The 60948-nt window shown below is 41.1% G+C and overlaps 3 protein-coding genes across 12 annotated transcripts in view; 1 reads left to right on the top strand and 2 right to left on the bottom strand.

The window, feature by feature from the left end:
• Positions 1–2234: 2234 nt before the first annotated feature.
• mpdz (multiple PDZ domain crumbs cell polarity complex component) lies at positions 2235–39634 on the top strand. 9 transcript variants are annotated; one of them, XM_028429842.1, is made up of 49 exons: positions 2235–2369; positions 4377–4431; positions 5808–5974; positions 8351–8512; positions 8701–8840; positions 9326–9539; positions 9780–9902; positions 10135–10329; positions 10671–10773; positions 11373–11461; positions 12013–12247; positions 13621–13707; positions 13964–14043; positions 14122–14268; positions 15140–15310; positions 15950–16135; positions 16297–16506; positions 17469–17627; positions 17862–18014; positions 19453–19782; positions 20109–20220; positions 20873–21071; positions 21704–21745; positions 22889–22996; positions 23336–23416; positions 23528–23705; positions 23833–23943; positions 26155–26250; positions 27811–27867; positions 28073–28144; positions 28694–28889; positions 29702–29898; positions 29980–30071; positions 30770–30848; positions 31172–31240; positions 31916–32011; positions 32104–32178; positions 32337–32448; positions 32530–32675; positions 33199–33282; positions 34184–34377; positions 36037–36184; positions 36268–36354; positions 36466–36562; positions 36692–36855; positions 37472–37576; positions 37860–37954; positions 38249–38372; positions 38453–39634. In XM_028429842.1, the coding sequence occupies exons 2-49, from the start codon at positions 4416–4418 to the stop codon at positions 38597–38599; spliced, it is 6330 nt and encodes a 2109-aa protein (XP_028285643.1). In that variant the 5' UTR covers positions 2235–2369; positions 4377–4415; the 3' UTR covers positions 38600–39634. The 9 variants fall into 9 exon arrangements, with proteins under 9 accessions (XP_028285643.1, XP_028285639.1, XP_028285646.1 ...); XM_028429838.1 differs by having other exon boundaries at positions 32250–32448; XM_028429840.1 differs by lacking the exon at positions 26155–26250 and adding an exon at positions 26588–26638 and having other exon boundaries at positions 2236–2369; positions 32250–32448.
• A 14380-nt stretch (positions 39635–54014) lies between these two features.
• Positions 54015–57857, bottom strand: lurap1l (leucine rich adaptor protein 1 like). The gene is made up of 2 exons (XM_028429358.1): positions 57449–57857; positions 54015–55269 (listed from the first exon to the last, which is right to left on the bottom strand). Exons 1-2 carry the CDS (start codon positions 57665–57667, stop codon positions 54880–54882), a joined length of 609 nt encoding a protein of 202 aa, XP_028285159.1. The 5' UTR covers positions 57668–57857; the 3' UTR covers positions 54015–54879.
• A 989-nt stretch (positions 57858–58846) lies between these two features.
• LOC114450747 (5,6-dihydroxyindole-2-carboxylic acid oxidase-like) overlaps positions 58847–60948 on the bottom strand; it is a 4128-nt gene continuing 2026 nt past the window's right edge. Inside the window, exons 3-8 of one of the 2 annotated variants that reach the window (XR_003672135.1) lie at positions 60597–60801; positions 60350–60517; positions 60094–60273; positions 59868–60014; positions 59486–59790; positions 58847–59429 (exon numbers count right to left, since the gene is read on the bottom strand). Coding sequence is in view for 1 of the 2 variants with exons in the window: in XM_028429094.1 (XP_028284895.1) it covers positions 59603–59790; positions 59868–60014; positions 60094–60273; positions 60350–60517; positions 60597–60801 (888 nt within the window). In the remaining variant the exon portion in view is untranslated. Of the gene's footprint in view, positions 59791–59867; positions 60015–60093; positions 60274–60349; positions 60518–60596; positions 60802–60948 lie in introns of both variants that reach the window. The other variant, XM_028429094.1, reaches the window with a different exon arrangement.

The following is a 60948-nucleotide window of genomic DNA, read 5'->3' as shown; positions in this document are numbered from 1 at the left end:
GAAGACGAGCACGTACCTCTCTGGTGCGCGCAGAGCAGGAAGAGAGTGACAACCAGCCAATACTCGGAGCAGGGTCGTCCCGGAGGATTGGCTGATATTTTTAGCATTTTATAGCTTCCATAGATGAATAATAATCTTCGTTTTAATGTGAAACTGCCGAACTAATCGGTTGCTATCGGATTGAAAAGAGAAGTTACACTAATTTAACAAAAAGTGCATCAGAATGAAATCTCCTACCCTACCTTTAAGTATTAGCTCCACATGTGGTCATGGCCGTAGTATCACCATGGAAACCATCCAAATCTGATGCTACTGATCGCTATGAAACGATATGAATAAAATAAAATCCGATAGGGAGCAAAACAAAAGTGAAGAAGGAGATCTGGAGCTACAGATTCCGTGTCTTGTGTCACTAAGCTGTCTCAAACAATGACTGCTGCTGACAGGCAGGTATAAAAATACAAAATGCTGAAGCTGCCGAGCACCAAGCTAAGATGTGTTTTTTTTGTTTCATTTCTTTCTTTCTTGTTTCAATCTCTTGTCTTTTTTCAGCATTTGGCTGAGTCAGACCACCCACATAAAAGTGGCTTATTGTCAGAGTAAGATGGGAGTTACAGGGCGGATAAGACGGAGGTAGCAGTGAAGATATAAATGTTGAAGGGATTTAGTCACTATCAGCTCCCTGAAAACAGCTTATATCTCTTTCCCTCTTCTTACAGAGTGACCACACTCCTCCGAGGTCTTTATCCAGGAAAACAAAAAAAAAACACAGAATCTGTGGTGGCAGCTCTGGGAGCCAGAGGGCAGATCAACAGCTTGGGTGTCATCCACCTGACCTGCCTAATATACAGTCCTCCTCTTGTGTCTTACAATAAAGGAACAGACTATGCAAATATATTCAGAGGATTGCTATTTTGATGCTGAGTCACAAGTTAAGGGGAAGCTGATTCTATCCCAGTGGGTATTTGATATGCTTCATTTTCAGAAGTGGCTCATATGGAATGTGATAGGCACGGCACTCTGTTGCCTGGAATGGAGAGCATAATGCTGTGAATTGGACGCAGACAGGACGGTGGTATTCATCAGAACCCTTTTCCAAAGTGCTTCCTGCCCCCCCCCCCCCCCCCCCCCCCCCCAAAAAAAAGTCACATTCCACTTGTTATCAAAATCATACCAAACTCTATTTAGTACACTTAAATATGTGGCTTTTATGAGACGGTGTGTGGGTGTATGAGTGTGTGGGTATACAGTAGGAGGGACTGATTAATCTGTGGTACCTCCGTAAGGACATATCACCCACTGAGGTCAACTGAGGACATGATGGAAACAGTAATGGGTTATTGAGTTCAAATTAACAACATGAAGTAACTGAGATTTATATTATTATTGTTTTTGTTAACACAATGTTAATGCCCTAGTTAGTATATAATAACAATCATATTGTTACATGTGCATTTAGATTGTTCTTCACATCACCATCTTTAGTGTTATTGTTTTTAACAAGCGTATTTAACAAGCGTGGCAGGTGTAAAAACATCTTTGCTTCTGCAACATGATGTATGAACCGTCCACAACAATGAGAGAAACTTTGATGAGTGTTTGTGTGTTTGAAAGAGAGATCGAGCGAATCATGACCTGAATATATTGAGCAGGTTTGTTTAGTTTGTGATGTCTGAGTAATGTCGCTGTGAGGCCACCACAGCTGTTCTAAGGAGAGCCACTGGACTGAACTTAGCTGCACTGCAGAAAGACACACACACACACACATACACATATATTCCATTACAAAAATCAGCCTTTTTCTAACTAGAATAGTCATTTACCACATTAACAATGTCTGACTGTATGTCTGATTACTTAAAAAAAACATTTTTTAAAACAATAAAGACATTTCCAAGTGACCCCAAACTTTTGAACGGTAGTGTATATAATGTTATTTTGGGCTACATAATACAAAATAGATTATATATTTAGCATTCTTATTGGATGTGGATGTGGCTGTGACAACACAATGAAAGAAATGGAGGTCATTATTATTATTATTATTATTATTATTTTAGATGCCTGAATAAACAAGGTCTGTGGTTAACTTTTATTCTCAAACAACAGTGTTTTATTATTTTTATTTTGCTAATACTGAAAGCAGACCTGGCCTGACTCGGGCCCTGGTGTCAGGGCAGCCAGCAAGGGGCGCTTCAGTCCCAGCTGAACTGTGTGAGCGGCCATGGCTGAAAATGTCCACAGAGGATCGAGTTACTCTACGCCCCATCTTTAAGCCCCAGCCAGTGCGCCGTTAGCCGCAGGACAACACAGGACAGCGCCGGAGACCGTCCGCTGCTTAACTCGAGGCTCCACACTCACACACTCATGTAAGTAACCGTTTCCAGATACGTTACGCTTCGGGAAACGTTAGTAAATAATATGTGGCGTGAAAAAATAACTTTAGCTTCTGCGTGAGTCGCCTTTGTTCGCTACACTGTCGCTAATTAGAGGCGAAATATTCAGAGACGTCTGTTGTCGCGAAAGAAAGAAGAGAAGAAAGAAAGACTGGGGAGGTAAATAATGACAAAAAAGTGATTTATGTGTACTCTTTATGGGCCCTTTTTCTTCCATAAACCCGCGATAGTGTCTTAACTTGTGTGTCGCCTCCTTCTCGGAAGCCTGTTGCTTTCTGCTCCTCAGAGGAGATGAAGGAGGAGGAGGAGGAGGAGTTGAGAAAAGCGGATTGTCCTGAGTGTCTTGGCGACTATATTCAAAAATACTAACAAACATGCTTTTATCACTATTCCGCTGTGGTAACAAATGCTTCATAAGCAACATTAACACATTCATACTCGACAAACACTGCCAAATATCTGTGTATAGGAGCCTGTTATTATTAGCTATTAGCAAAGCCACACATGACTGCAACAAGTATTTTCGGAGGGGGAACGCTAAAATAAAGCAAAACGTGTATTGGGTTGAAGTCCAGTTGAGGCCTTTGGTGAATCATAAGCCAAAGGATGTGCCTAAGAGTGAATAACTCACAATTCTGATACATTTTTTTTTTTTTTAAGCAGACATTGTACCTATGTGCCTGAATGAAACATTTATATTTCCTACACCCACACCCAGAATGTAAACAACAGAGGGACGTGCATGTTTACATCACTACACAAAATATCAATACTTCCCCAAACATACACAGCAAGTGCGATGATGTCACCGTGGTGATCCTGCAGTCACACACAGCGCAGCATACTGCAGCTATTTTGAGAGTCTATACAAGGCTTTTAATTATCTGACCAATCTCCTTTAACCTTGCACTGGATCCTGGAGTCATGTCATGCTTCTGACAAAGCCACAGAAGTCAAGTATGACGCTGCCTGTGTGTATTTTTAACACTTCCTGAAACACTGCAACTAATTTCAGACATTACTAATCTTTAGAATCTGTTTTTTTTGCCCTTACACAGTGTTAAGTCATTTATTTATTTTAATCTGGATGTTCTCATTTAACTAATGTATTTTGAGGCTGACTATTGGTGTTAATATTGGTATATATAAGATTTTTGGCTGTTGGCGTTACCCAGCTTTCAACATACTGTAATGTTTGTTACACCTACCTTGCTTTATTAACATGTAATAAACCTGGCCTGTAGCCAATTATTTTGTATTACACATATATCAGTTTTAGTATTTATTGTAGTTGGTATCAAAGTTTTTTTTTCCGTATAAGATTAAAAAACAGAAAAGCTCTACTCCCACATTTGTCCTGTGCCTTTGGCTATGTTTGCAGGTAGCTAACCAGCTATATTAATAATGCTGGCTGATATATTGATGAATATAGATTTCAGATCCTGGCCTGACTGTAAATATTCTATTCTGTCAGGAGTTATGTTTTATAAAAAAAAACAAAATATAAGAATTTGCACTGTAAAATAATATATTCTTTAGGCCTAGGAACACAAGTGCATATCAAAATTATGATGTAATGTTATGCTAGTTTAAGGAAATAGATACGGGAGTCTTGTTTTAGGAAGAAATGTGTGTCTTATCGGAGCAAAAACACTGTCAAAGAAGGAATGCAAACTTAATACAACAAAGGGAGCTGTACTCAAATATAAGAGCTCCAACAAGCTACAGTAAATGTGTGCTTAAACAGCTTGCATGTAAAGAGACACCACTCGACTACACAGTATCTTAGCACAATGGCTACTCTGTGATGCTTACAGTTAAGCATTCTTAAAAGATAAATATGGGCCTGACAAAAAAAGGAAATAAATCCATTTTCTTTTTTATCTTGATCTTCTGAATACAGTTTAAAAGTTTGAGTTCAGAAGAGGTCTTTCCCTTTCTTCATAAGCATTAACACACTGCATTGTTTTGTTTTTTTAGGCCTTGAAAAAGGGAAGAAATTCACCTAGACTTGTGAAAATGATAGAAACAATGGGTAAGTGTTTGTTTTTAATCTTACACTGTATCTACAAAATGCTCTTAATTGTGTCTCTGATTGGTCTTAAAAAAGATCCATCTTTAGTATTCATTAAAACAGACCTCTGCATCCATGAAAACACAAAAAGCATGCTATGCATAGAAAGCATTGCGGTTTCTTCTGAGCAGTTTGACCAAGTCACGCGTGTGTCCGTCTTTTCTGGCTCTGCATCGCAAATTTGGCTTCTGCGGGGAGATTTCTCAGCTAGCGCAAAAGGCTTTGGATTTAATTCAAGGCTCGTGCACTGCCAATGTTGCCACATCTGATAATGTTGCCATAAACTTGATTGTTTGTTTGTTTGTCCCCTGTGGAGATTTATTTGTCCACCTGTCAAGCTTGAAGCCAAACCGGTCTGGCCAGATTCCTTCCTTTAAAGCCACAATCTGTGGTCACCAGCATTGGCATGAGGAGAATTGACATTGATTATTTTCAGATCATCAGATTTTATCAATGGAGAATTTGTCAGGGCCATTTGGTCTTAACACACTCATATGGCATAATCTTGTAGGACTCCTCACTTTACCCTCTGAGGTCAGGGCGATGAAAATGACACAACTAGTGGCAAAAAAACGAAACAAAACAAAACCAGAGACTAAAGTGTTGCTCTGTCGTTCGAACAACAATGCTTCTCAGGTGCAAAAAGTGCTCTGGACCTTGTGCATGCTCTATTAGCTGTTAGTCACAGCCGCTGAGCTTCAGAAATTGCTTCATTTTTGCCCAGATGACGTCTGGCTGGCCCATCCACACTAACAAGCCTCTCTGGAGTTACTCGATTGTACAGGCTTATACAGGGTCCAGCAAGCAAACCGTGGAGTGCCTGGGTCTTTTATCTTTTCCTCCTGATAACCGCAATACTCTGGTGCAACCCACCATTGACCCTAAAGGCAAAAAAGGAAACGTTGCTATTCTGAAAACAAACAGCGTGTTGAAAATAGTTTTTTTTTCTCTCTGCAAAACCTGTGGCTGCATGATCTTGATATAGTAAGGTCTGTTGAGCACCAGTCAGCCTGAGCTGAGCCAAGGTTGTGATATTTAGCTCTCTGCATTAATCCTGTATACTTTCATTTATAGTCATTGTTAAACATAAAAAAATCCTTTAAATGCACTGTATATTTTTTAAAAGCATATTATTAAAAGATACATTTTAATTGTGGTGTTTAAATGAGTTTATAAGGTAATATCCAAACACTCTTCCCAGGCTCACTATCTTTGGCCATACGCTGATAAAACCTCCCTGTTCTCCATCTCTGTATCTCCCACGCCTCCTTCTTTTTCCCTGCATCCATGCCTTTCGTCCGGCCGGCGCTGTCACTGAAATATGCAATGGTCTGCAGATACACAGCGTGCCTTGCAGGCGGTGGAGCGTCTCCAGGCCAAACTAAAGGAGCGGGGGGAGGTGCCCACTGAGGAGAAGCTCAGCCTGCTCAAGTCAGTGCTCCAGAGCCCCCTCTTCCACCAGATCCTGGCCTTACAGAAGACTGTTCAGCATCTTAAAGACCAGGTAACCTCATCATTATTTTATCATGTGCACCATCAGAGCTTTTTAAAGTCATGTTTGTATTTATTTTATATATTAAGTTGTTCACTGGCTCGAGGGCATATACAGGGGTATTTTGGTCTTTGAGGCCATCAAGGTTAAAATGTTTTTTTTTATCTTTATTTATTAACTACAGTCATGTAATTATTGTTAAACAATATTTATCATTTTTTCATTCAATAAAAAAAGTGACTTATTGATTTGAGTGATTTTAGACCAGTATCAGGCATACTTTTCTAGGCTTCATTGCTAGTTGTAATGTTTTGACTCAGTTTGAACCCATACTGATTGTTTGAATCACATTGAAAAAATGGCAAAGTTGATTTAAAGTGAACGATATCATTGTTCTTAACATAGTAGGTTAACATGTCTTCTCTCTGGCCAGGGACACTTCCTAGAAAATGAAGATTAAATAAATAAGTTTTATTTACAGTAATCTGAAGAGATTGCATGGGCCTTGTGCTCACAGACTGTTCAATAACTACTTTTAATCACAGATTAGAAGGATGTAGTACAGTATTTACTGTCCTAAGCCTGAATTGTATATATTGTATTTTTTGTGCTTTTGAAATATGCTGCTACTACAATTTAATTACCCCACAGGGATTATTAAAGTAAATCTTAAACTTAATCTTAATTTCAAAGCCCTAAGAAAAAAACAACACCTCTACATTACCTATCCCTAAGTAAGGATGGAATAATCTCTACATGCATATTCTGACGTCTGCATCCCCTCTCTCCCCCTGTTTTCCTGGGCCACCTTAGTGATTCTGTTTCTGGCCTGTGTCAACACATCCTCCCCATTTTCTTTCAATCCCCATCCCCAGTAGTTTTTGTAGCCAAATTGCTGTCAGAGTTCACACAAGCCAGATATAATATGGGTACATGACCAGAGATAGTTGGTCTCAGTCAAGGAACTCCTTTTCAGGCTGATTCTCCTCCATTGAGAATTGAAACATTTGAGTGGAAGGAAAGAGCTCTTAAGTCACAGTGGAAAGGGGCCAGGGAAGTGCATTTGAGAAATAGAGACGAAAATATGCGAACTATGCAGCGGGAGGCAGGGATGCTAGAGCTTTTTACCCCTTGTGGAATTTAGATTATAAAAGCTCTGGTGGCATTTTTGTGCTCCGCTGATTTAACTTATTTCAAAAAGCTACATTCCCACATATGATATGTTTGTTTTACTGTGCAGCTATTCATCACAAATTCCCTTCAGATCTTAAAATGAACTTTCAACAACAGCATAGAGACCTATTTCAGATACCACAGCAAATACTGTGTATGAGTCTGCATTAGTTTGCCCCTCTTCAGCAGAACCAATTTGGAGAGGTAGTGCAACAAGAGCCAGACACATAAACAGATGCACTGTCCGTCTTCTGGCTCTGCTAGTTAGGCCTTGCTCAGCCCATGTTGCTATGGCGACAAGGCCCTACTCTCCAATGAGAAAGAGGCCGCTGTGTGAAGTGGGGCAGAAACAATTTCTTAAATGTGCAAGAACCAAACTGGAACTTTAATCCTCTTAGCCAGGCCCCAGCTAACAAAGCTCATGCATGAGGACAGCAACTTAGCAGTATGCTACGCTAACTTAGCCCGGCCTGTAGGGTTTTGTTTGCAGAGTTCAAACACTAATGCGTTCTGTCCAGTGGAGTTTTGTTTGTGCGTACTAATCTGGGACTGTACACATTATTTAAATATACAGTTCAAGTTTTCTGAGCACTGAAAGTTGTCAACTTCCGAATGCACATTCACAAGTTCACAAGGACGGCTTTCACTTAATACCATATGCTAAATTGTTGCTGTGCATTATGTCTGTCCTTTTGAATCCATTTCATACGGTCATAAACATTAAGCCCTTTGGCTAATGAAATTGGGAAAACACTCTTTTATGTATTTGTGCCTTTCATGTAATTCATCTGTCACACAAGTAAAGTCAGTGCGGTAATTAAAACCCAAGCTTATTAAGGCATCCAGATGGCCAGTGATGCTTCTCCCTCTCACCATGATAGAAATATTGTATTTGGAAGCCAGTCCCATTGTTGGAACATCAGCTAAGAGCCATTATCTCCTAAAGGATTAGGCTGCCATAGATCCAGCTAATCATGGTGGGATAACAAACTATCTGCCATCCCAGTGGTTTTAGACACGCAAATTCAGGCTGCCAGTGTCTAAAATTAAACCTGCTGAATGTTTATATTTACAATGGGGCCAAGTTGTTATGTTATGTAAAAAGTCTTGGGTTAAAGTAAGGTCATTGAGAACTTAATATTAAATAATGTTTATTTTTAATTTATGCACTTATTCCTATGAAATAATAATCTGACATGTGTCTCTGTCTTCTAGGGGAGTGTGCCAGCATCACGAGGGAGTGACCTCAGTGATCACAGCACAGCAGGCAAGCCCAATGGCAGCCGTGTTTCCTACTCAGACACCTCAGCTGCTGCACACATCAATGGCAAGACAACATCTGAAGAATTTGAACATATTATCCACTCCATGGCACAGGTAAAACCAACTGAAAAGCAAGATCATGCTGCAACTCAAATCCAATATCCAAAGAAAGAATGAGAGACTGCACACAGTGCTCTTCTCTCTTGAGGCACTTCAAATAGACTTCTAAAGGCTGCCTCTAGCTTTGATGCTATAGTGAATCAGCCAAGGGCCAAAGTGTATATGTGTGTGTTATTACACAGGGGCGCTACGTGACGCATGTGGAACTGCAGAAACCCGTGTCAGGAGGTCTGGGTTTCAGCGTGGTGGGACTGAAGAGTGAGAACCGTGGAGAGCTTGGGATCTTTATTCAGGAAATTCAACCAGGAAGTGTCGCTCACTGGTATGTAGGAAACACCATACCATCGCTCAAAGTGCCAGGAGAGCACTTATAGACTTTGATTAGGAGTGTAGCAGCATTCCAGAAAGTTTCTCAACATTTGGGCATTTGTTGAATTAGAATTAAAGCATTAGAGAAGTCTATTTCTGACCGTCAATCTGGGACATTTACAGATTCGCTGAGGACGTTAGGGATATTTAGGAAATCTCGCAAATTGGCCAGTTTACAGGAAATACCACAGTGAAGCTCTCACAACTTGGTTCAAACATTTGTTGCTTAAGCTAAGCATAAAACTTTTCGTGTTTTCAAAGCATTTCAAATTTCCTCTAATTTGATTCAGATAAAGAGATAGAATGCTGATTTGATGGAAATTGGGCACAGTCTAGCAATAACACAATAACACTGTACAATAAAGAGTATCCTTTTAACAAAATGTAAAACAAGGAAAAGAAATGACAAGAACTGATTCATGCTTCTTGTTCCTGCAGTGATGGAAAGCTCAGAGAAGCAGACCAGATCTTGGCCATCAATGGCCAGCCCCTGGATCAGACAGTGACCCACCAACAGGCTATAGGCATCCTGCAGAGCGCTTCAGAAAAGGTGCAGCTTACAGTGGCTCGAGGGCCAATACCCCAGCTGGCCAGCCCTGTGGTGTCCCGCACGCCCTCTGCTGCCAGCACACTATCGGCCAACTCCAGCGCGGTACGAAAACATTCACACACTAATGTGCAAACAGATCTCTTCAAGAGGATTATATGATCTGACGCAAACTCCTTTGGGGGGACACTGACAACGCCACACACATGCTTGCTTTGATATGTTTCACAGAATGCAACACACAGAGACTCACGCAGAATGCACATACAGTACCACCTGTTAAAGTGATTCTAAAAACATTCTTGTAAATGCATTATTGTTTACTCTCTCTTCTACTACTCTTAGTGGCAGCATGTGGAAACCATTGAGCTGGTCAATGATGGCACCGGACTGGGCTTTGGTATTGTTGGAGGAAAGACCACTGGGGTCATAGTCAAAACAATACTTCCTGGAGGCATAGCTGATCAGGTGAGTGTATTCATATCTCACTGATCTCTTGAAGAATTGGCTTGTGTTCTGCATTGTTCATAGCTTTTAGTTTTTATGACACTTTCAATGCTCCAGAGAGATGAGAGCTGTCTATCTGATATAATGGAAAGGAGGTAATTGCATGCAAGCAGAGAATTAACTGTCACTTGGTACTGACGATGTTATTATGAGTTCAATGTTTACAAAGGCTAAAAAACTTTTTCTACCTCAGGATGGCCGCCTTCGAAGTGGAGACCACATCCTAAGAATTGGAGACACTGACCTGTATGGCATGGGGAGCGAACAGGTGGCCCAGGTCCTTAGGCAGTGCGGCAACCGGGTGAAGTTGGTTGTTACCAGGGGTCCTGTGGAGGAGAACCCCTCTGCAGTCATGCCTGTGGTGCTTCCCACTGTCAGTGAACAGCAGGTGAGGCGGGCTGGTTCACTGCAAAACATCAGAGAGGAAGGATACATAAAAACAGCAATTTTAGTGCATAAGTAGTCAGTATGCAACCTATACAGGTGACTCATGCAAGATATTTTCAGAAAAAGCTATTACAAATAGCATGGCTGCTTACATTTGAATGAATCCCACCTCCTTATAAATCGAATGGCACCCTCAAATCTATTTACACACACAGCAAAGTTACATTTTGTTGACAAGGTGATGTAGTCCTATGACTCACATGCCATGACTTGTCACCTTTTATTTTTATGTGGCTATCAGTGGTAGAGGTTGACCTGTCGTCTCCATTACAATTCACACAGGACAATGAAGAAGAGGAAACTGAAGCATTTGATGTGAGCCTCACCAAGAACACCCAGGGACTTGGTATCACTATCGCTGGCTATGTTGGTGATAAAAATTCAGGTGAGGAACATTATCTTCTACAACTGGTTTTACACCTGACACCTTTTTTTGGAATAATGTTGTTTCTGTCCAGCCAGTATCAGAATGGATACCCTGGGTAAAATGAGGCTGGAGAACAAATATGCTTAAATATACTAGTATCCCTTAATGATCTCATAAGAAGCTGTAAACCTAAATAGCTCATTCAGACACACTCATTTTTGATTGATGGCAAAATGAAAGGAACAAAGAGATATTCTTTTATTATATTGTGTGTGTCCTAGACAGTCTGGGGACACAATCAATAGCCAAGTCCACTCTAAAATATGCTGTAATATAATATGTTGTAACTTTTATTGCCCTCTAAAGCAGCAGTCGCATTCACTGTAATCAGACCCCGTGCACCACTTTATTATGTGAAAAAGGTCAAATGTTTCTGACTGATCATCATGCCTTTCTTTTTCAAGATTAGGGAACTATTTTAAGGTTTATCACATCAAAGTTTTGACAACTTTCATGTATGTGTATAATTATTTGTTTGTTTATCTCTTCAAGTCTTATTTTATGTCATGATTCATGGTTCTGCTCCTCACCCTTTAATTTTTCCAACTTCTCCTCAGAGCCCTCTGGTATTTTTGTTAAGAGTGTAACAAAAGACAGTGCTGTAGATCAAGATGGCCGTATTCATGTTGGAGACCAGATAATAGCTGTAAGTACCCTAATTATGCTCTTTGTAGCTAGGACATTTTCTGTCTCCAATGGCATGAGGTAAAATATGCAGTGAATGTTTTATATTATCTATTACAGTGATCACATTTACTCAATGGAGGGAAATTATGAGATGCATAATTGTGAATAATTCACAATTAGCTGATAGTTCAGGAAGTGACTGTGAATATAAAAGAGTCTCGAATTAGCATGCAGAGCAATTAGGTTTGTAATTTTATTACTGTGGAACATTAACAATAATATAAAAGTGTACATTCTTGCATCTGCATTTGAAACAGGAGTTAATGCTGTCCCATGTTTTCCTGAAGTTACAAATGTAATAACACACTTAAATGTCTGTGCATTATTTAAATCTGCCTAAAATCATCTAAATAAATAATTTGAATTGCTAATATAGATGGGAGTACTCAGTTGCAGTTATTTTAACTTCATCTCAAAACAAGAACATATTAAAGATGGCGGTTGAGCACACTCACAAGTGTCTGAACTCTTGTTTTAATCCACGGGTTCACAAATGATTGCCCTCTGCAGGTCGATGGCGTCAACATCCAGGGATACACCAACCAACAGGCAGTGGAAGTGCTGAGACACACGGGTCAGACTGTCCACCTTAAGCTGATCCGGCGGGGATTCAGGCCGGATGAGATCCCCCCTGTTGTGGCCCCCGGTGTCACTGTCCTGCCTCCTTCCACTACAATCCCCACCACCACCACTGTCATGCAGGAGCTAGAGATGGAGAGCAAGAGGGATGAGGAGGCCTGCCAAGGTAGAAAATGTTAAAGTGGGAGAAAAGTAATTAGCACAGGGGGAAAAAAAAACACACATTCCTTATTAATCATCAATCTGTCAGTATCTGTGAATCTGTAAATGTGACATCATAAAGCAGGGGGAGTAATTTACATGCAACTGCAAATCAACATGGTTAAAAGAGAGACCTGATTTGAGCCATATTGATATAAGAATTGCAGTATGGAACCAGAATACATCAGAGGTGTTTTTATTGTGCTGTAGAAGTTTGAAGAAACAATTCTACACAATCTTTAATTTAGAAAAATTAAACACCAGTTAGATGGTTCCCTAATAATAATTATAATAATAGCAATGGAATGAGGACACCCATGTTACTGGCCATTTTCCCTTAATAAGAGGTTGGAATGCACTAATTATCATCACAGACAAAAGCCAAGAGGACAAAGCTATTCTCAGAGATGGGCAATGAGTTCAGCAATGTGTTAAACAAGTGCTACCCCTCTCATTTATCAACTTAACCATCTTTCTATTATGTTATTTAGACATGTAGAATTTTAAATTTCATGATACACAACACCTGACAACCTTAAAAGACGCTGATGTTTGTACGCCTCGCATTTTTATGACATTGACATTAAACAAGATAGACAGGAAGTAAACAGAAAGATTCTTGTCTCCAGCCACACTGTCAGGACCTCCAGGCTATTACAGACGCAAGAAAAGGAACTTGCATAAGTTGCTTAGTGTCAGCTGTGATAGATGGAGACTGAAACTGATTAGATTTGGCACCAGAAAGATGTAGCCCAAAAAACCTGAAGGAAGAAAGCTGTAGACAGACAGGAACAGAGGAGGCCAGTAGGCGTTTAACTTGTAAGAGAAACATGTAATAAAGTGTCAAAGATTGCATCAAAACAGAAGTTTGTTGGTCATTAAATAGCTGGAATAATGGAACACTTAAATAGTCTTGTATTAAAGTTGTTGATCTTCTATACCCAACTATTGAGTACTAGTTTTAGGTTGGCAGTTAAGAGGTGCTGATTAAAGCACACCATGGCTTGCCAAAATACATAAGTAGTAATTTCACAGGTCACCAGTTATGTGCCCTGTGGAACAGCAAACACATAAACCATGGCAAGAAGATGTTTAAAAAAGTACTAGGATCATAAAGCATGTTAATGTATTATACCAGCTATAAGGGAAATGAGATATGATCCTTTTCTAATCTGACTAATAAAGAGTATTCATTTTATAAACTATATATAATTTATTATTACAATTATTCAAATTTAATCTAAGCCAACTGTTGGGGGAGAGTACAGGGCTGTTTTACAGTGGCTGTGTGCCTTTACTGTCTGTGCTGGTGTCTCAGTATTCATTGTGTGTTTACAGTCGCTGCGGATGAAAAGCAGTTCCAGACAAAGAATGAAGGATCCGATGTCAGCCCAGCCGCAGATCAGCTAACAAAAGACAAACATGGTAGGAGGCCGGGATTCTTCTCCAAGCGCTCCAGCATAGATACTGGGCACACATCTGACAGATAAAGCCTATTGTTGACAGGACCACACTCACTAGCAACACACAATGTGGTAAAGTAACAGGAATTGGGGCTGTTGTTGGAATTGTTTTAAACGTTTTTATAGGTACATAAAGGTTTATTGGCATATAGTTAGGGATTTATGGTGCATTTTTTTGTTATAGTGCTTTTGTAACTACTTTTTTTATGCTATTAAAGGGTTGAAGTTAACAGCGTTTGAAGAAGAGGAACTCGTGAAGAAGTGGCAGGAGATTCTTGGTCCAAGTAATGAAGTTGTGGTAAGCATCAAATTCATGTTTCTGGGTGATTAAGCCCTTGAGGTAAGGGTTTGAGCCCTATCTATGTTTCCATGGCAGGTCGCTCAGGTGGAGAAGTTTACTGAGAACAGTGGCCTGGGCATCAGTCTCGAAGCAAACAGTGGACATCATTACATCCGTTCTGTCCTTCCCGAGGGACCTGTTGGTCGCTGTGGCAAGCTGTTCAGTGGGGATGAACTGCTTGAGGTAAGGTGGTCACTTCAATCGGGCCAAAATAATTTGTTTATGACGACAATGATTGGCAGAAATTATTTTTGTGGGCCAAACAGCATCATCACTTACCGTAAGTTAGTTACAGAGATTTCAGTACTTAAAGTGGCTGTTGACCTATTGTGATTATCACACAGCTGTAAAGAAGCTGCATTAATATGAAAGCGGTTGTTTATATTAATGAAAAATCACAGTTAAAACTAAAATCTACAGAATGTTTTTGCTGCTTCTCAAGCTTTGTTGTGTATTTAATGGATGCAACAGTTTCATTTCCAGCTCCACCAGGAGGCAAAAATTCTACAGCAGTTGCATCAACCAGCAGACTGTTTGTCTGTTTTCTACTGGATGAGCGATTAGACAGTTGTTGCCACAGTAACTGAAGTTTTAAATGTGTCAATACTGAGTGTGCAACTTGTTCCACTAGAACACAGGATTTTTTGGGGCTTGTGTTAGTGGTTTAATACTGATAAACAGAAATGTGAGGACACACGGTCTAGTTGAAGCCAGATGAGGGCTGTTTTGGTCATGTGGCAAAGGGGACCATGGCATTGCTCACAAATAAGCCAACCATGGGTTCAATAGTGATGCTTGTTATGAGTTTGGCATTTTTGATGTTGCTATCGGACATAGATCATCCTTTGATGAAAAGATTATACTTAAGACCAGTGATGCTATATGCTTTATTATCCATCTAAAGTAACATCATGTGGTTGAAGGAGACTTAAAACCTACAACTGAAACTATAACTCATCAAACCCAGAGGCTGGGTCCCTCTTTTATTTATCATAGCTGACCCTCTATTCTATGTTGTTCTGAAATCAGCTATTTAAGTTCGCTCCTTTCTTAGGTCAATGGTATTTCCCTGATTGGTGAGACCCACAAAGAAGTAGTGAAGATCTTGAAGGAGCTTCCGCTCTGTGTGTACATGACCTGCTGTAGGCCTGCGCCTGACCTTGAGACTGACATGGATGCTGTCCAGCCAGAACCAGAGGCTTTGTCAACAGTATCTAAATTAAAGGTACTGCAAGTCTCATCCTTAAAATGCTATCACATCACAATAGATGGACATTTGTTTTGAATGAGTATGTTAAAAATGATTGAATTATTGCCTTCTCAAGGCTAAAAACATGCTGACAAATACAAAGTCAATGATGCATATAAACAGTGTGGGAAACTCCCTGCCTCACCGGGGTTTGCTGTAATGTATAATTAAACATGTTACCTGTCTATGCATGTAAATATGTATATGATTGGAGAGTCCTCCTCCTCTCTTGTAACTCATCAACCATTATTAGCTTAGCCTTTGCTAGTCACTCCATCAGATTTCCACATTGCCAGCCATGATAGATTAAGACTTTGTGATAAGCAGAGGGAAGCTGAAGTTTATTAGGAGCAATTCTAGCAGTACCTCAGCAATATCCAACAACATTTGCTGGAGATATGAGACATCAAAAGCAGCTTCCCTTTGGGGAAGGGGTTTTCATCTATCTAGCTTTATCTGTGGTAATGTACTGAGGCCCTAGCATCCCAAAGATATTTCCCTTTTATCTCCAGCCAGAAACCTGAGCCAGAAACACAACTAGAGGGTAGGAGCCTATGGGCTGGAGTAAACGGCACGGTGTTACATTGTAATTTTGGGCTTCCCCTCTCTCTGCAGAACCAAATAGACCTCAGCAGTGTGCTCACTGCTGACAAAACAGAGGTGAACACAGTGGCAGCAACACAGGAGAACGTGACGGAGGAGGCGATGGGATCTCCTTTGGCTATGTGGGAGCTGGAGATTCAGAATATCGAACTTGAAAAAGGAGAAGGGGGATTGGGTTTCAGCATTTTGGATTACCAGGTTGGAGATTCTTTATAAGTTTGTTATATACAACTTCATGGTGCATATTAGCTTTTACAGATGTTGGTGCATTAATGACATCATCTGGTGTATGTCATTTCGAAAAAGAAAATTACATACTGTACCTTAAATGGCTTAAAGTTGTCTTGGTTTCACTGCAGGATCCATTGGACCCAGCCAAGACGGTGATTGTCATTCGCTCCCTGGTTCCTAATGGCGTTGCAGAGAAGGATGGCAGACTGTTGCCAGGAGATCGACTCATGTATGTTAACGCCACCAACTTGGAGAATGCCAGCTTGGAGGATGCTGTACAGGCCCTCAAGGGGGCCAAGCTCGGCATAGTCCAGATAGGAGTCTCCAAACCGCTGCCTGTAAGCACAATTATTCTGTTATTTTGTTTGCTTCTTTGAATTACATTTATTATGTTACTTTAGCATTGTGTCTAGTGCTTCTTGGCTTTTTCTGGGACTCTATACTGCCCATGTGAGGTTCAGAGTCAGCTTGCCATTATCTCACAACTTAGTATCCACCCATGAGGGCTCAGCTTACAAAGGTTTGAATCTTTCATGCAGGAAAAAGCGTGGAGGCATGCTTCATGGTTTAGCATTCCACCCACTGTTCTTCCAAGAGGGGTGACCAACCTAAAATGTTTCATGCCCTTTGTTTCATGTTATTATGTTATTGAATCCTCCATGAGCACGTACACAGACAGACACCATCTTGTACATTGTAACACAGTGGGGCACCTGTCAAAATATTAGATCTGTCCAGCGGTGTGTTCATTGCTCCGGGCACCTGTGCTCTTTGTACGGGATGTTTCTTTCTGCAACAACAGCTTGCATTCTTTCAGCTGCATTTCTTTTTGTATTGAGTCTGCCTTTGGATTACACAGCGAGACCTCTGGGCTGCCAGGGTTAGCTGGATTACAGAGCTGTAGGAAGCCCTCTGCAGAGTTATCCAGCTCTCCTGCAGGACGTGGAATGTACTTGTGTGGGGTATTTTGCTGTATTGCCGCTCAGAATTGAGTCTGATGAGAGTAATCCTCCAGTATGCCTTTTTGCTTTTCATATATCTGTCTTGGCTGCATGATACACAAAATCAATATAAAGAGCTCTTACAAAGGAATACATGTGAAGAGCTGTTCTGTAAAGATCTTTCTGTTTTAACCACAATCATGATTTAACTCCATAGTTAGTGTAAATCTTCCTAACACCTCCTTTTTTTGATCTCCATCCCATACTAATACACTATTTGTGCTACATTTGGGTTAAAAACAAAATTAACCTCATTACATAAAGCTGGAGACACTGAAAGAATTTCTCCACTTTCCTAGGGAATATGTGGATATTCCCACTCTCCACACCCCTATGGTGAGCAGGAAATAACTTCATCATCCACCATCCATTCATTTGACTACAGCAATATTTTGGTTGAAGATGGAGAGGAGGAAGGACTGGCTGAGGGCATCCTTTACCGAGCAGAACCAGCATTGGTTAGTTAGCTTTTGGGGAAAAGTAATGAAAAATCAGAACTAAAATTGGGGTGTCATGTCATTTGCTTATGTCAGATAATTATGAAAATTGTGTCCTTGATCATGCTTGTATTCTGAATAAACAGATGCTATTAATACTAGCAGTAATTTGTAGCTAGATAAATTATGGCATAATAGCTTATTACAGTCCATTTAAGTGTCTCAAATGTTTATACTTATTATGCATTACGACAGATTGACACCAACGAGGCAGACCTGTCAGATGAAAAGGTGTTTGATCATACTTACTCTGGGATGGAGGATGACACCTTCCAGGCATCCATGATCGCGCTCCACGGCAGCAGCTGTAGCGCAGACCTGGATTACCTGCACTCATCCACACCTAAGGTAAGAAAACATTGTTTATAATTTTACAAACTGAGACTAGAACCCCAGTGGAAATTATTTTCTCATTTCATTAAATGCTACTGCAACAGCTTATGCCCTTTGTCAAAGGAGCTGTACAGCATGTAGTCATTACTCTGTGTTTTTTGCTGTGCAGAGCCAAAATGTCACAGGCATGTTTTTTTTCTTTGTTAGTGCAGTAACTACATTACTGACACTGTTGTTATATGAGGCTGCCATGATTTTGTTGCCCCGGGTGCCCCCAAAACAGCATCTCCCCAAATTGATATTAAATTATGAGCAAAATAAACAAAGAAGAGCAAGTGGCAGACAAATTGTTGTCTTCAGGGTATCTGTGGAGCTTCCATTTTCCCCAAAGGTCACAGCTGACCTTATCTGTAGGGGCTTCCTAAGTAATTTATAGTACAAGAGGGCAGCCCAGAGAGACAAACACAGGGCTGGGACAACTTGTGGCATTTTTCACAGATTTCAAAGGTTTGTAAGAGGTCAGACAGCCCAGTCTTCCTGTGATGATAAGCTGAAGAGAAAAAAGCGGTTGATAAGTTTCATATCTACGTCAGTGAGAATACACAGTGGGCCAGCTTTTTAGACTAGCTGATCGCATCAGAGGTGATAGTGTTTTGAGGAATGTGGAGGTTGTTTCTTCTTTACTCTGGTTCATACCTGTTTATGGAACCACAATATAAAGGTCAGTAAAATGTTAGCGAGCCTTCAAGTCACTCAGGATGTTCACATCCAAAACAAGTATTCAGTTATTTTTTAATGGAAGGTTTTTCAATTCTTTCATTAAAATAAACATCTTATTGATTTTTGTTGGCATCAGACAGGAAATGTTGTAAATACAGTGAATGTCCGTGACCTACACCTTTTATTTTCATGTCTGCTTTCAGTTCTACTCTGCACAATACAAAAAAAATGACTTATGTATGCAACTTTCACTGGCTCCTGGAAATGTAAAAGCCCCACATTTGCATGGATACCTAGAGTACTCTGAGTTCCAGAAGCTAATCGATATCACAACCCAGTTCATCCTAAATTTATAGTGCAACCTTATTTAAATTAAATTTCCTATTCCCCAGTTTTATTTTACATATCTGCTTATTAAGCCCTGCTTGTATTACATATTTGCATATTTGAATCTTTTTCACACTCCTGTTCATGCTCCCAAAGGGAATTTCTTACTGAGATTCATTACCAGCTAGTGTGGTTCCAATAAAGTCCTAAATGCTATTACAGTACAACTACATTTTTGTGCATTTCACACTGAAGATCTCCAGTAATTTATGCAGTATACTACTGGCCACTGATAACTTGTTCATGGCTCATTACAAGAAGTGCAGAATGGTGACTGAGCAAGACGAATTCTCCCTGTTGGGCAGTTGTCTAACTAACTCAGCTGCTGTGCTTTGTTTTACCATAGCTGACAGCCCGCCTGAACTTGTTGGATGAGCACTCCTGCTTTCCTGCACCACCACCCGGCCTCGCAGACACCACTCAAGTGTTCTCTCCGGAGCAGTCCGCCTCCTACGCTCCTCCAAGTTTGAAAGGTCACGTCCCGGCTTTTGATGCCATTCTAAGTGGTTCTGATCAGTACCTGGCACAGCACCCGGGCAAAGAAGAACCACCGGAGTGCTCGGACTCATACAGCCCATTTGCTGAAACTACAAATGTACACGATGCACCTATGGAGTCACTCCATTATCCAAAGGAGCCCATTATCTCTTTCGGAGATATCAACATACTGATGAAGGTAAAATAACACGATAAATTATAGGTCATGAAAAAAAATATGATGAGCACTGAGTATTCACAGATAAGGCCAAGGTGTGTCATTCTAAAAACAAAATATAACCATCCTTTTTCAAAGGGAATTTCTTCAACTTAAAAGAAGCGTGTCATCTAAAGGCATCCTTTCAAATACTAGATAAACAACATTCTAAGCTGATTTGTTTAAAATTCTTTTTCGCTGCCAAATTGCTGCACCTACGTTTTCTCTAGAGACCCCACTTTGTTTGGAACCAGGCCTAATGTTTTCATTACTGTCATGAATAAGTGTGCTGAATTATCACCTTGAAGGACGAGGAGGCTGATGTGAAAGAATTGGTGGAGGACGACGACAAAGAAGGACTGACCTCAGGGAGCAATTTTGAAAGGACTATCACTGTTGTCAAGGGCAACTCCAGTCTCGGTTTGTGTTAATTTCTTCACATTCTTTTTATTAGTTCTTTTTATTTATTTTCCTCCTCCTCATCCTTCACAGAGCTGGTAATGAGTTTGGAGGATTGAAAGGCGTATTTGGCCTTTACTTTTGTCTGATGTTTTATAAATTCCAGTTTTGAAGCAAAATGATAGAAGTGATTTTTTTTGTGGGGGGGCTGTTTTTCCCCCACTCAGTAAGGGTAATTCCATTGCTATACAGAGTATTTGCATTTCAAAACCTGCCCAAGGGGGCTGCTGCTGGCTCAGAGAATACTAAGCTTGAACTTCTAAAACAAATAGGTGTTATGAAGGCACTATTTAAAATCTTCAGTATTTCTCATTTTGCTTTGAAGATCTTTATTTGTTAGTCTGTTGGAATATTTTGCATGCTTTCTTTTTCTGCTTTACCCTTTTACTAAACCCCCACACACACTGAACTGTTTGAAATTTAAACTTCCTCAGCTGGATAACAACATATGTTAAAATCCATTACCTCACAAGCTTCTTCTGTTAGCAGTAGTCTAGATATATTATACTGCATTTGTCAACGCAAACAGAGTTTCTAGGATTATTTGAATGCACACAGTCCTGTAATGCTAGTCACGGCTAACATTTTTTTTTTTTTACAATTTACGTTCAAGGGATGACAGTTAGCGCCATGAAGGATGGCTTGGGGATGCTAATCCGCAGTATAATCCACGGAGGATCCATCAGTCGTGACGGACGTCTGGGAGTTGGCGATCTCATCCTGGCTATCAACGGAGAGCCTACCACCAACCTGACCAATGCCCAGGCTCGAGCCATGCTCAGAAGACACTCCCTCATTGGACCAGACATGGGGTAAGAGACAATAATTATGTGTTACCCCTGTTCCTTAAATGCCACAGAAACAATGTGCTATGCAGTACGATTTGTGAATTAAATAAGTATATAAACATAATTTTTAGTACTTTCCATTGTAGCGCTTATGTGGATGATTGTTCTGATGATTTTCCATTTTATTCATTTCTTTATAAACCTAGTGAGTAAAGGTGATCTGCTGTATTTAAAGGGCCAGTGTGCAGTTTCCAGTGACATCTAGTGGTAAAATTTCACATTGCAACCAAGTGAATACACAGCCTATGCCTTATGCTATCTCATAAAAATATGAAACATGGCAAGAACCCACTGGAGATATGAACAACAACTACAACAGCTTGCAGCTACAGAAAACATATTGTATTCAGTTTCTGCTAATAGATCCACCTTAATCTGATGTGCAGGTCCTTTAAGTTTACTGGTCGTTTATGTTGTGGGAGCATTAGGCCTGACTTACACTATGTGTCATTGAAAAACGTTCCCATTCACCCTGCCCTGAAAAGCACTCGGAAGTAAATTGGATGTGTTGTTTTATGAGTCCTGCCTGCTGAACTAAACTTGGCAGTTTGTTAGCTTTGTTAGCGGTGCATAAAAGCCAACTCTTCACATTCTAGATCTGCTTGTGCACCTGAGGAAGATCTGTGCCCATTTTATGTGTGAGTATGACTAACTTCCACGCTGATGGCGTTTCAGCAGGAAGCTGCCATCTTGGTTTCCTTCCCTGTCATTCTCTCCTATCTGCTGCCGGGCTTCATTGCAGTCTTTTACAGAGTTTTATCCAGAATTAGAAGGTCCATTCATTTCAGTGTCAAAGCTGTGACAAGAGCAAAATGTAAAGGTTTTGTATTCTTGCTGCTCAAGATGCTGTTTTTAATGCCAATCAGATAAATCACTTAACTTTTTAATTGTCATGACATTTCACTCAGTATTAACCAATATATAATTACAAATTAAACAAATAAAGCAATGCATCTTAACACGCATATCTGGATAAATCTTGATTGACTGTATCTACCACTCTGACTGTACTTAACCTACCGCATCACTTCTTTTATTGTGACTAACAGGATTGACACTATTTTAAACTCACCTTTTTTTAATCAATACTATCAGTTTTTCTGTATGTCTCACTGCTTGTTGTGTTGTTTGTAATGATCCGTCTTATCCATTATTCCATTGTTTCACTGGGATTCATTTTCCTCTCTGTGTGCATGCCACTGTGTTGAAAAAATAACTCAAATCAAGCCATCTGTTGAAGATCTGCAAGCTTCACTCAGATGTGTTAATGTGCCCTTCAGAATCAACTTCACTCTGAATTGTTTTGAAATGGGTCTGTAAGTGGATGTCAGGTTTTTGTCAGCTACCTTTGGAGTTTTTGTTTTTAGCCAAATTAGTATTCAATTAAAAATACATTTCAGGGTTTTTCTTTGCCCTAAGACTCACCTCTGTTCGGACATTTATGAAGGTAAACAGCTGTTTTTAGGAGTGAGATGTCATGGACTTGTATATTATTAATTGATAACTCACCTTGGGTAAGTGATAGGGAGGCTGCTAAATAAAAGACTGAGCTCAATGTTGCTGTGGTAAGTATGATAGAGAAAAACAAGCTCCTGAATGTAAATGAGCAGATATAAAAGAAGCCATTTGGTTTCATGAAAAGGGGAAATGTAGTGCCAGTTTGTCAGGAATAGGGGTGTATTTCCCACTAATGTGGGTATTGGACTTTCTTAAATGAGGATGCTAAAATGTAAGAAATGTTGATTCATTTTTTGTACATGTGTGTGCTTGTGTGTGTTCAGCATTACATACGTGCCAGCTGAGTATCTGGAAGAATACAAGGCCAGCCTGGAGCATGCTAAAGACGACATATTCTCGGAAGCGATGATAGTCTCAGTTCCAGCTCCAAAGTACGTCCTGATACTCTATCACAGTCACTCTGTTATGTTTTGATAATCCAGAGATATATATTCTACCAGAGGGCACAACACAGACCTGATGCCACTTTATTTTGTGGAAAAAGATTCAGAGCAATAAGCCAGCCATCATGCAAACTAGCCTTAAAGTTATCCTGGTGATATTGCATTTAGTGCTTCTCACCAGATCATCCCTGTGTTTCTATCGATGAGGTCTTACAATGTCCTCCTTGTGTTGGTGTATTGATACATTTCTTTGTGTATGTCTGCCAAGAACTGCTGATCCTAAAAACGTTCTTGTATCAGACTTTTTTCTTCCACTGTAACTTTTAGAGATATTCCTACACTCCCTGAGCGTGAGGATGGAGAGGGAGAAGAGAGTGCTTCTTACAGCAACTGGAACCAACCAAGAAAGTAAGTATAGTACATACACGTCTCGTATCTGAGCTTCTGGTTTAAATATCGGATCTGATTTGAAGTGGAAATTGTGAAAAACTAGCAAGCAAGCGTCTATACCTTCCTCAGAGTGGAGCTTTTCCGAGAGCCAGGGAAGTCCCTTGGGATCAGTATTGTAGGAGGCCGAGGGATGGGTAGCCGGCTGAGCAATGGAGAAGTCATGAGGGGCATTTTTATTAAGCATATCCTGGAAGACAGTCCTGCTGGACATAATGGTACCCTGAAGACTGGAGACAGGATAGTAGAGGTAAAGGAACATCTCAGGTCATAAAAGGTCATGTTGGTATTTTGATGTACTGGTAGTCTAGATCAAGTTTGACTCCTGAATTGCTGGGTTACCTGACTGAGATTTGTCATTGACATCTCTGATTCAGGTGGATGGAGTAGACCTCAGAGATGCTAGCCACGAGGAGGCAGTGGAGGCTATTCGAAGGGCAGGAAACCCTGTCTCCTTCTTGGTCCAGAGTATTATCCAGAGGCCCAGGGTAAGTCTGTATAATAGTGTCAAACAAATCGCTTGTAACTACCTCATAATACAAAGGTCACCATTTCTTGACTCTGTATCTTCTGTTTCACCTCATGTAGAAGTTTAGTATATCTGCAAAGGCCAATTTCGGACACTTTCAAGCAGTAAAGTCTATAATATACAGTGTGCCTTGTATAAACTGGGTTGTTTAAAATGTTCAGAGTAATTTTCAGATCTTTTTAGGATACCAACAACAAAGCCTGCGTGGCATATTATATGTATGAGCAAGTTTTTAACCTTTAAGAAGAACACTCATTGAAAATCACCATATCAACAACATCGTTTGTTGTTTGAAAGTGCCCTCAGGCCTTTAAAGCATGACTAAGTAGTTTCCTGCTGGGGCTGCTGCTGGCTTTGCTCCAGTGTTAGATCTCTCACAGTCAATCACTTTGCATTCTGGTTGCTCATTAAGCATGTAGCAACTCATAATCAAATGTAACACAGGCAGAAGGACAGAACGTAGGATGAGAATTATATTTAAGCTGCTATAATCAGTTTTTTTCTTAACCAAAGGGTTGTTTATGCTAATGCACCCTGACTCTGCAGTTCCACTTTAGCTTTGTAGTGTCTTCAGCATATTGATTTTTGGCAGTTTGGGGTTAAAAATATAAAATAAAGTAGTGGAAACCAACAGTGGGTTTGACCCACTAGCACCAGCAGCAACAATTAAGCATCTAAAACTGTTCCAGCATGTTTTTTTAAAAATTAGGTTTAAATACACTTTGGCTTCAGTAGATTAAAGAGCAAAACCCAGATTAAATTAGCTTCAGTTAGCATGATGCCTGGAAACAAGGGTAAAACAGTTAGCATGGCTCTGTCCAACATCCTCCAGAATCTCTCATTAGCACAGTAGATTTTGTTACATTTGTAAAAAAGGCTTGCTCGGTATCTTCCTAAGCTAACCTTCTGTTAGCTGTAGCTTTGTGTCAATATTTAAAAAAAAATGTCTTTAAGTACTTTCTAACTGCAGCTGGTGTGTTATGAGTTGCCTCAAACCTACATCTCTGTTCCTTTACACGGCTTTCTCAGCCCGAGTCAATATATAGCCCTGCTCCATCGTTTGCTGTAGAGAAACACACCACCACTTTCACATGCATGCCACATCGCACACATCAGGTAATAGTGTCTCTTTCTTTTTCTCCTTCTCCATCCTATTGCATCAGCTATCCATCACACTTTATCTTGGTTGCGTTATCTCCCTGTGCCTTTTGTCTCTCGCAGGCTGAGTCTTTCTTTTTAAAGTGCATCTTTGACTTTGATATACACATAATGTGTGTATTCATGGAAAGCAGAATGGAAGTTTCCATCATGGAGAAAATGCAAGGAACTGAAGGTTTATTTTCATACACAGACACCCTATTGTATTTTCTATTACAGAGGAGTGTAACAGCAGCAGAGACATGGACCACAATGCTGCTTTTAATCAAATGGTCTGCACGTTCTAAAAATCAATTTAGTCACTTGGATGTGAATCTTTTTAACTTTGACACTCATTACAAATCCAGAACAGATTGATAATGCAGTTTGAGTGCAGAGGCTATTCCAGGTTCACTCTAATACTGCAAACTTTGTGTGAGAGCACAGTGATTTTTCAGATACAAAAGAGATACATATTTCAACACATCCTGGGCCGTTTTATTAGTAAAAGAACTGCACTGGAAATGGCAGGCAGTCATTTCTGGGGATTTAGCTCCATTGTAGCAGCCACTGATGATTCTTAGTGAGCAGCAATTAAACTAAAATTCATCACAGACTGAACAGTTAGAAAAATATCCTTATGCTTAGATATGTCTAATGCAAGCAGACCAATAATAGTGTTTTAAAATGGCCCACCTGGAGAGCATAACAGCCTATCCATAATGTTTCTTTGAGATCCTTTTCTTGTAAGTGGAGAATAATCTCAAATGGCCTGCAGGAATGTTTGAAACATTTTGTTCACAGAAAGAGTCTTTTCTTCTTCGTTTTTTATGTAAAGAAAATAGCTGTCCTTAAGAAAACCACATGCTTTAAAGGTAACGCATTTAAATAAATCCTGAGGCGGTTCTGTCCTCCATACACTCCTCCTTTTTTTCCTCCTTGATGGTCTCTGATTCAATTTTGTCAGAAAGGCTCAGCCGTCATATTAAATACTTGTCATGTTGTCAGCTTGTTGGTCTTGTGTTGCTTTTAGAAGCCGCCCCTGCCCTTTCTGCAGCTAAATTGCCACCATGGGTCAAGCCATTGCTGCACTAACCAAACCTTCTTAGTACCTGCCCTCCCCCCTCAGGTTAGAACTCCCCTCCGTCTGTGCCTGCGATTGTGTGTTTGGCTGTTTCTTTCGCACGTACTGCTTTTACTTGTGAAAATTGAGTTAACAAGATGTACTGTGTGAGTGAAGAACAGGTTTAAAGAGAGGCTCCCTGTGTGTGCAAACTCACAGGGTAAATGCTGCAAATTGTGATGTTTCAGGCTGAATGCAGATTTAACACATCAGCAGCACATTTGAATTAGTGTCAGTTACTTGAAAACGTTGTTATCTAAAGTGTAAATGATTATCCGAAAACTTTGCCTCATGTCTGTAAGCCTGTTTAAATTGATACTTTTCTCTCATCTGTTGCATCCAGATCTATATTTTCAACCAAGGTGGAACAACCAATGTGGCTTTTTCTACCCAGGTGAAAGCACGTCAATTAGTCAACAATATTATTTGTAGCCGAGTTGGATAAGCCAGTGTGGCTATTTGCACATGGAGAAATATAGCATGGCAGGCACAAGAATGCATGTGTCTGTCACCTACTTGCACTGAAAGATGGAATAGCCATTACAGCCCTGTATTGGGCAGCAACAAACACCCAACTCTTTATAGCTAACAATGCTATCCAGGATAGAATGGCCATTGTAGCTATTTACACCCATTTTTAAGACATTGGTAGTGAAAAGCACTCAGCTGTTCATATCAAACAATGCAGTTTGCACTTGGTAAATAGGCTTTCTGGCATAAAACTGAAATTGTCTACTTGAACCAAATCCTGATATTTACCTGAAGCTAACCAAGTAGTTTTATTCGATTTCCTAAAGCCTTTCTGCAGTAGGGGTCGATGGATCAACATAAAATAGCACTATTCTCACCTGGGTGCAAATAGGCACTCGTGTTGTTTTTTTGCTTTGACCCACTGTTGCACAAAGTAAAAAAAGTACAATCATAGTTGAGGCTTTTACTGTAAGTGCTTTTTATTTTCCTCCTGTCACCACAGTTGAAAGGCAATTTTTTTTCCAATTATCCCTCAAACATTGTCCCAAGTGCCTCATTGCCAATGTAAGAAAGACAACTTGATTAGACAGTCTGCAGTCCACACAAACACTCTTATGTGGAGAACTACAAACAGCAATGCCTTTTTTTTCTTCTAAGATGCCAGTTTCTTGGAAAAACCTTTTTAATGCTTGATCACTGGGAAGTAATGCTGAAGCTGGGATGGACATGTGGTGCTGGGCAGGCTTTTTCATTCACACATCAATGTTTTGGCATGTTTGTTTGTTTTTAAGCGAGCTGAAGAAGTTTTTATTTAAGTGATGTGGATTTTCATTCAGGTGCATAGCGCGCATGAGTCTGATTTTTGTAATTCAGAACAGTTACGACTTTGTACAAACCTGTTAATATTTATGGGATTACTGACTGCGCATTGTGCAGCAGTATGATACAGTACCTTTCCCTGTCTGGTGACATTGACGTGTGGATCTCATGAATTTTGTTGTCCGTACGTGACATAATTTAATTTGAAAGTCCGTAATGTTACGATATGGGCCAAAGTAGAGTGATTTACCTTCATGTCTGTCTTCAACACAACAGTCATCGATAACGGATGAAGAGAGAGCTGCGGCCGTCACAAAGGACAACAAGGACAAGGTTGGTGTTTCTCATTACCATGCACTGATGACACCTATCAGTGTTTGTCGTAGTTTTATCATAACTTGTGAAGGTAGATAGGTAGATGTGTTCAACTTTTCACCACAAAGTTGATATATGCTTTCACTCCGAGAGTATGTGAATAGATGGAGGTGTCTGTCAGGGACATGTTGTCCTCTAAAGGCCTTTTTTCTCTTCTCTGTAGGAGGGTGACAGTCACAGTAGACTTTTCCTCCGCCTCTCCCCAACTAACCCTTTCACTCCTACCCCATTTAAGGTTTGTGGGTCTCTGTGTCGTGCTTTCCACCTTTCCCCTTCTGTGTATGCTTGTACATACATGTTAATATACCACAATACAGTCTACTGTATTAGATATATTCAACATGCTGTGCATGCATACACATGCCCTAACATCACCTATCTGTCTAAATACCTTTGTGTGCTTTGCAAAAATCAGAACATCCTTGTCTTGTTTGTCTTGGGCTTTAACCACTTAAAAAAAGACAGAAAAAAACAGAATCAATGCTCACTTTAACGGCTGACAAAGGCAATTTTTGTTTGTAGATTGCTTTGATATTAAAAAAAATATTTGGATTTTCCAGGTAAGTGTACATATGAATATCTGATTGATGAATCCAGAAGTATTGATAGGCTTTATTTGTCTGATTAGAGCCTAAAATCGAAACATGTTCTCCCAAAACTGATGAAATATGATTACATCAGCATCACTAATTGCTGTAAACCTGTCAGCAGAGCAACTTAAACTTCTTTCTCTTTGTTACCTTTTACTGATCAACTATACTCCTCCCCATCTGTGGCGTGACAGCTGGTGAAGCGTGAGGCAGCGAAGGCATCTCCCACCAGCGCCGTCCTCCTCCTGCCAGTGGTGCCCCATGTGGGAGAGACTGATACAGACACGCTGACAGAGATCCCTGCCAGGCCTGCTGAGACAATGGAGAACAAGGAGGAGGAGGAGGATGAAGTGGAGGAGGAAGAGGAGGATGAGTTTGGATACAACTGGAGTGAGTTTACTTTGTCTTTTTGTGAGGCTGAAATTGTGTGCTTGATTCAGAACCACAGTAAAGCTGTTTTTTGTAATTGAGTTGTTTAATGTCGCTCTAGATAATTATCTAAATTGTGGTATTTTCATTAAATAGAGTTAAAACGGTACATCTTTTTATTGCTGCAGTATTACCAAACTGCCACAAGAGGTCCTCCAAGTGGCATGTTTGTTTTGTCTACCCATAATTCCGTCCTGCAATAAACAGTCTGTATGCAATAAAAGTGCACTTGAGGTGGTTGTACCTCAGCACAACCTGAAGGACTCAATGTCCCAATTAGGGTTTTATCACCCAGCAGACACTCTAATACCAACTCCAAGCCATCAACACAAAGGACAGGCTTCCAACCTCCAAACACCTGGGACTGTGTGTGTGTATGTGTGTGTTAGAGATAGACAGACCCCATCCTGTGGGAATAAGATTGATGAGACTGGGCCTGGGGAGGTGAGTTGTGGAGATTAGTACAGGAGTGATGGTTCAACAGTGGCAGGGAGCCCAGAACAACAGGAGCCCATTGGTCTGAACGTTGGCTATCTAACACACCAGAGACAGGAGAGGTGCAGAGAAAAAGAGCGGAGACTGGACTAAGAACAAAAGAGGCAAGATTGAAACAAAGAGATAGAAGGTGAAACTAAAATAGAAACTTTATGTGGATTCCACAGAATCTTTCCTTTTTTTTTAGCAACATTGCATGAGCTGATACGGCTCTTGGCACTACTTAGCGGTATTGTCAGCTTACATCTGTCTGCCGTGACTTCACCTGCCTCTTTCAGAGAACATAATGCAGCGCTATGGCAGCCTCCCAGGTGTCCTACACATGATTGAGCTGGAGAAAGGCAAGACGGGCCTGGGCCTCAGCCTGGCAGGGAACAGAGACCGCTCTCGTATGAGTGTGTTCGTGGTGGGAATAGACCCCAATGGGGCTGCCGGCAGGGATGGTCGTATTATAGTGGGAGATGAGCTGCTGGAGGTAAGTTACACCATCTGTTCACTATTTAAATTGCCTTAAATTTCACAATTTTCTGAGCAATACATTTTTTTATTCTCTTAGATCAATGGACAAGTCCTGTACGGCCACAGTCATCAGAATGCATCTTCCATAATTAAGAGCTCTCCATCCAAAGTCAAAATCATCTTTATCAGGTATGACCACATTTCTTTTCTTACTGAAGCTTTTATTAAAATATCCATGGCAACAGCTCCAATATTTTATTGGCAGGGTTAAAGAGAGAAGGCTTGTTGTAATGTTAGTTAGGATCCAGCAGAGGGAGCTATTGTAGTTCAAGTGAATAATGGTGGCAAGTAAATAATGGTTAACCCATATAGCAAATATCAAGCTGTTTAGCCATTGATGCACAAGGTGTCCAACACAATATTTAGAAATATCAAGGTGGATGCCAAACAGTTAAGTTTGAAATGCATATGTTAAAAAAAATGCAACTATCTCTGTAAAAACAGAGATTTGTTGTAACAAATATACAACTTGCACTAACAAGGACGTTATGGTTGATTTGTATGTGACCAGCAGTCACATGACAAAAATTCTCTCTTTTGACAGCAAAAGATGCTGTGCTATAAAAATGTAGATAACAATAATAACCAAACCATGGAAGTCATCAGCTGACATTTCCCCACAGAGTCAGACAAGCTTAACCTTTGACCCTCCTTCAGTCTTTGAAATGATCACACTACTTAACCTACTATTTAACTTCACATCATTTTTCCTGCTGCCTGCCCCCCTCTTGAAAGAGACACTGTGATCAGCTCCCAGTAAATCACTGCTCTGCTGTCACGAAGCAGAGGAGCAAACGATTTACGTGAGTTATGCTTCTCTGAAACAGGAACACAGAGGCACTGAACCAGATGGCTGTGGGACCAGTGAGAGAGCACGAGGGAGACACGGCAGAGCCCCACGCTGAGGTACAAGCCTGCTTTTGGCCACACATGCAGAAGCACTCCAACAGACACGCATCATGCAGCCATTAGAGAGTGACGCTCAAGCTCCATAACAAGCTGTAAAACCTCTAATTTTGGCTTTTATGTAATTTAGCTTTTACTCATTCTCCTAAAAGTTTTCATGTATATGAGTCACTTTGTGTGGTCGCAATATACCGTGCATGTGTGTAACGCCCAAGACACCCAAAAACCACAAGCTGCCATGAAGTTGCACATAGTCCAGTACTCCCACCAGTTCTCAAGGTTTATTTATGTACTTCATTTTGCACTTGTCTGTCTTTTCACAGCCAGAAACAAGCACTGCTAATGGTGACGCTGATACTTCAAAATATGTTCATCATGCCATAAAGCTGAAGGTAAGATACACTGGACAAACACGTAATAATGGAAGAAAGTCAAGCAGTAATGAGGGAGGTGTACACACAGATACACAAAGCCCTACTGGGTTACACAAAGACAGACAGAGGCAGCACACAGGGGCAGTCAAGTCTGTCGAGCTGCCAAAGCAGAGAAAGACACAGAAAATTGTGAATTAAAAGGGTGAAGTAAACAAAACAATGAGCAGAAGAAGAGTTCCAAAGGGATGTAAAGGCTCAGTTCTCTCAAATAATGAATAAAAAGGATTTCCCCCCCTTGTGGGGTCTATTTCCTGTCAAGGCAGAATGTCAGAAAGATTTAGAGAAAACTAGTTTGAAAACCAGGACAGGAAAGCAGAAGAACACAACATTGCGCTATAAAATCTAAATGGAAACCCCATATGATACAGTACTAAAGTAAAGTACTAGAGAATGGCAGTGCAAATGCAGCAACACATGGGCATTGATATGAAGGCACAAACCCAGAAAGCTCTCTGCTCTGAGAATCAAAAACATCAGAAGTAGGATGGATGGAAGGTGAAGCTGGGGCTAATTATCTCTCTGGAGATACTAGTCACTTCTTGCAGCTCAGTTATTTAGCACATGTTACAGCAACTGAAATAAGCTGTGTTAGTTTGTGAATAAATAATTACACACTAACACTCTCTCCAACAGGACGATGGAGGCCTAGGCATCACTTTTATTGAAGGCAACACAGACACCGGAGTTGAGATTCAGACTATATCTGAAGTAAAGGGACACACTGGCAAAGTATGTAGCTGTTTACTCCACCTGAATATAATATGTACCTTCCTGTACATATTAGCTTTGGCTAATCACAACCTATGGTGTGCTCTGTGCAGGAGGGCTGCATGAAACCAGGAGACAAACTCTTAGCTGTGAATGGGGAATCAGTGCTTGGATACACGGTTGAAAAGGTAGCAGTATTATTCAGAATTATTTAGAAACGTACAGATCAGGTTGGATTAGTAATTCTAATGTCTTTTAGGTCAATTCTCTACTGAGAAAAGCCAAAGGTCCAGTGAAGCTAACCTTCTCTACAAATGAGATCCCTTCCTCCTCCTCCTCTCCCCAGTCAACCTGCCAGGACGGGAGCCGTTCAGATGGAGTCCTCACCAGCCTACCCAGCATTCCTAGCGCCGCCCTGACTACTACCCTAAGTCAGCCAGAGGCAGAAGCAGTCATGAGTGAGTTTGCTTACATTTGGACTTATTTTTAACATCAGTTCCCTACTCACAATATGACGCCCTTTGCTTCCTCTGTTTCAGGCCTCAGTCGCTCATCCACTCCTTCCACTCTGGCCTGTGACCCAACGACCTGTCCCATCATTCCTGGCTGTGAGACCACCATCGACATCTCCAAGGGCCGCACCGGCCTGGGCCTCAGCATTGTGGGAGGCTGTGACACCCTGCTGGTAAGAAACAAAAGAAGAAGGAATAAAAGTCTAATAATGGAGCTTCTTAGCTTCATATAGTCTCCTAAGGCAGCTCTGGGTCAAATAAGGCCACAAATAATGTCAGAATACTGTACATTTTTAAGTTAAAAAGACTGTATTGTCAGTTCCCACCCACGATGCCTCCCATTGAGAGTATTTTGGAGGTAATTTAACTCAGGTTTGAAATAGCCGTGGCAACTCAGGAATGTAGCAAATGATGTTGTCACAGGCTTCCTCCTCCCTCTGCCATCCTCCTCCTCCTCCTCTCAGTCCATCTATTCTGTCTGCTTAGTCAGGCTTGGGGGAGAAGCTCTTTGTCTGGCCTCAGCCACAGGAGACATATCCAGCCCTGGAATGTAACCTTTCAACCTCTAAATGACACTCACACTGGAACACACACACACCAAAATATTGCAAGTTGAAGTTTCTCTAAACTATTTGCAGATCTTGTGCACATTCTTGTTCTATTCTGTACTCATTTGCTTCTTTTCTCTCTACCCAGGGAGCCATCATTATCCACGAAGTTTATGAAGAAGGGGCAGCTTCCAAAGATGGCAGACTATGGGCAGGAGACCAAATCCTAGAGGTGTGGTGCCGTATAATGAGAGTTGCATGTAACCTAGATAAAAGGAGGCTGGACACATTTCAAGGAGACGTGCCTGAGGAGTTTGCACATGAAAGCTTAGGGTTTCTAAATCCGATTGGTGCGATGAATGGATATCTCGAATAAAAACACACACATCATTATAAAAGAATCACATAAAGAAGTGATTTATGTAGTATCCGATCTCAGCTTGGATTTGCCCTAAATCTGACCTCGTGCTTTGTCACAGAGGGCAGGCAGAGGTGGAGCTCAGCCAGGGGTTTAGTTATTGTAGCTCAATCAGAAGACCTGAAATGAACCACACACACCCTTATGACTTAATTGCACTCTACTGTTCATTTCTGTCCCTGAGCCAGGCTGTATTTAGAAAAAAGGTCAGAGAGGAAAAGTGAAAAGAGCTGTTTCCCAGTCCACGGTCCATGCCATTAGCTGCTGCGATGGGGAAAAAAACCTTTGCATGCCCATGGTGACAGCTAATGTGGTATTTCCCCTCTTTAATGTGGTCAAACAAAACTGGACATCAGTCTTTAAACTGACCACTTGAGGCTTCTCTGCAGTTAAAATCAAGTGTTTTAACATCACTCTGTGATCTAAATATTAGGCTGCAGTTTCCAAGTATCCCATTCGTCCTCAATGGAAACTGTTTTAGCATTAAACTGGCCTCTTTGCACATTTTAGAGGCTTCATGCTTTTGGTAAAATGGTAGTTGATATGGTGCTATTACATACTTTGTCCAGTATGTCATTTTTCCCCAAATACAATATCACAATATACTAAATATGTGTATGTATCTGTGTAGATACATACAAATATATATATATATATACACTACATTGGACTTCACAGTCTGCAGCACATAAATAGCTCATTCCTCTTGTCTCAGGTGAACGGTATCGACCTGCGAGCAGCCAGTCATGACGAAGCCATCAACGTGCTGCGGCAGACCCCACAGAGGGTTCGGCTGACGGTCTACAGGGATGAAGCTCAGTACAAAGAGGAAGACCTGTGGGACTCCTTTACAGTGGAGCTGAACAAGATGCCTGGACAGGGCCTGGGCCTGAGCATTGTGGGAAGGAGGTAAGAGAAATGTACTGTTGGAGATGCTGCTGGATGATGCATCATACATTCTGATAGTTGTACTGCAGAGGAATTACTACAATATGAGAATGAGACATTGAAAGGTGCTTTTCCTGTAGGGAGCTTGCAGTTAGCTCAGCAGATTGCTTCTTTTGGGGCAAAAAAGCTTGTATTTAAATTATCTATGTTGCTGTATAATACAGGCAATAGAGGGGGCTGGCATTGGTTATAAAATTAAAATAATTAAAAAATGAAAGTAACAATATTGTTTTATTTTTTAATGCAGATCACGGGACCAGAGGTAATCAACTATTAAGATCCTTATTCTAATTCTGATGTAGTGGAGTTACTTAAATAGAGATCAGTGGTAACACAACAGCTAAATCCTGAGGTGATATATGGTTCTTTTACTATCTTCCCTTCAACATAATTGGTTTTAGTTACCACAGACTCAAGGTATTGTGTTTGGTGTTTACTTGTAGATCAAAAAAAGCCTACATTCCCATGTGACATTACAGTTGGTTTCTGATATGTGACAATACAGCTATAAAAGCTGGAATTAATTTTTAATGGCACAGAAGATGCATTCTTCTATCCAACACAATACTACTCAAGCTGTATCAGCAGCACTGACAAGCTTTTATGTCATTTTTTTAATACTTATCTGGACTGAAGCTGCTCAGCTGCAGAGTTAGAATTATCCACTGGCACAAACGGTTCATACTGACTAGTTTGCTAACTCTATTCTCACAAGCTATGCCCCTTACATGCTGTCTGAGAATTTGGGAACTCCAGATGTGTTATAATTAGAACTTCGGCAGCCATGTTCTCCGTGGGGAAATCCCAACGACAATCTTGGCCAGACAAATTAGACCGTGGTGGCCTGACGCAGTCAAGGTAATTAATGGAATACAGTACATCTGGGAAAGTCTCCCCACAGTGTCCCGTTATGACTGATGTCACCCGTGGGATAATAGAAATGGCGTATGTAGACCAAATAAGCTGGTGATTAAACATGCATGAATATAAAAATAGAATAGAAAAGTACAGAAATGTAGAAAACAACTGCAGGGTTAAAGGCCCGTTTAGTGGCTGAAGGTTTAAACAATTCAGTTCAACTTTTAATTTAGTCATAAATTTCCACCTCTGTCACTGTGGTTTTATGACACAAGTGGAAAAAAATGCTCAATAGGATGGAAACGAGAGTTAACATAGACAGACTAAAAACCCTCAGCTGAACAGGAAAGTGCAAGCTAGCATTTAGTGGTGAGGAGTTGTGACAGCCAAGTATCTCTGGCAGTGGGGATAGAGCAGGATCGAGTTGCTTTGCTTCACAGCTTCTGCACAAGCAGAAGCTGTGAAGCTGTATCCACGTCGAGATCGGCACCTCAGATATGCAGAAAACAGAGATTTGAGGAAAAGCTACTGGCTTAAGATAAGTCTTAGCAAGTTAAATTCTTATAGGTCTGTGCTGACAGGACGCACACACTGTGGCCTGTTATGCACAGGACAATCTTTGGCATTAAATATTCTGTTTTCTGAGTTTGTTAGTGATGTTTGAGATTGAGTTATACAGAAGTCCATGGAAAAAAGCCTAAACTGTGGTGAATGATAAATGATGCTCATGCTACAGTCTTGCCCTCCTACCTCCCCCACCAGGAACGACACAGGAGTGTTTGTGTCTGACATTGTGAAAGGAGGTTTGGTGGACACAGACGGTCAGCTGATGCAGGGCGACCAGATACTGTCCGTCAACGGCGAGGATGTCAGGTCAGCCACTCAGGAGGCTGTGGCCGCGATACTCAAGGTATTTCTACATCGTTGACCATCAGATTAAAAAATAGTGAACTCCAAGATTCTAGGACAATCCTGATGTGACTTGTGTTGCAGTGCTGCATTGGGCCTATAAAAATGGAAGTAGGAAGATTTAAAGCAGGACCCTTCCACTCTGAAAGAAGGCTGTCTCAAAGCAGTCAGGTAATTTACCGCTCATTTAACATCTATTGGAGGACACATAAAAAGAACAGAGCAGAAATTGCTCTTATCTAGGCCTTGGAAAAAAAAAGCTGCGTATCCCTTTTGTTTCAGATGAGTGAAACAGGCAGCTCCAAGGTGGCCTATCAGTCAAGCTCCGACTCTGGAAACCTTCCAGGTGACCCTGACAAGCTAAGCAGAAGTCAGGAATGTGAGTACCGTAAAATAACAAGCAGACAAATAATCTGTGAGGAGAATCAGTGAGTCAGCCATGTGCTGAAAAATGGAAAATGTAGAACAATCCATCATAACTGTGTGTTTGTTTTTTATGTCCTCACAGCCACAGAGCAGCAGGACACCAGAACAGTAGAGTTCACCAAAGGCCCCAGCGATTCTCTGGGTATCAGTATAGCAGGCGGAGTGGGCAGCCCGCTGGGTGATATACCCATCTTTATCGCCATGATGAATCCAGTCGGCCTGGCTGCGCAGACACAGAAGCTCAAGGTACAAAATCTTTTTTTATCAGGAACTTCCTGTGTTTGGCCTTCAGCAGAACAAGCTAAAAGACTGAACTATTGTGCGAGTTTTTTGTGAGAATCTCAAAGCCCCCCAGGGGTTAAGAGTCTTCATCCTTTAGCAGTGACCTTCACTGAAAAACTGACAATTGTAACTCTGTTTGACTGAGGTTGGAAGAGGACAATAGCCATTGCTAACATGGATGATAAATCTCCCACTCCTGCATTAAGGTCATTGAGCCTACATAAGAGCCCATTGAAATGAATAGGAGAAATACTGAATGGTGTATTCATGCTGCTTTATATTTTGAATGAAATTACTCAGCTGAACATAAGCATAGTTAAGCTTTTGTATGGCATTGAATAAAATTTGCACAGTATTAGCCGGTGACGTCTTCAGTTTGTGCCATAACAGAGGTTTCTGCAAATATAAACAGACTTTGTAAGGAAATGAAGTTGGAAGCAGAGAGAAAAATAGAACTGAGGAACTCCTAAGCTGCGTCTAACACATCCCACCTTGTTGAAAAAAAAAGTGTGAAAAGACAGCTTCTCTGCAGGATGTGCTAAAAGGATATAAACTAAACTTGCACCTTTTTTATTCCCAGATTGGAGACCGAATCGTCAGCATCTGTGGCACCACTGCGGAAGGCATGAGCCACTCACAAGCTGTCGCTCTGCTCAAGAATGCCACCGGAACGATACAGCTGCAGGTCTCCCAGAATGCTTACACCGTCACCCTCTGTGCTCCCGTTAGATAAACCTGCAGACAGCCAGATAATCTGAACCTGTGCTGTCTTCCTTCTGTTATCTCTGTACAAAGTGCTCACCTTAGAAGACGAGTCGAAGGGGAGCAGCGGCAGACTTTGAAGCACAATAAAAACTTGTCTCCCTCATCCTGCTCTACCACCATGCTATCAGTCTTTATCTTGACAGTAAATGAAGTCTACCATGCCACAACAGCGTGAATTTATCTGCGCCTTCATATATCTGCAGGTGGTAGCAGGTGGTGACACCACCGTAACAGGTCCCTCTCAAGAGCAGGCAGGTGGGGGTCTCACGCCCAGCTGCATCTTCCAGGACGACCTTGGGTAAGAAGTTACTGTAACAACATCCATCTTACCCCTATCATGAGAAGATGATAAGCAGGAAAGTAAAGAGAAGGAGAGGCAAACATGTTTTTTCTTGTTAGGGGATCGAGGAATGAAATTTGGCAGATGCTATTTGCACCCATGTGTTTGTATTACTTGGTAGTGGTTGTGAAAGGCTTTCAACATGCAAGTTATTATCCAGATGTTTAGCCATATGTACCTATGAAGATTTGTTTCTGTCTATGGGTTCACACAGTCACTAACAGTCATTAACTGCCACTGTTCTTCTTCTAGCCCACCTCAGTATAAGAGCATCACTCTTGAAAGAGGGCCAGATGGACTGGGTTTCAGCATAGTTGGAGGATACGGCAGCCCCCATGGAGACTTGCCAATTTATGTCAAAACCGTTTTTGGAAAGGTAAGAGAAACCATCTACACTTTGCAGAATCAAAACATTTGTGAGTTATTAGTAAAATATTTTTGTGTGTGTGAGTTTAGGGGGCAGCAGCAGAGGACGGCCGTCTGAAGAGAGGGGACCAAATCATGGCCGTTAACGGGCAGACACTGGAGGGTGTTACTCATGAAGAAGCTGTGGGCATCCTGAAAAGGACCAAAGGATCGGTCACGCTCACTGTGCTGTCATAGATAAAACACTCACACTTACACCAAAAGTTAATCCACACAGACTGAAACTTTAAAATAGCAAAACACACCTCACAGGTGTGACCACATGTCTCACAGTGGATGAATTCACACATTATTACACTGAAGGCGTGTTCCACTGCGAGGAATATGAACAATCACACAATTATGAAGAAGGCATTGCTCAACATAGCTCTGAACACTGTGAAGTATGAAAGCTGCATGTAGACGTACACAACACACAGCCGAACAGTTCAATGTGAACCTAAAACAGGCTGTAAACAGAAACATTCCTCACCTCTGAATTAGGATATTACTGGATACAGTGGAAGGTATTTTCCACTCTTTGTATTGTGATAAATGTTACAGCAATCTTATCTACGGTGTACTTATAGAGCTGACCCTCCACAAAATTCAGAGCATGAATCAGCATCCTTTAAGGCAATGAGGAGATTAGCAGATTTAAGATCATGATTATATTAGCTAAAAACACATGTCATTTGTCTTGCTGCTGGCAAATCATCATACTTTGATTTCTCCCTGAAAGGCTGCTGTAATGAAGCTGTGTTGATCAATTTCTATCATGAAGTAGAGCCTTTTTAAGTGGCTAGAAGTATGTTATTATGACTACAGAGTGCATTCTCTGCAGGGGAAGATGTGTGTGTGTGTGCGTGTGTGAGAGACCTATTCACTGAAGTATAGTGCTGCTAAAGCTGATACATATATGGTATTAAGACAACACAGTATTTTGACTTTTTTTTAATTATTATTGTTCACTTCCTGTAAGTGCACAGAACACTAAATGAACTGCTATTTAGGTTTGGGTTCAGACATGTGACCAGAGCCCTTTTTGACCTTATTGGTCACCTACGACTGAGTCATCATTCTTTAAACTGTTGGGTGTGTTTTCTGTGGTCTAGCCTCAAGGAGAAATGTCAGTCCTTTGTCTTTTCACCTTTAATGTATTTCTAGTACTGTCCAAGTGACGGTATTAAATTTATTCACACTGAATTTAAATAAAAGTGACCTTTGGATTCAGTCTTTGTATTTTCTTGTACTTTATTACTTTATGCAGACAAGTTTGTAATGAATAATTGTTAAGCAATTCAGGCCAAGTTTCCCAGTTCAGCAGCTGTTACTAAAGCTAACTGTCAGTGGAGGTTTGTGTTATTGCACTGTATATGCTACATCTGCCATCCATCACCCAGATCAATGTTCTATGTGGGAGATAAAACCAATTTAATACTGCTGCAGGTCAGGTTTAAATGAAAGGTGAATGGATCTAAATCAGGAGCTAAAGCAAGTTTAAATGTACGGGAGCAAAGATTTATACACAGGGGATTAATGTGGAACAGCATGTGTAGTTCTGCTTGAATAGACTCTCTGTTGTCATTGGAGACTCAATAAAGCTTGGATAGAGACAGCCAGAGCTCTCCATTAAAATATGGCATCCCATCTGTCTACGCACTGACAAGCACAGCTGCTCCACAGCCACAAGTCCTCTCTCTAATGAGGTCTGGGGTTTGTTCAGATTCAGGGCTCCTGTATAGCAAAGAGGCTCAACTGGTGGGCGACTCCTTGAACACTCGGGTCGAGACCCAACTGTGTTACCTGCAGCTGCTGCTAGTCAAACCGCAAGCTAGCTCCTCTCACTCGACAGCTGAGCCTCCTACCCCTAAGAGAGCACCTGTTGTTTTAATGGCTCCCGGTGGGTTTAGAGGTCGCCCAGTCTTCCTCCGCATTCAGGGGACGCTGCTTGGTTTACACAAGGCTCGCCTGTTCAAGCCTTTTAAGATGTAAGATCAGATGTTGCCACTGCGTCACGCTCGACTTGATCAGGGACAAATGGTTCTGCAACAATGGCGCCAAAGTTAAATATCACTTGAAAAGGTCTGAATTATCAACATGTCAATCAGGCCTCTGTGTAGCCGAGATTTTATGGGATTTTCCCATGAACCAGACTCCTGACCTCATAAACAGGAGTTATTATGTTGGCACTTTTTATGTCCTGTTGCATCCAATATGTCAGCTCCGTAACTAATGTGTTTGACCCCGCAACTTTAAAATAAGCTTGTGGCCGACAGTGTCATCACACCAGCTGCGCTGACTAACTGTGAGTGGACTATGATGCATCAGCAGTGGGCTGCCATCATGCCGGTTTGACTCAGTTTTCTAGGGGGGACAGACACAGACAGGGCATTGGAAACACTTTTAACCCTGATGGACTAAAGCAGGTTGATCAGGCTTCAAAGAGGAACAGAGGTTTGTGTTATCGTTGAAGGAATTTGGCCATCAAAGAGGTGGAATCTAGTCTACTGAATAGATATGAGTGTTTCTGTGACATCTTTTTGGCTTTCTTATACTACTAACAATAAAGAAACATAGCGTGCAATAGGCCATGCTGTGCTACATTCCGTAACTAAATACTTAAAGACAGAGATAGCTTCAGATATAAGTAACTTCCAAAAACCTTTAAAATGCAATGCTGGGCCCAAACAAGTGTCAGCAGGCCACCTGTGGCAATTAAATCATGGCTGAGCAACAAAGCCCAGGCACAAGTACCAAAAAGTCTGAGGGTGAGGAACATTAACACTTAACAGAATCATCATGTTGTGGAGAGGAACTGGACTCTAGAGGTGTCTGAGGGTGTGGTCCAAAATAAAGACCCTACCCTACTACTTTCCCCTCTCACCCTCTCCACAACGTGCTGACCAGCTACAGGAGCTTGTTCAGCAACAAACTCAGACTCGTGCGACGCACCGCTCACCGCTGAGAGACAAAGGAAATCATCCTTGCCTGTCGCCATTAAACTAACTAACGGTTGCACAAACACGTACACGGGCAACACATACTTGTTCTTGTATGCTCTTGTATACCATGTCTTTCTTTATGTAAAGATGTATACAGTGGTAAATATGTTTCTTTAAGATAAAACCCAGGGATTGAGATGTTACTTAGATATTTTGATTCTATGCCATCTTTCACTTCTTGGCTAGGAAAAGGTCTGTAACAACAAAGAATTTCCCCTCAGGAAAATAAAGGAATTCTGATTCTGATGAAGTTGGGAGTAGAACAGTACAGTGCTGTCGCAGTTTGTTTGTAGAAAGACTTGCTTTCTACAGTGCTGAAAACAGCTGTAATTGTAGACTAGGTCCAAAACCGTGACCAAAGCACCTGTTCAGGTGTTGTCAGGTTTGTGTTGCTGAAATCTGCACTTGCTTGGCTGCACACAATGATTTATCTCGAGTACCTGAACAGAGTCAGCATCACGGAAGACTCCCCCTATCAGTTCCCTCATAAGACACGTACTTTTTTCTTTGAGAATCATCAGAGAGCATCTTCCACATCTTGCCCTCACAATGATGAGCTCTTACATAAACCAGCAAACATAATTGCATTTCCACTGTGGCGGCGGTGTTAAATTGCTCTACATGAAGGCAATACTTTTCCTCCACTAACTTCTGAGGCAATGCTTTGACCTTCCTGCGCTCTGACTGACGCTGTTGCCTCCAGTCTTTACTTAGCTGTCAAAAAGATTAGCACATCACGGGCGTGCACAATCCTCTGCATTGTGTGCATTAGTTGCTCTTTAACAGTCCTTCCTCTTAACACAATGGCATAACTGTAGACGAGCTGGGCAGATTCTGTCCGCTCAGATGAGCCAAGAACATTTACCTCAATTAACACACCGAGTCAATGAAGTGGAAATGAGATGACTAATAAAGATTGGAATGCGAGGAAGCTGCTCATCAAGTCTTGTTTTTGTAAGATATGTCTAGTTGATTAAACTTTATTGAGATGATGATTAATGATAACTGCCAGGGCTAAATATTACTAAACAACTCAAGTGACTGCTGGTGGACTGACTCATAAACACGAAAACAAATACTGCTTATGTGGCATTTCTCGTCCGCTTAAAGTTTGACACATCTCACTTTGGCTTCTTACATCTTTAAATGTATGGTAAAAATGATATGTTTCCCTGAGTAAACAGTGGAGATACAAACAAACACATACTTTCAGACTTCTCCATAACCCCAAATTATGCTGGAGTCAAACTCTGCAAGCAGGAAGCTGGATGTTATCATGATTTACAGTGAGGTTTTCCTCGTTACAAAGACAGCTCAGTGCACGCTCTGACATTAAAATAAACCTGGGAGTTAACCCTGTGACATCATGCAGGCTCATGTTTCCTCTTTACCTATGTACAAAAAGGGGAGTGAGAGGTCCAGGGACTGTGTTTACACAGACAACAGACCGCATGTCCGACGAGGAGAACACCAAACGCTGAAATTAAATGTTTGTTGTCGAAGCCCTTATCTGCACTTATTACATGTTAGCATTGCAAACAGTCTGCTCAGCTCAGCCCAGCGTTTGATGACCTGTGTGCAGGTGCCCTCACGGTGAGGCCACTGCCTGTCATGGACACACCTTTGCGTGTTTCTGTTGGTATGTTTGCATTTCAGTTACAGCTTCGAATTACATCACCCCAGCTGAGGCCTGATAAGGCCGAGTGTGTCATCATGGATTTATGAGCCCTGTGTAAAGTAATGCAGGGTGAGAGAAATGTTTGCAGAGCTAAAGGAGGAAGAATCACCTGTGTTTGCACACGAGAGGTGGAAGGACGCTACTGCTGTGCTTAAAGATTAGGATATCTATGAAATATATCAGGCATGTTAAACATCCCCTGCTCGTAATACAATGACCAAATAACTAACTGCTGTGAGAACACTGCTGAGTCTACAGCCTCTATCTCTGTGCGGCTTTGGGAAGCTGATGACCCTCAGAGTTTACACTGTGCTCACTACTCACTACAAGTCATCATAAGTCAATTATGTAAAATCAGAAAGTTAGTATAATTAGTTCAAAATAACAGATTTGGCCTACATATACAAATACATGTATATTGTTACTTCATGTGTCCATATATATATATATATATATATATATATATATATCCATTAGATTTATAACAATTAGTTCTTAATGGAAAAAAGGAACAGGATGCAAAATTAAATTCATGCTTAATCTTAACCTGAAGCCAAAAGTCAAACACGCATATACACAATAAGTAAACTAAGGTTTTCTTTTCCACCATGGTAGATCAAGAGCTTCTTCAAAACTGGTACCGACTGGCTTTCACTGTGGCAGCTACAGGCCAATTTTTGTGACCACCAGTTTGTGCTAGTCGTCTAGACGTATAGACTTTGACCTGACATTGGCACAAGCCCAAAACTAGCATCCGGTTGATTGGATAAGAGGTATTAAGGGAATTGCTGAAGTCATGTGGGAACCATGAACATGGTGGAAAAGCCAGAGATCACTGTGACTCAAAGTGGTTCACAGTGCTGTAGCATCACTGGTGCCATGTTTGTTAATGGGCCAAAATATTGACTGCTGGTTTCAAAATAAAGGCGTCCTATTGATTTAAAGGCATCATGGAAAAATGAGCCAGTGATCAAAACCCAGCCGTGCCTCCAGGCCTCACTGCAGCTTGCCTTGCACCCATTTTTCCATCTTTGTTCTGCAAACCTGACAGCACCATTACATTGAAAAGACTGTCAAATTCAATGACACACTATAAAAAACATTTTTTCCTTCACACAGGTTCTGACTTGAACGTCCACCTTTTGATTCATGTTGAGCTCGCTTTTATTATCCTCACTGAGGATGACATTTTTAGAGCCCTTGTCATCAATCCCGCTGTAACAACCACAGCTTTAACCCCTGTTTAAGACTGGGTTCCAATTGTTGTGTATTTGTGTAAGTGTGGTGGGGGGGAGGGGGTCGAGACATAAGTCATCTGGACCTGTCAAGCCTTGAAATATCTGAACACATAGTATAAGTTGTCCCAGTGAGGTCTCTGCTGTCTTTGATCTGCCATGTTATCAAGCCATTACTTGCATCACGCATCTATTATCTCACTTTAACCTACAATTGTTGTTACACTATAACAAAGGCCAGGTAAAGCCATAAAATGCTGCCATTGTGGGGCTGCCAAACTGCTTACAACACTACGTATTAGGTAAGAAAGACAAACCCTGCTTCGATTCCGTGGCACTTTGCAGCTCAGGGTGGTGATTGCCATCTTGGCAGTGCACAGATACTTACTAATACAAAAAACTGCAGGTAGACTGATACTTAGGAAGAATATTAAGCAAAAACCTATACACTATAAAAAAGTCCTCCTCCTTCCCGTTTCCATATCTCAAAAAGTACAGTTCAAGTCGCCCCTCCTGTCCATGAACACATATTGTAAGGGCTTGTTAGCTAGTTACTTTAGATGCTCATGTTTTGGTGTGTTTGTATTTAATTTGTTATTGTTCGTTTTGTATATCTGTATATACAGTTTCTATAACTTCTTAGCAGCCTCTAAAACTTTGCTGTAAAGTTGAGCCTTGCTTTAGGACCCACCCTCGAGTGGCTACATGAGGAACTGCAGTTTTTTGCAGTGTGGCAGCTATATTATTTAAAAGACACAAAAGTGTTTTTTTAATCAGCAATCTGCAGTGCACAAACACTTTCCTGTTAATAAAATACTTGGACACAAAGCTTTCAACATCTTTTCCATTTTGTTCAAAAGGGAGCCATAAATTAAGCCACGACTCTGCGCTGACAGCACTTCAGGTGCGACTGCTGCTGCACTTCCAGCTCTCTTGGCTTGATTTACAGGGATGGCCCGCAGGGGGGAGACGGCGACGATTTCCACTTGGCTCTAAAACGAGACCTCGGCAGGCTGGACGTGGGCCTCAGCAGTGCTTTAAAACATGTATGCACAACCCGGACAAGTTGAACGTGCATCCCTGATCTTTATGCCTGGTTTGCACTGGTAAAACGTTTGCTGCACATTTTTGTGGACTGTCTATCACACTGATAATAAAGACGTGTCTTTTAAAGATAAGGAAACATGCTTCAGTCTGACTTGCACCTAAAGGGTAAAATGTTTTTCACTAGAAACCTTTTGTGTGGTCAGGAATGGAATGACAATGATTGGAATTTAACCCTGAAAACTGCAGTGTGTATGCATTCTCGGGAGTACTCCAAGATATTCTAACGAAAAATGCTAAAGCAAAATAGCTGCATGTCAAAAGACAGTCTTGTCTTTAAAGACAACACACTTGACAATGACTTCCCTTCAGCAACTTAGGAGGCTCTATGAGGAGTTCATCTCACTGAAGCGGTAGGGTATTCAGGAAAAACTTCTGTCAGACTTGCATGAGCCTGCGATTCGCTGATTTATGCCCTCTGATATGTTGATTTTTAACCGTTGCCAGTAAAATCAAATATATTCTGGCTACATTGCTACAGTGCTTAAGGGAGATATTATGTAACAACTTCTAGCGCAAACACAGCCCAGTCAATATTGCTGTTGTTATTGTTGTTGTAAAAAGTCATCAAGTCAGCACATTTCTGTTTGTCGACAGGCACAGAAGGGGAGCCGCCAACAGACATGGCTGCAGGGCTGTTCAAACATTGATGACATAACATGATCATTAGGGGTGACTGTTGCATGATTTGACATCATGCATTAGAAGAGTATGGGGACGTAAGGTCGCTGTGTGTGTGTGTGTGTGAATAGACATTCCTTTGTAATGCCTTGTGATAGATGGGCTGTTTTTAGTGTTTTAGCATCTTTTTATCATGTAAATGATGAGTCTCTTTTTGTATTTCAAATCACTTAACTTTAATTCAATCAGGTTTCAATCAGCCTGCCAATTATTCAGCACCATTCAGTCCAGGAAGGATGAAATCAGTGTTAAAGAAACATGCCAAAGACATGAAAAAGACTACGCTTCAGATCCAGAAAAGCAGTTGTACACGCACAGAGGTGACCTCATCACTATAAGCCACATGACGCATGTATAATGTTTGTATTGTAAGCTGGAATGCCAGCATCTGCACAACAAATGAGAGCTTTTTGCAAAGCCTGGCAGCCACACATCGATCATCCCACTGTTGTCAGATGTGGGCTGCTTTGGAATTTGTGCTATGCGGTGCTGCTCGCTAAGATCCAGATTCCCCATGAAGTTCATTATCCAAACCAGTATAAATAAAGAGCTGGTAGTTGCACTGTACCAGAACATTAACAGCATTGATTTCATGGTGCATCCTAACCCTTCACTGAACGGTGGTCTATGCAGCACATTAACATAGCAACACATATTAAAATAGCAAGAAAAAGAACCCTAGTCCTATTTCTGTCAGATGTGCAAAAGGGAAACTCTAACAGAGTTAAACAGAATAAATATAATAATAACACATGGACATTTGGATCAAAAATAACACTGTGAGAGGTTGTAGTAAGTTAAACTGTTTATGAAAATGACATTTGAAAAATGTGCACAAAAACCATGATTTTAACTGAATCTTTCTACATGTTGACAGTTCTATGCAAGCAAGACGAGACCTTGAAGTGTTCCTTAAAAGCCACTAGAATAATTTACAACTGAAGCCATCATTTGTCTTCATTACTCTCTTTGCAATAGTACAACATCCTCACTGTGTCTGCAGCACTGAGAGACGGTGGAGGCAGAACATCCAGCCATCTATCTACATGAACAGACATGCTGTCAGCAGGCAGTGCACCAGTGAATTCAAACTATGATCCTGTACAGAGGCAATCATTAACGCACTGTTAGGTCATCTGTCAGGATCTGCTGTGCTTTAAAGCTGATGTCACCTTGGCTGGCCTGTGCTGCACTGTGTGGGTTAACCCCCACCACCCTGATCACACACACACAAAGCTGTAATGTAACATATCTGCACCAATAATGATTGAAAAAAAAGACAGCAGGTGAATTGTGTCACTATAACTGTGAACCCTCCCTGACAGCAGAAGTCTCCAGAGTCCTATCAGTAACAGCCTGCTAAGAGGCTTTGCGGCCCCCTCCGCCCCCACACCTCTACGCCCCACCCTGGCACAAAGAGCTTTCTGTTAGGCCAGGGAGGCATCCCAGGAGTCAGCCGAGACAGGTGGCTATCCCCACGGGGTATGTATGTGGGGGCTGGGAGGCTGAATGCTGGAGTAATCAGAGACAAGTCAAGACAAAAGCATGGTGTTATTCCAGCAGTGTGGGTTTCCAACTGTTGAATGTGTGCTAAAAAAAAAGATAACAATGTTTGTGTATTTTTAACAAGATGTGGTATCCTTTTTTGTCAATAAAAGTATATGGTGATAAAAGGAACGACAAGTTTAGAAAGAGAAACTCCAAATTTACATCCTGTTTCTGTTAATTCAAGCCTTTCAGAATTACACTGCAGCAGTGGAGACCATCCAAATCGTACCGAAGTAGAAATAAATTGTGTTTTCATTGAAGCTCTGGATTTGAATGAGGGGGCTTTAAGAGGGTGCCAAGGAGACCTTGCCAGTTTTGCATCCTAATCCTCGCCGGATATTAGAGGTCCTCTACCTCTTAAACCAATGCACTTGAGCAAAATCTTCAAGGTCCTGTTACACTGGCTTTGAGATGCAAAGGAGGGCTTCAGTGGCAAGTTTTGAGGTTTGAACTTGGATGGCCCTCTAAGCGGATGGGGCAGCGAAGGAACGGACACTGACTGCTTTGTGTGGATTTGTGAAACATCCAGAGGGGCAGAAAAAAGCTTGAGGTAAGGAGATGCAGTGATACCATAAGCAGATGACAGCAAAGAATGTGTCGAGATAACCTACAAAAGCATTACAACACATTTGTGTTGTCTTAAAAAATGAAAATAAATATATATATATTTTTTTTTATTAAAAAGACTTGAGATGCTACTGGAGAGGAGCATGGGAGTGTTTCTGCCTTGCAGGACAGTGATGGGGGAGTGCAGTATCTGGTCTTTCCCAAGAGGATCACATCTCTTTCCCACAAAGGATGACAGTTGAAGGAGTGAAGGAGTGCAGGCAGAACATGTGAGAAAACAGTGACAATCAAGCTGCGACACTCCGACTGCACAGTTTTGTTTCGGACTGAAAAGCTTGAGGCAACTGAATTATGGAATTCCGCAGTAGAATTTTTCATGAGCTTTGGACATGAGGAAGAAAAGCACTTGGAGTAAACACCACAAAAACGATCTCAGACAGCTATTTTTTTCCCCTGCTGGCGGTAGAATGTTTTGAATTTACTCTTCTGAAAGAAAAACATGAACAAATGCAAACAAGTGCACCAGTTATGATAACAAAATAATGAAAAAGCCCCCAAGTGCAAGAGAAAAACGATGGTACAATTTGCAATCTTCTTCACCATTAAGCCATCAGATAGAGGTTTGTTTCTTGACCTTTGGGGGTCAATCAATTGTGACGCTTTCCTGCTGACCCCAGACTGCCCTCCTTTGACCTAAATGAGTGTCCAGGGAATTACAAAGCAGTCATCCACAGGGAAATATTTTGGGAAAACCATGTTTGCTAACTGCGGGTTAGCCGGTCATCTTGTTGCCAGGAAACGTTTGAAAAGCTTGTTGACCTTTTGGCCTGTCGTTTGCAGGGCTTCTTATCCACACTAGTAAAAAAACCAGAGGACATAATTGATGTGAAACTTATTCCTAATTGTGTTTTCATTGCATAACTGCTTTGTTTTAGACCTCAAAGGCAACTTTGCAATATAGCAGAAATAATCACACAGACTGAAATGCTACAACTCCTGTAAACTTCAAAGCATGAAGGATTTCCTTTATGATTCCCAACTTGGCTGTCAAAAGAGCAAAGCAAAAGTTCAAAAGCTCAGACAGGGTCAGTGCCTTCTGTAGAAGTCTCTTTGATTCCTAATATAGTCACAGAAAGGCTTCCTGGCCTGGATAGAGAGAGAAAGGGGAGTGAAAAAAGGAGGGATCAAATGGGATAGAGGTGTTTTGTTCTCTTCTCTCTATCTGCTAAAAGGTGGTCGGCTCATGAAGCCTGTCGTTTAATCTCAGCTGGCTCAACGGCTCGGTCAGGAAAAACCAGTCGCCCAATCCAAAAATGCATCAAACCACAGCCAGGATATCCCAGGGCCGCTCAGCAGATAGTGAGATAGACAATGGATTCACAATGAATAGGGATGTCTTCATCACTACCAGCAGTAAGTTGAAAGCAGCCTTCAGGGTAAAGGCTGCACTCTTGTGATTAGTGATGACTTATTAGCCAGACCTTAGTTCTTACCACAAAGGACTTCATTCATTGGAATACACCATAATAGCTGATACAGGTTGCGGTGGTCACAGTGACTGGTTCCACCAGTTTGTACCTTCATCAAAAGCATATTTCACAACTGAATAATTTCAACATAGTAAAACGAAGAGCTATTTCGCAATGCTGTTAAATGCTGAAATACTTTCTTCACTGACATGAATAAATTTGTGCAATGTTAGAAGCTTCTTGCTCAGATTACAACATTAGAGGGTATCAAGCTACCTAGCTATGTCAAACAAAGTTATATTTTGTTTCTAACCTGTTCAGGTACAAGACAGTTGAAGTATAATATTTAGAAAGACTACACACACCCCATTATGTCATCCTAGCACAGGGGTCGGCAACCTGCGGCTCCGGAGCCGCATGAGGCTTTTTCATCCCTCTGTTGTGGCTCCCAGGCTGCAAGCTCACTTTTGGGAAAAAAAAAATATAATAATGTGAATAAATAATGGCTGTTTAACTTAAATGTATTTTATTTTATTGATTTCGTTTTTCATAGTAATAGTTATTTCTTTGGAGATTAAGATGTTCTTGTGATATTAAAATAAAACTTTTAATATTTTGTCAAATTATGCGTCCTGGTTTGCATCCTGTACGCACGCAGCACCTGTGACACCGGACAAACTTGTGTTCGATAGCCTACATGGAATGACATTCCTGACACTTGGCAGGAGACAACATGGAAACTGGTCTTCTCCATTATGAACCACATTAAAAGTAAACATCGCTCGAGCCTCACAGATGAGAACTCGCAATCCTTCATGAAAATCAGAGTGAGGTCTTACAGCCCTGAAATGGATACAATACGCTGTGCAGTGAAGTTCAGGAGCAGAAATCACATTAACCAGGTGAAAGAAATAATTAAACAAGCTGTTATTGTGAAAATACATGTTTTTTTTTTGTTTTTTTTAATCGGACCTTGAACTAACGTGTTTCATATTCAGGTTGACTACTGTAGCCCAAGGCATGGAGGAAATTAATGACGGCACACTGTAATGAAAATAACATATAAACTGGCATTTTTTGTTCAGATAAATATCTATCTATCTATCTATCTATCTATCTATCTATCTATCTATCTATCTATCTATCTATCTATCTATCTATCTATCTATCTATCTATCTATAGGCTACTAGTGGTCAAATTAGTAGTTAGGGGTTTGTGGCTCAGAGTGTGCTCTATTCAGTGGGAAACCGGCCCAAATGGCTCTTTTAATGCTGAAGGTTGCCGACCCCTGTCCTAGCAGAAACGCTGTAGAGCAGATACAGCAAGGTGGCTGTTCTTTAACCAACAAACTCTCCTTGTTTGTGGTTTTTCAACTAAAAACACTATAAAGTTTCTCCAGTGTCCGTTCCATTTTTAGTTAAAGTGTGTCTAAAGATAAACTGTGCCAGTGAAATGCTAATAGTGCGACTGTGGTGCAATTAGTTACATCCCTTCTTAATGGTCCAGAAAAGTCTCACGGGTTGTTTTGTAATCTTTATAGCTGTAACTACACTAAATAAATAATCAAGTACGTTTTTGTGTTTATTGTGATTAAAAATAACCCTATGAAGTATGAATGGAATGCAGCCTGACCAGCCTGGAGGGCAGTAAGTTCTCAAGCTGTCCTCTTTCTGTATTTGGGTTTCTCAGATGTTTTCTCTGACGGAGTTTACAGAAGCTTCTAAAGGCTGTTCCTCTAAATCTCAGCTGAGTAATTCAAGAGGGCAGAGACGACCATTGTTAACGTCCAATATTTGCACTGATGGAAACAGTTTCGAGTAACAGCGCTTCCCAAGAGCACCAACGTTTCATGAGGCCTCTTAGGAGCGTCTCATGGATCCACGGCTTGGCTGCAGGCCAGCAGAGCTCATTAAAGAACTTATCTCCTGATGTTTTCCTGACGCATAAGTGCGTCACATAATGTATTTACTCAAGTCAAACGATATTATCACTTCAGCAGTGCAGAAAATTTCATGTGAAGGACAACATTAGAGTTGTGGCTAACCTTGACGTTCATTAAGTATTTTTCCTAGACGAAAAAAGATATCCATGCTAAGGGGCAGGCCTTATTAAGTTTTCCACAGCTTCATGACCTCCCAACATGAATGTCCTCCTGCCTGGGAATGTAATATAGAGGACCTAATCTGCTATATTCATCACAAGTGTGACTGTAAATACTTATTCTACAGTCTATCATGTCCTTTTTAATATGAGAGTGAGGTTTATAGAGCTCTCGAGTCAGTGCAAATCTAACAGAGCTTTAATACAAAGCACACGCCTGCAGAAAGAAAAGCTAATTAAACCAGAATAAAGTAACTTTGTAGTTGCGAATGTTTACTCTGTATCTGCAGCTTCCTGTCTGAGGGGTCCAACTTTGTCTCTGGCTCTTTTGATCACCCCCCTCAACCCCACTCCAGTTACGCGTATCCCATATCGTCATTTGGTAGCACGGTGACAGTTTCCCAGATACCAGACGGTATTGGTTTCCCTTCATCTTGTGGCACAGCTCCAACCCCAGTGTCTAATTTGCTAATGGATCCCTGCTGGAAGCTGCTGTCTGGACTGTATGGCGGGGTAATTATTCCTGCTCAAGTGAAGTAACTGGGGACTAACTAAGAGAATGAATAAATCATTGTTTTGCACTCCTGAACTCAGGGGACTGCAGCTGTTTTTTTTCCCTTTTGTTTGCTTTTCTACAAAGCCTGGATGTCATTCACCCTCAGAACTGTGTGACTGTAATTGCTGACAGAAGGATTTGACAAACCTGGAGTGACTTTACTGGAGTTTGAGGTAAACTGATAGTTGGTTTTCTCTTACTTCCTACGAGGGACAATTATATGGTAATGGTTTGGAATGAGGAAAAAGTTGCATATCTACAGCGAAGAACAGGACTAGATACTGTAGTGAATGAGCACACTTGTCTGGTTCTGCCTTCCATGCAGGAAATGCACACTTGCCAACTTGACCAAAAGGCAACTCCTGTTCACGTCTAGTGTACCATGTAGCACTCAGGAATTCTGACTCACACTTATCACAACATAAACTCACAAAACCTGTTCTGAACGTTCAATTATTTCGAGGCCACTTGCTCCAGTCTCAACATTTTCCCCTGAGGGATATTAGCCATCAGTCTGTCATTACATGGCTACATTTGTTTGGACATGAAGTTAAAAGAACATTTTTGCGTTTTTAATTGAACTGCTGACAAGGAGGTCATGCTACCATTCACAGAGCACTTTGGTTTGATGGCCTTACAGCCTGGTTCAGCTTGACATAGGAAGGAGAGGGGGGGCGGTTAAGCTTGCCAAAGCCTCTGGGAGGTAGAGATAAGGGAAGGCAGCATAAAACCAAATAAAGCTGCTTTGCACTTGGAGTGAGACAAAGTTACAAGTGCGCTTAATGTGGCTGGATAAAGTGATTATATCTGTCTGGACCCAGTGTAGCACTTAAAGTGTCCAATCAAGTTGTTTTAAAGGAGCTCATGTTAAACTCAGAAAAACACCCCTCCATCTACCAATGACTTCATGAATGCTAGCTCCAATAAGTTGAGGCCCCTGATATGAGTCAGCTCTATGTACACAGTGAAGACTAATCCAGCGAGCCCTGATGTCCGATCCCAGTTTAAGCACCACTGACGTACTACGGCGGCCTGAGGCCTCTCATTCATTTGCAAGCCAAAGAAACCGAGGTTCTCATCTTTCCTATAATGACTTTCCCTGTATGCTCCGTCTGCAACTTCAATTTACACATGAAAGATAAGAAGTCAGCGAGAATAACACAGACGAGCCATGAAATACTCTGCATGGTTTACATTTCATTACAGATTCTGTCTCATTTTTGTTTGATTATTTTTTATGCGGCTCAGTCTAATAGCTGCACTTGAAAGCTGTGGTGACATCAGCATGTGATGCATTGCTAAATATTATCTTGGATCGCCGGTCCTCAGCTAAACGCATGGGAATTTTAAACACGCAAATTAGCCGCCACATTTAGAACCATGTTCCTGGTCTTTGTGTTTCCTCGAGGACACTTCTCCATGGTGCATTACACAGGGCACCACAAAGTCTCACTACGTTATTTAAAAATTACTCTTAACCTTCATTTATGGTACTAAAAAAGGAAAGCACCATAATGTTCACTTTCCATCTCATTAAGACTCTATAATGAGTTCTTTTTTTAATAGCAGCTGCCCAACAGTTCAGTCTTTACATTAAAAACTTAACACAATGTGAGCAAGAAGAAAATCACAATATATTATTCTTTTTTCACAACACAGTTATCAGCAATCAATAAAAAGGAGGCATTGTAAAATACAGTTTAAAGCTAAAACAACTCAATTATACACACAGCAATGTAAAGAGTGTTAAAAAACAAACAAAAAACAGGAGAATTAAAATGTGCCCACAAAGCAAACATGTGTTTCACATATGCCCAAAGTCTATTAATCTTCCATCTGGCGTTAACGTACTTCTGCCTTGGGCTTAAATTATCTTTAAGACAATCAAAATTGCTTTGGTTTTTCAGTCAAGCATCTGTGCTTTAAATGTGCAACTAATATCTATGTGTGTGTGTCTAATATTGCTGAGTATTAAGCTGAAGAATTCTTGTTGGTGAAAAAAAACAAACAATTAAAACGCGTACATTTGAGCGGTGCTCAAAATTTTGGCATTGAAGAAAACTGTACTTGCTGTGACACTCAAGCTGATCGCATTGTCACTCCGAACAGCTCACCCTCTTCAGACAAACTCAGCGTGAAATGTCCAATTTTCCAAATGCATGCTAAATCCTAATCTGGTTCTTTACTTAGATCAGCTGATTGAGGAGTTTTATACAGACTGAGCTACTTTTAGTACTTCAAAGCTAAAAGGTGAGAAAGAGGAAACTGCTGAGGTATTGGCCAGCTTAGCAATAAATATACTAATAGATCAAATTGAGCACCTTTTAATTTTTAGCACAATAAAGAGTTAAGACATCAATCTTAAAATGTTTTTATGTGCATTTGCTCTGAGGTTAAGTAGCAGTGGTTTCGATGTAAAAATGTAATATTGTTAAAGACCTGCAAACATGATAAAAGGCTGTGTTAAGAAGGGGAAAAATGTTCACAAGACACATATCTCAGTAGTCTCTGTAACCACTGTGTTCAGCTTATCGTTATCCAAAGCAGTAGTATTCATCCGACTCCACCCTGAGTTTTAGAGGTGACTTGCTGAAGGTGTCACCATCAATTACAGTTTTATCCACAAAACAATCAAGGTCCGTAGGCGAGGGGTCATCTGGGAGGTCCTCTGCTAGGGTGTCCAGGTAGCTACCCACGGACAGGCCGTCGAGCCCGTCGCTGTTACTATCATTCAGACTGTTGAAGCTGCCTCGCAGTGACGTGCCGTCCTGGCTGTCTGACAGGCTGTACAGGCTGCCTGTCAGGCTGCCGTCTTGGCTGGCGGGGCCTCCTTTATCGTCTATCATCCAACGGATGGACTCGATGCCCTCGTTGATGGACATGAGCTGCTGCATCAGTTTCACATCAATGGCTCGCAGGTTTGCCTGTGTTGTGGAGATAAAAATTGATTCAAAAAAAGTCAAATCAGGGAAAATTACCAGAGTAGTTTGACTCATTCATTAATGCATTCTCATATCTCATATATGCATGCTCACTACAGCCATGGTCTGCATTTAAATAAGGCAAAATCCTTCCCTGACATCTGCCATATATTTTCTGAGAAGTGCTTTCCACACTTTGATTGTGTGATTTCCACAAAGAAAGTTTGCCTTGGTATAAAAGTTAGTCATATGACTCTATAGTATTGATACACCTCTTTTTTTTCCTCTCCAATCAAGAAAGTAGCTTCTTGGCTACAGCAAGTCACGAGTTAGCTTTGTTTAGCATAAAAATGGTAAACCGTTAACATATCCATGTCAAAAGCTGATTTACAAAAGCACAGTGTAACAGCTGATAATCTTCACAAGTCACATTTAAAGTGTGAAGATTGAAATCTGTAGTTTAGTAGAAGGTTAACTTAATATATTTTAAGTTAACAGACAATGAAATCATTCTTCTTATGCAAGTCTAAGAAAGCCAAAATCTCAAACTGTTCCTCTGACACCTTTTTGCACAACACTATGCAACACAGAGTATCCCTATAGATTGAAAGTCAATATATTGCAACACGCAATGTCAGCATCACAATTTATCACCAGTTCTCCTTCTTTACTGTGGTGATTCTTCGCAACTGTAAGCGTTCTTATGTCACCTCATAGCTCCAACAATGTGTGCTATTTTGTTTAGACTATCAGTCTTTGTTGAGTCATGTTCACAGCACAGTCAGGAAACACATTTTCACCCAGGATAATGAATGATAGACCTACTTTACACAGTATGGCCATTGATTAAACTCCCTGCCATGACAAACCATGCTATTGATGTGGATGGAAGTGGACAGCCTATGGAGTCAAGTCAAAGGACCCCCCCCCCCCCCCCTCTGAGCTGAATGGGTGACAAAAACCCCCATCTGAATGAAAAATGGTAAATGGGCAGCTGTAACATCCTGCTACAGTCAAAAAACACCGAGACAGGCCTGGGTTCAGTGTTCCAAGCAGCTGGCTCGACATAACAGGCTCTCTTTGAAACGGATTTGCAACCACCCTTCATTTGGCTCACGTCGTCGCTGCTGTGTTTGCTTTTGCAAGTACAACCACCTGCTTTATACACACATAGAAGAAGAAACAGATGGAGATGGAATTTCAGTTCAGGCATCTACCTCATGATAACAAGATGGCACCGGTGGGTCTTCAATAAGCAGAATGAGATTTGGTAACAAAATTAGCTCTGCATTAATTTTGCATGGATGCATAATTTAAGACTAAACAGAGCTGCTGTGACCTTTTCTGAGAATGGCCCATTCAAAATAGATAAATTCAACCTCTCTGACAATACAAATTAAACACACAAGATTGTGTGTCTAGTACACACTGGAACAGAGCAGTCTGATTGGATTAGTGGATAAGCTGCGAAGGAAGCCACAAAACAGGAAAGGAAATTAAACAGTAAAAAGCTACTCACTGATTGTATTTTAAATAAAAATCGGCTTCATTGTTTGCAATAAAACTAATTTAAGCCACTGTTGGTCAACATGATGTGCCAGTTCCAGGTGTAATATGGTCACAACTACCCAGCTGGACATGATACAGACCTACTGCAGTCTGTCAAACTCGGTCAACTGGACCATCTGCTCAGGAATCCTAATACCCTCAGTGACCCCACTCACTGAAAATGGGGTGACTCAGGAAAGCTTCAGTCTTACACGCATGACACTTTAAATTGATGTGGGTGCTCTGTAATCACATGTTCATCACAGGAGTGAGTGAGTAACAAAAGGTCTGCTCACTGTGGAGCACAGGTGTGAACGGCTCACACCTTGCTGAGCGACATTTAAGCACCACAATTCATGCACTTAACACCCACATGTTGAGATGTTTTTGTGCATGCAGTGTAAGCATTTCCTGTGATTTCCCTATAAATAAAAAGCAGCACACCAACTCAGACATGCTAATTTGTTTACCTGCCTGGCAGGAAACCAGGCTAAATATACATGCGCTAGCTTAAAATTAGAAAGCAGTTAGCTAGATAGCATAGCAAACTTTAATGTAGTTTGTAGCATTTTAGGCTATTAACAGATAAAAGCTTCAGAAACATTAGATAAAAGTTATAAGAACATATACTCACCATTTCTTGTTTCAGGAAAGACATTTTGCTCTCCAGTCGTTTTAAGTCCGAAGAATTAGCACAAAATTTGCAGTTTGCTAAATGCGTCGTTGCAGACTTGTCGTGCCTGTCGCTGGGTTTTCCTCCGGTCAGAGAGCGAATGAGACTATCTGGAACTTTTCGACCTAACTTCGTCTCTATATCCTTCAACTCGGGCAATACGCTGTTGTCCTCGTCCATTGTCTATTACTATCAGAAAGTTTGTAAAACTCGCAGGAATATTTCCAAGGATAAACTGTGGGAGACGATGTGCGCAAAGTATCATCCAAAGAGATTCAAAGTAGCCGCACACTTCACTCACCCAGCTCAGCTCACACAGTGATGTGAGTTCAAACTCTGGATCCACCGCACACGCTGCTGCGCCAGCACACCTCCCATTCACGCCTTCCCCCCAGTAGTAGGACGGCCTTCCATAACAGCATGCTCCGTCGTGGGACCTCCCACACCCGGGAGAGTCCTCTGAAACCGGACACCCGGCAGGTGAGGCGACACCTGGGTGTCAAACAAAAGACAGTTTTAATAATAGAGACATGTAGGGACATTTATCTCTCTTATATTGTATCTGACTTTCACCTCCTCACAGACATAAACAAACATTATAATGCACGGCTGCTCTAAATATACATGAAATACACATGGTGGCCGGGAGAGCTCAGTTCACATGCAAATAGTCACAATTCATTTAAAACGTGCTCAAGCAAGTGAGCAAATACATTTAATGCTGCTCTAGCACAAACAACAGATGTTTTTCTATAAAAACGCAAAGTGTTCCGGTTAAATGGGAATAACAATTCCTAAATTAGCAACATTTAGCAACGTCAACGTCATTTAGCAACATTTTTGTGTGAAAATATAGAAAATAAATTATAATAATAACGAGCAAAGACCAGCGTATAATGTGTACTAATGCTAAAACAACTCACATTTCAGCGCATTTAAAACACCAGCGATGCCTAAAATACTTCCACAACCTAAAACGTCACAAAACAATAAACTTCAGCCTGTTCCAGGCAGGTCCGTCATTTTATGGAGTCCCCTGGAAACAGGAACTATTTTCAGCAGGGTTCTTAAGACGTTTTTATAATTTAATGTGCACAATAATTTTTTAAAAAACTTTTTTAAAACAAATATTTATATTTTCCTCAATGTCTACCAATAAGAGTAGCACATTATACATATTTTACCATTTACCATTACTTTCTTCATAAGCACATCTTTGACCAACCTCACCCAAATTAGCAGTTATCCTGTTAGCAGCACACATCAAATGTACTCCTGTGTTGGTCAAAGCAAACAGTATCTTTTAAAGGACCAAAAAGTAGTCATGTTTCAAACAACTCCTACAAGAAGAAAGCTATATAATGTGTGTGGCAATAACATTTAATCAGCCAGATTTTACACCATTATACATACATTTAAAAACAGAATAGCATTAATGACAATTAAATTCATAATTTAGTTAAAAAAAAGGCAAAAAATAGAAGGTTTTGGCTACATTTCTTCTGAATCACCAGCTGTTTTAATGCTTCTTATGACTTCATTAATCAGCAACACTTCAGGTCATCAGTTTATCTCAATACATTATGTAAAAAACAAACAAAGCTTATCTGTCCTAATTCATGCTGCACCAGCACAGTTTCAGAAAGTGAGCTATTGCACCCCCTTGTGGTCATCATCCACCTTACATGGGAGCTGTATTATGTACCAATTATTGCTTATCCATTCATTTGTGTTGGGATTGTGCCACTAAACTAATCTAACCTAAAAAGTCACAAGGGCCTATGCATGTGGAATATTTTTGATTCTACATTATGTACACAAGATCACATTTTAAAAGCTGAAATATCAGACACTAAACTACAGAAAGGCACTGATGTTGTCATATTAATCTAAAGGACACTTTTAATGTTCACACTTATTGAACATATTTTCCATTTTCCAAAGACTCGAGTGTAAGGGCTTTTGCAGACTTGTGAGGAATTTCATTTTTCTTCTAAAGACACCAAAAAAATATATTATTTCTCTTCTCGTGAGAACAGATTCAGCTGTGATTCTGTGATGTGATAAAGAGAAGAGGCACGTGGGTGAGGCTCCTGAACCATCTGAGCACCCGTCTCAGACTACAGACTGGCTTTTGTCATCGTCATATCGCTGGTACTGATCCCCGAGCAGGGGCTGGTGACCCTCCATCTTGTATGACCTGGAGCGCACAATGCAGGTGGTGGCAGCGAAAATGACGGCGACGATCACGAGGGCAGCGACAATTCCCATGGTTATGATTTCAGTCATAGTGAAAGCTTGACCTGAAAATGCAGATAATCATTAATGTGTGCTTTAAATTAAAGTAAAGTTTGAAAGAGCATGCACAAAGTGTATATACCAGGCCATTGAGCTTCGTAAGTGTAGCCAAGATTTTCAGGGGCGGTCACAAACATCTCAGCGTTGGTCACTGGAGGCCAGAAGGGCACCATGTTGAAGGCCCTGTTGTGACCAATCGGGGCATTCTGCTCAGGATACACAGCGGAATCTATGAAGATATATTGAACGTTAGCTTAAAATGTAGCAGAAAAAGCAGGAAAACTAGATTTTTTTTGTAGCTTCTAAACCTGGTCCGTGTCTCCTCAACCACTCGTCAAATATAGCGTCAGTGTAGGTGTGGAGCAGGACAAAGATGGGGTCATTGGGGGAGAGGTGAGTCTGCCCTCCTGTGCCGTTCAGGAACAAGTGGGCAAGGTTGTGGAGGCTCCTCACCACGGGGTCATAGTTTCCCTGAGGGGCGCTGTAGCCTGATATAAAAACAGGAAAAGGCTTAAGAAAACTCAGCATTGTAGATTTATATAGAAAAATTATAACACCGCTTACCTTCAATGGTGTTTCTGAAGCTTTCGGAGGAGGTGGAGTAGTAGGGTGGTGTGTCAAAAGCGTTAACCTGCAGACAGTCAGCTATATCCTGGGGCTCTGGGAGGCGCTGCACCATGGGCCTGTTGACATTTCCTGCTGGGTTTCTCCTGATGGGAGAGGTCTCAGTGCCTGAAGAAAGTAGGCAAGACGTCATTTATTTATACATTTATACATCGTGTCTGCCTCACACTAAGACCTCTTGTCTTACTGTTGCAGATGGTCCCCAGTGTGTCATAGTCTTCCACGCTCTCGCACACGACCCTCCACTGGGAGAAGACAGAGTTGGCACTCAGGGAATTCATGTCAAAGCTGCTCCTGGCTCCCATCAGGTCATCCGTGCAGATGTCACATGTGCTGCCACCGATAGCAAAGTTCCAGTAGGGCAGGGCGAAGGAGGGGTCTTGCAGCATGTCCTAGTGGTGATGGATATAAATAAAAGAAAGGAGGATAGGTTAGAATTTGCAAAAAAAAAAAAAGAAAGAGAGAGAGAAAGCCAAAGTTTAACCTGCAGTCTATTTTAGTAATGCTGTCATGAATGTTATTTTCCCCCTGCTGCCTCA

The sequence above is a fragment of the Parambassis ranga genome, chromosome 18, assembly GCF_900634625.1.
Source record: "Parambassis ranga chromosome 18, fParRan2.1, whole genome shotgun sequence".
Taxonomy (NCBI): domain Eukaryota; kingdom Metazoa; phylum Chordata; class Actinopteri; family Ambassidae; genus Parambassis; species Parambassis ranga.
This window is presented reverse-complemented; position numbering and strand designations above follow the sequence as displayed.

Coding starts and splice junctions, on each gene's coding strand:
- mpdz (XM_028429838.1), top strand. Junction 11,462..12,012: donor TTGGAGACCAGATAATAGCT/GTAAGTACCCTA, acceptor TGCCCTCTGCAG/GTCGATGGCGTCAACATCCA. Junction 13,708..13,963: donor GCTAACAAAAGACAAACATG/GTAGGAGGCCGG, acceptor ATGCTATTAAAG/GGTTGAAGTTAACAGCGTTT.
- lurap1l (XM_028429358.1), bottom strand. CDS start 57,667: ATGGACGAGGACAACAGCGTATTGCCCGAGTTGAAGGATATAGAGACG. Junction 55,270..57,448: donor CTTTCCTGAAACAAGAAATG/GTGAGTATATGT, acceptor TCCACAACACAG/GCAAACCTGCGAGCCATTGA.